At 47.4% G+C, this 66,670-nt stretch overlaps 3 protein-coding genes across 3 annotated transcripts; 2 read left to right on the top strand and 1 right to left on the bottom strand.

Annotated features, from left to right (window-relative positions):
- Positions 1–10,143: 10,143 nt before the first annotated feature.
- LOC113193280 (cell adhesion molecule CEACAM21-like) lies at positions 10,144–15,264 on the bottom strand. The gene is made up of 3 exons (XM_026403693.2): positions 15,201–15,264; positions 14,016–14,375; positions 10,144–10,433 (listed from the first exon to the last, which is right to left on the bottom strand). The coding sequence occupies exons 1-3, from the start codon at positions 15,262–15,264 to the stop codon at positions 10,144–10,146; spliced, it is 714 nt and encodes a 237-aa protein (XP_026259478.2).
- A 16,264-nt stretch (positions 15,265–31,528) lies between these two features.
- Cd177 (CD177 molecule) lies at positions 31,529–42,113 on the top strand. Its single transcript, XM_077792795.1, is given in 14 exon segments — positions 31,529–31,580; positions 31,666–31,806; positions 31,959–32,144; positions 32,986–33,108; positions 33,288–33,407; positions 34,465–34,584; positions 34,587–34,604; positions 34,801–34,986; positions 35,828–35,950; positions 36,130–36,249; positions 40,321–40,461; positions 41,169–41,354; positions 41,453–41,587; positions 41,731–42,113. Coding segments are annotated over 14 exon segments (1,887 nt in total). The 3' UTR covers positions 41,967–42,113.
- An 11,936-nt stretch (positions 42,114–54,049) lies between these two features.
- On the top strand, positions 54,050–56,202 carry Tex101 (testis expressed 101). Its single transcript, XM_026403691.1, has 5 exons — positions 54,050–54,113; positions 54,236–54,379; positions 54,508–54,705; positions 55,699–55,812; positions 55,973–56,202. The coding sequence occupies exons 1-5, from the start codon at positions 54,050–54,052 to the stop codon at positions 56,200–56,202; spliced, it is 750 nt and encodes a 249-aa protein (XP_026259476.1).
- The last annotated feature ends 10,468 nt before the right edge of the window (positions 56,203–66,670 follow it).

The raw sequence follows: 66,670 nt of genomic DNA, 5'->3' as shown, positions 1-66,670 counted from the left end.
TGTCCTCCCTAGGAGGCACCAGCAGGACTGTGCTCCACCTCCCACCCTCCTCAGGGAACTGTCCCCTCTTACCTGCCAGCAGGACCCCCTGCCAGGGGATGCCCCCTCTGCAGGGACAGGCTGAGGGGGGCTGCATGGTCCCTGCTGCTCTGTCCCCTCTGTGGAAGGAGCTTCACTGTAGACCCGCTGGGAAGCCGAGGTCCAGGCCAGTCAGCCCTGCTGCCTGCTCCTCTCTGAGCTCAGCCTCCTCCCAGGGCAGGAGCACTTTCCTGGGGCACGGGGCTGGGGGCGGGGTCTCTGTGGAGGAAGCTCTCTGTCCCCTCCCTCTCAGTCCTGCCTCCTGTCCCTTCTGCTTTCCCTGTTGGGTTTCACTACTGCATGCCACACCCTGAGGAGCAAGGCAGGTGGGGACGCTGTCCCCTGAGAGAAGTGGCTCACCCAGCACTGGCCTCAGCTGTGTCCTGGCCTCAGGGCTCTCAGCACCACACAGGGAGCCCCTGGTGTCTCCAGCGTGGCCTCTGAGTGGCTATCTCGGGACTTCATAAGCTTTCTGTTCTGGGAGGGGAGGACTGTGGTAGTGGAGGTAGGTGACCGTAGGCTCTGTGGTCCTCAGGGAGTGATTTTAAGGAGACCCTCCCTTTCCATTTTTTTGGTGGAGCTGTGACTCAGGCCTGCCCATGCCTTCCTTGGGTGGCCTGTGTCCTCTATCTAGTGATTCTCCTGTGGTCACTCTGCCTTTTTCTATGGGTGAGGCCAGGAGGTAAGGGCTTCCTCAGAGACCTCTGGCAGCTCAGGGTCCTCACAGGCCCAGGAAGGAGTGGGGGGTGGGAGCCGAGCAGGTTCATGGGAGGCACCCTGATCTATTGGGGATGGAAATCAGGCCACATTTCCACCTCCTGAGCCAAAGCCTGGTCCAAGTGTCAGAATCAATTTGCCAAGTGTTGACTGTGAGTCCCATGTCGCCCCCTGGAGGTCATGAGGAGACCTGTGGCCAGTGTCAGGGACTGTAGCAGGGATGGCTGCCCAGGGTCCAAATGGTGAGAGCGGGCCCTGACCCTAGCCACGGGTAGCTCCGACCTATAGGCTGCAGGGTGGGTCCTGTTCACTGAGGGTCCCCAGCTTTCCTGTCCAACACAGGGTGAGTCTAGTGAGAGGACGGGAGCTGTCCTGGGGTCTCCTGCTCCAGAGTAGGGAGAATTGTGCCCCCAGGGGATGGGCAGCCTCAGGAGGGGCCATCTGTGCCTGAGCCTTCAAAGGAAGGGCCTCAGGAAGTGTCGCTTGAGGCTTTAGGGTGTAAGCACTGGCTTTGTGAGCAGGATCTGAAATTGGCTGGTTTGTTTTTTGTCTTTAAATCTTAGGATCTTAGCCCAAAGGGCCTGCGGGGTTTTCATGTGAGTATTTTGAAGATTATCTGGCCAAATGCATGACACAGCCTCTCATCCCAGATGTTCAGGAGGCAGAGGCAGGAGGATCGCTAGTTTGAGGCCACCCTGGGCAACTTAGTGAGACCTTGTCTCAAAAGAAAAAATGAAAGTCCAGTGGTAGAGTGCCCCTGGGGCCAATCCCTAGTCCCGATACCTCTCTCTCTCTCTCTCTCTCTCTCTCTCTCTCTCTCTCTCTCTCTCTCTCACACACACACACACACACACACACACACACACACACCAAAAAAAAAAAAAATGAGCAGAATGGGTGTATTTTATACATCTTTCCTGAAGACTTTTGTTTTAAATTTTTTTTTTATATTTATTTTTTAGTTTTCAGTGGACACAACATCTTTGTTTGTATGTGGTGCTGAGGATCCAACCCGGGCAGCACGCATGCCAGGCGAGCTCGCTACCGCTTGAGCCACATCCCCAGCCCCTCCTGAAGACTTTTTGTTGGGAAATATTTATAACAAAAATGTACTATATTAACCCTTTTAAATGTGCAAATACATGCCACAATTCCATTCAAATATATAACAACTACTACTATTTCCAGGATTTTTTCATTACCTGCACTAAAACTCTAACCAATAAGCAATCAATTCTCAGGAACCCTAGCCTCATGTAACCCTGAATCTATTTCCCGTCTCTATGAATTTGCCTATCCCAGATATTTCATATAAATGAAATTATACAACCACATACCATTTTGCTTCTTGTTTAGTCATGTTTTCAGATTTACCTAGATTGTAAAGTGCATCAGAACTTTATTTTTCTTGGATAGTTAATAATCCAACATATTTGTGAGCCATGTTTATTTATGTATTCCTCTGTTGATGGACACGGGTTGTTTCCACACCTGCCTGTTGTGAAGAATGGTGTGGCGAGCCTTAGCTTTTGGGAAGCTATTGGAGTCCCTGTTTCCCATCCTGTGGGCACGTGCCCAGCCGTGGGAGTGCTGGGTGGATGGGCTTCTGCCTGGCTCTGGCAGGAAGTGCCCAAGTGTTCTCCACTGTGACTGCAGCTCTTCAGAGTCCCTGGGGAATGTAGGAAGGTGCGGAGTCATTGTGATTTTGTCAGATGTCATTGTGATTTTGATTTGTTTCTATAGTGACTAATGACACTGAGCATCTTGCCATGTGCTTATTGGCCACTGGAACATCTATCCAAGCCCTTTGCCGTCCCCCTTCTTTTTTACTACTGGGGATTGTTTTGAGGGGCGCTGTACCTCTGAGCTACACCCCCAACCCTTTACATGTATTTATTTATTTTTCTTTTGAGACAATTGCCCAGGCTGGCTTCAAACTTGTGAATCTTGTGTCTGACTCCTGAGATTACAGATGCCCAATACGTGGCTCCTTGGCCTCTTTTAAACTTAGGCTATGCTTTGGTTACAGATTTGTATTTGTTCTTTATATATTCTAGCATGAAACCCATATCACATATATGATTTGTAAATAATTTGTTCCATTCTGTCATTTCAAATTTTTAACTTATTCCCTTGTTATTTTATTAGTAATTTTGTTTCAAGCCTATGGGTCAATACTTATTTACAAAAACAAGTTCAGTCTTTTATGGTAAATACTTTTAGACTTTTATTTTATTTTTTAAAAAATTGTTTGTGGTGCTGGGGATGGATCCTAGCGTCTTGTGCATGTGAGGTAAGCACTCTGCCAACTGAGCTATATCCCCAGCCCACTTTTAGGGTTTTAAAGAATAAATTCATTTTCACATTTGAACGTCTTTACAAGTGAGGATCCATTGCCCTCTGCCTCCTGCTTCCTGGGAGGTGCTGTTGAGGTGGATCTGTTCAGGATTCTCCTCCCCCTTCTCCGCCTCTCCCTCTCTCTCTTTCCAGAAGCAGAGGATTTTGTGTCCTGGGCATTTTTCTTTCTCTCCCAACAGCTCAGACGACTGGGGCAGCTTATCTTCCTGCAGTTGTTCTTCTCTGTGCAGAGTTTCCGCTAAACCTGCTCTTCTTGGAGTTGCTGCTACTCTGTCCCTCGAGCACATGGACAAGCTGGTCACGGTCATAAAGCAGTTGTGATGGTAGAGTTTGTGCAAAACCTTTAGAGTTCTGCACTAAGCCTGAGAGGAGCGCCAGCCGCTTTCCTTACTTTCACAGATTCTGATCCCACGTTACCACCAAATCATGATGAGGATTTCCCTGTCCAAACACGAGAGTGGACATTCTGATGTACTCGCGACATTCTCAGAATGGGGACAATTTCAGACTTGGTCTTCCTGTAACATTAGTTTTGTTCCATGGAAGTCCTTCCCAGTGTCTCTCCTATGGCATACATTTGGGGGTACCCAGTTGCATCTCCCTCATAATGTAGTGGGGCAGCTGCTCCCACAGCTGGATGTGGCCCCAAGGAGCTCACTGGGACTAGGCAGTGCCCAATTGACGTGAGCATAGGTAGCTGCTTTCCAATGGGGGTTCAACTTCCAGAAGTTCCCAGGACCTGTGAGCAGAGGCAGAGGCAAAGAAAGCAGGACTCCGGGGAGAACTGGAATTGTACAAAAAAGACAAAAAAGAGTGTGAGTCTCTCCACATCCAGCCCCTCAGCCACCAGTCAGGGACCCTGTGGACACAGAGATAGTCCAGGCTCAAGGAAAGCCCTGGGGAGTGCCTAGCTGCAGTGGGTGGCACTGTTGGCCCTGGAGTGGGGTAGGAGCTGCATTTAGTAATGTAACAATTTCAGAGAGGAAGAGCATAGTCATTCCCACCAGAACACAACCTTATGGATGGTAAGTGAGCAGAAAAGCCTCCCTCCGATCACCTTAAAAATGAGAAGAACGTGGGCTGGGGATGTGACTCAAGCGGTAGCCTGCTCGCCTTGCATGCGTGCGGCCCGGGTTCAATCCTCAGCACCACATACAAAGATGTTGTGTCCGCCAAAAACTAAAAAATTATAAATAAATAAATAAAATGAGAAGAACGCACTTGTAAGGAAAATAGTACCATTATTGGTACTGTGATGTGTGTTCTGTTCTTCTAGAAGCCTGTGAAGCCACATTTTGCAATTGTCTCTTAAGGAGATGGAGAGCTGTCCACACGATGTGGACTTAAGAGGACTGTGCTGTCCACGTAGCTGCCATACATTCGTGTGGCTCACCCTCTCTGCACAGCAATGAGGTGCTCCGTGTCCGTGTCCACTGGTGACCCCTGCACACAGCGGGAGGAGGCTCACACTCCCCCAAGAGCTGGAAAGTGTCTTGGTTCCCCTTCATCCCACCACCCAGAATGGTCCAAATTCTGCTGGTCACAGTGTTGGGACCCCAGGTGGAGGTCTGTTCAGGGTCATATGAAGGGAACAGTCCCTGAGAATGTGTCCCTCCAGATCACATGCAGGGGTCACTTGGGCCTGTGATGATGTCAAGATGAGTGAGAGGAGCAGAGGTCAGGAACAAGGACATGAATCTAAGAGTGGACAACAGAATCGCCCAGAGCCTGAGAGGTGACAGGAGGACCCTAAAGGCTCCCCTCTCACCTGCCCCCTGAAGAAGATCAGTGAAGGCCCCTGTGGCTCCAAGTGGGCCCAGGGTTGGGGCAGCAGAGTGCTGCAGGCCCAGGGGCTGGTGAGACCCCAGCTCTGTCCAGCCACTTGGTCTGTTTGGGGTCAAGTCAACTTAATGAATGATCCGAAGTCTACAACTTTGCATATGAAGAGAAATTCCTGGGCAGTCTTTTTCTTCTTAGTAAGGCCTTTCTTCCTAACTTAGAACCGTCTTTGCCGTCTTTGCTCAGAGGCCTCCTGAGGTGGTGAGAGTGGCCCAGGGACTGTCCAGGTGCTGGGTGTGAGCTCAGATCACGGGATTCCTCTTCTCAGTGTGCACTGAGCTCCCCACGTCCATGATGTCATGGACCCAGCAGGTGTCACTGATGTGTGGCTACTGACCCTTGGGAAGCCCACAGTGCTGTGGGGGTTCAGGCAGGTGTGCGGCCATCACCTAGAAACATGTCTTCTCCAGGGACAAGTGATTGACAGTGACCAGCACCAGTCAGTCTCTGCCCTCTTACACTCAGGTCTCCTGCCAATTGGGGAGGATTTCATCTGCTGGAGGATTTCATCCTGAGTAGTCACTGGAGGTTGGTGTAGACCAGTGAGTCTCAGCCAAGGGCCATTTTGCCATCCAGGGGACATCTGGCAGCGTTTGGAGACACTTTTGATAGTCGCAGGTGGAGAAGGGAGTTCTACTGAACTTAGGAGGTAGAATCCCAGATGAAGCTCAACACCCCACAGCACACAGCCCCCCAAGGATGACCAGCCCCAGTGTCAGTGGAGAGCCCTGCTCTGCGCCCTTCTCTGACCTCCCCAGAGCTTCCCCTCACCCAGCTCCTTCCCACCCCTCTCCGAACCTCAGCCCCCTCCCCACTCCCCACGTTGGCCCCATCTCAGGCCCCTCCCCTTTCATCTTCAGTTGCTTTCTCTGAAGGTGCCCTCTACCCAAGGTTAGCCCTCACCTGCCCTCTCAGGGGGCCCCTGTGCGCTTCTGGCAGGAAGCGACCACTAGAGGGCGTGCGCGCTCTTCCTGGAGCTAAGGTGAGCCTCTTTGTCCCCTGAGACCAGTGCAGCCCCAGGCCTGCAGATTATCCCAGGAGGAAATCCCTGGGACAGGCACCAGAGACTCCACGGAAGAAGCTCCTACAGGAGGCGGGCAACATGAACTGGTGAACCTGGAACCGACGCCGGAACCATCGCCAGTGCCCAGGTCAATGGGGAGGGGGAGGGTCCCAGACTTAGTGGCTGGACACTCAGGGCCCTGATGCCCCGTCCTGTGTGGCCACTGGGGGAAATGACTGTAAGCCTGTGTCCCTAAAGGCTGTGTCACCTAAGATTTGTATAAATAGGTGTCAGCAGGGCTGCTGTGGAACATTCTAGACTGGAACTTCTACAATGGGAGATGGGTCCTCCCAGGTATGTTCACTTGGAAGAATCAGGAGGGATGTGACAGTCACCATACATAGATGAAGGTGCCTGAGGGAGCAGGAGATATCTGGTCCTCCCCTGAGTGGGGACCAGGAAGTTGAGGGTGTGTGGTCCTGCCCACTCACCTCAGCAGGGGCCATTGCTGGTTGTCTGTGGGGGACTGGGCTTCCCACCACCCCCTTGCAGGGCAGAGGAGGATCTGGAACCTTCCCCTAGAGTCAGACAGTGGAGGAAGCAGGTGAGTTAGGAGATGGAGGTGGGAGCTCTTGGTTGATGGGCAGCCAGGAGGCGCCCAGGCTCTGAGTGCTGCAGCTGACAGTGGTCACAGTGGTCCTCTGGGAATCCAGCCTTGTCCCTGCAAATGTTCAGGAACTTCCCACCTCTGTGCTCCTCAGTTCCCTTCCTGAGCTCCTAGCCACAGCCACCCTCACAGCTGAGGCCCTGGGCCCTACACCAGCACTTTGTCCCCATCTCACTGCAGCTCTGTTTGGCTGCCCACCTCTCTCCTACCCCCAGGTCTTCTGAGTGGCTGTCCTTACACCCCTGTCCCCACCAGGGTAAATGGCCAGCTGAAGGCAGAGTCCTTCTTCCTGGTAGGTTGTGAAACTGGCACTGGGGCCCCTGTGTCCTGATTATCAGTGAGTCCCCAGGAGGTGGCAGTAGCTGAGCAGAGCTGGAGAGCCAGGGAGTGGGTGGGTGGGACCCAGGAATGACTGAACTTGCTGGTGTAGATGGCAGGTGGCTTGCGCTGTGGGAACAGGGAATTTAAAGGGAAATGTGAGGTGTTTTCTTATTTCTTAGTTTTGGGGGTTTGGAGCTGCAGGTTCCCCTGAATGTCCCTGTCAACCTCAGTGCTATGCATGAATGGCACAGACTTCAGGTTCCGCACTCTGATGCAGGTTGGTACTGGGAGCACCATCAGCCTGGCCCAGGGACCCTCTGCATGTGCAGCTGCTGCAGACAGCTGTGCTCTCTGTTGGGAATAGTTCTCCTTCCTCCTTGGGGGTCAGAACTTGGGTCTGTGTTGCCCGACCCTCCCAGCAGACCCACACGTCTCCCCCTCTCAGTCCTCACAGAAGTCCATGAGCTGACTGCCCAGGGGCATCGTGCCTGCCATTTGCTGTGCGCTTCTGATACCTGCCTGGCAGGTACCAGATCTTGCAAGTACCCTGAGGGGAGGGTGTGTGTGTGTGTGTGTGTGTGTGTGTGTGTGTGTGTTTGGCACCTGCACAGGAGTGTGCTATCAGGGTGTGGGAATTTTAAAATCATTCAAAATATATTTGGTTTTTTTTCAAAATGTCAACAGTTTTTAGTAAGCAAATAAATATAGTTATTTATGTATATTTATTAATCAAATAATATAATTGATACAGAAATATTTTGGAATTAATTTTGATAAGCTTAATAGAAATAATTTGGTTTTTCAAAGTCAAAAAATGTTTGGAGCAGGACTCGTACTACAATGAATAGTGGTTCCTGAGGTAGGTGGACTTGTATGCTTCACAGCCCCTTCCTTCTCTGCCTTTTGCCACTGAGCTCACTGTTCCATCTATTAGGAGTGTGTTCCCCTTCCTCCTATTTATTCTGGGCTTGGCCATGAGACTTGCTGAGGCTGATGGGCTACCGGGAGAGATGATCATGCCCCTCCTGTGGGCTGAGCCTGTGTTTTCCCCTAGTGCCCCCCGAGTCTGGCAGATCAGAGAAGGGCAAAGACACGTTTCATCTCTGAAACAGAAAGACCAGGCCTCAGGGACCTGCATCCTGAGGAACAGGCAGGTGCTGCGCTGCCCCCCCCCCTTGTCTCCCGGGAAAAGAGCAATAGCCTCCCCTGGACACAGGCTGCAGGATGTGCTGACGCTGTAGGGCCTGGTCCCCAGGTCTGGCTCCAGGGTGACTAGGCTGGGTCTTCTGCACAGGGATGGATTTGGCAGTCATCATGGGAAACTGAGGTCGGCACCTCCTGTCATACATGGAAGAGCAGGCCTCATCCCCTGTCTCCAGTCCTGGGGACCAGGGACATTCCTGATGCATCTCTCAGACATGTGAGTTAGGAGGTGGAGGTGGGAGCAATTGGTGATGGACAGCCAGGAGCATTCAGAGGCTCAGCTTCTCCTGTCACACCTCATAGAGGACATGGCTGCTCTAGGGCTGTTCAGGGGCACTTGGAGGAGGACCCAGGGAGTGGTCTGGGCGGGGAGGGGGGAATGGGCACACAGGCCCAGCTGAATAAAGATGTCTCCTCTTGGTCAGCAACCCCAGAATATGCCCTGGGAGGGCCCTGGAGCCCCACTTTTCTCAGAGTCCACTGTCCCATGGTCCTCTCTGGGGAGAGGGTGGCTTCTTTGACTGGCTTCTCCCATCTGGCTTCTGTGCTTTCCTCAGGCCCAGGACCTGCCCTGCACCAGAACGGTCTCACCAAGCCTCCCCTCCCACCAAGCACATCCCACGGTCCCCTCCCAGCACCACAATCAGGTGACCACACACAGACTCCCCAGAGTCCCCCTTGCATGTGATCAGAGTCCTGAGTGCTCAGGGGGCCTGAGGGACACAGTAAGAGCTCAGCTCAAGGGGCCTACCTGCCTAGGTGAGAGTGCTGGGGTGTTCATTTCTGGGGGTCCTGAGTCCTGTCACCAGCCCGCCATGGGCTGTGTGCGTGAGCTATGCGCATTTGAGCGTCTGAGGGGACTGGCCTGACGTTACTGCCTGATTGAGCTGTGCCACGTATGTGTGCCTTCGACGTACCTGTGCCTTTTCTCTCGCTCTGCCTGGGATCCCACACAGCACCTGAGGTGGGTGTGGCTTTCCAAGATGTCAATCTGCTGACCACAAGACATCACCAAGCCAGACTGCACCCTTCGAAACCCAATCCCTTGCCTTATTTAGATGGAACTTTCTCCAGTGTCTTTTCCCCAATAAATACACGGTTTTGGGTGTGCTCTCTCTCTTGCTCCTTCCAGCACTGGAGCTGACCCTTGGGGTCGCTGAGCCATCCTGCCTTAGAAACTTATGTTTGTGTGCTGCGTGGTTTCTTCGCCATTTTCATAGTTATTGATCCAGCTCATATCGCCAGTCTGGCCAGTTGGTGATATTCTCCCTTCCCTTGAGCTCCCTTTAGCCATCTCCACGGGGTAGGACCCATTCCTATGCTCCCGACAGAGAAACCGAAGTGCTCATGTGCTCCCTGTTGACAGGTGTGGAGGGAGGGCATGGAGGTCACCACACTGGCCATGTGGTGGAGGGTCTGAAGCCTGGGGAGTAAAGAGTGTCAACCTGCCATGCAGGGCAGGGAACATAGAGGCAGCTTCATATCAACTGGAGCTCAAAGGTACAAGTTTCCAGAACCCTTGTGGGGAGAGAGATCCCAGAGGGAGAGCCCTGGGCCCTGGGGAGGCCTGAGGCTGGGCCCCCTGTGGATTACCTGTGGTCCCTCGATCCTAGTGAGTGAAGACACTCCCCCCTTTTTTTTTTGGTACCAGGAATTGAACCCAGAGGTGCTCAACCACTGAGTCACATCCTCGACCCTTTTTAATATCTTTTTATTTAGAGACAGGGTCTCACTGAGTTGCTTAGGGCCTCACTAAATTGCTGAGGCCCATTTTGAACTCATTCCTCCTGCCTCAGCCTCCTGAGCTGCTGGGATGACAGGTGTCAACCACCACACCCAGCTCAGTGCAGGTCTTGATAGGATTTTCCATTTTATTGTACTGACTATTCACAATAGTTTTATAAAGCAAGAGAGTTATAACCATTGTTTTTATAAGGAGAACATTTTTATTTCTGATTTAATTCATAGCAGGGGATAAAGCTAGTTTAAGAGGGCCGCTCCTGGTGGAAGTGGCGGGGTTGAAGGCCTCACACTGATACTCCCCGGCATCCTCCTGTCTGACGGGGTCTGTGCGGAGGGTCCTGTGGTCCGGGGACAGCTGCATCCTGTCTGTGAGCTGCAGAGTCTGGCTGTTGAGGATCCACGTGATGGAGATTCCAGGGCCACCTGAGAGGCGGGTCATGGCCACAGGGCCCTCTTCTGTGATGCTGACATTGCTGGCCAGGATGGAAGGCTGTGTCACAGACTCTGTGAGTCAACTGAGGAGAGGACCCACTGATAATGGGCCTGCGGCCTGGGGCCTGGGCCAGGCTCTTTGCTCAGAGACCTCAGCCAGCTCTGGTGCCCACAGTGAGCTGTGTAAGGTTGGCCAGACAGTGGCCCTGACCCTCTGCAGAGGTTGAGCGTCTTTGTTCAGATGATTATCTGTAAGGAGAGGGCAGCCCCTCCTTCTGATCCCAGATTAACCAGGGTGACTCTTGTCTGGACCCCTGAACATCTTTGTAGAATCTGCACCAGGACCCTCTTCTCAGTCCATGTGCCCAGCAACCTCATCATCAGGTAGGAATTTTTTTTCCTATACACTCCTGTTTGACCTTTTTGTGATTTTCTCAGGTCCTGTTCCTTATTTGAATTGGGGTGTATTTTGAGGAGATCCGGTTTGGCAGCCCTATCCATCTCTGGGGCCAGGAAAGTTTTACATGAAATACAATGGCATTTACTTTTTCTAAAATCATCTGTTGGAGAACAAAGATGGCCCAGAATAGTCTTACGACGGCAGAGTTGGACAAGTTCCAATCTAAAGGATTTCTCCACCTAAGAGGACTTTGACTTCCTGGCCTGTGGATTGAATGTCACGATGAAGGAACTCTTTAGTGGGAAATAGTCACGGTTTGAACAAAAGATTGGCACTTTTAGGAAGAGAGGGAAATCACCTTCATGTAATAAAGGCCACGTGTGAAAATCTCACGTAATACTCAGTGGGGAAATACTGAGAGTCTTGACTCTAAGACCAGGAACAAGACAAGGCCGTCCCTTGTATTTTACCACTTCTCTTCAATGTAACTGTGGAACAATTCGACAAAGAAAACAAAGCCATTTTAATTGATGGGAAGAAAATAATCTTTGTACACAGGTCACATGGTGTAGGTGGGGTCTGGGCATCTCTGCTCTGCAGACCACAGAGAGAAGATTGCCCTGTGGTACCTTTGGTTCCTGCCAAGGCGTCTTTCCACCTGAGCTGGCCTCTCACCTCCCACCAACCTGAGTCCTGAAGAACCAGGCAGGAGTGGGTATCCTGGGCAGATGCAGGAGGATCTGAGGGCTCAGAGGATGTGGGGCTACCTGGGCTGTGTCTGGGAAAAGCACAGAGTTTCTGACATGTGACTTTAGTTGCAGTATTTGTTCATGGACAGACCTGGCACAGGAAGTCAGAGCCTCTGCACCTCCTGATCCTCACTGACTGGCTGCCTACCTGGCCTTGAATCGTGGTACTAAGTCCCTCCAACTGCACAGATTCCCCTGCGTAGCCTTTTCAAAGCTGTCCTAGAGGTGGGTCATGATGGAGACTGGGAGTTAAAGGAGAAATAGCACATGGAACACCAGGCACAGGTCTGAAAGTCTGATAAATTCCAAGGCCACAGGACCTTGAGCAGGGGCAGTTCTACCCAGGCTTTGAATAGTGGCTGACCCATGAAAAATTGAGCAGACTCCAAGGAATGTTCTAAAAAGAGAGAGGGGGCAGGCAGGCAACACTGGCAGGCTTTGGAGCAGAACCATGTTCTCTATCCTTGGTTTTTCATGTCCCTTCTCTCATTGCAAAGTATTGTGGGGCTGACAATGCCTTGCCAGGGTAATTTTTCCTGCTTGGGGGGAATAAGCCACTTGAGAAAATAAACTCTGAAGTAAAATGAAGAAATAGAGGCAAAGTTAAAAAATAGGCTTTAAAAGCAGAGTGCCTGATAGGATCTTCTAGTCCTTGTAGGAGCTGGAACAAAACTATTAAAAAAATGGCTCTGATGGTTTATTTAAGGGGGTACATCAAAGGCAGGGATAAGGTTTCGGGGTTGGAGTCTTGCTTCATGGTGTCTTGTAGTCAACAGGTTGATTGGCATCTTGGCATGCTACATCCATCTCTGAGAGGCTGTGTGGCTGCAGCGGGTGACTCCATCTCTGGTACTGTGTGGGACCTGGCAGAAGTGAACAGGACTCACATATATCTGGGTGATCTCACCAGCTGGATCGCCCCTGGAAGTTCCCAAATACCAGAGTTTCCTGCTCAGTGGCCTTCCATGCCTATTTAGTCCACAGATGGCTCTCGACAGTGGAGGGCAGGTGAGGACCTTGTGGATCTTACCTGAAATACAGGTGAATGAACAGACACAGAAGAATGAACCAATGGAAATCCGGCCCTGATGGGCCACATGTGTTTATCAGATATGGGACAGAAATTTGAGGAGCAGCTAAGTTTTTTTCCCATATGGGAAAATCATTATCAATACCCAAGGGTCTGACTTATTGGAAGGATATTTCGAGGCCTGGGTCTTGGCCCCTGGGAGGAACATGGAATTTATACAATGGTCAGGAATCTGCATCCCGATCCTAGTCTTTGAAGGGATTGTGGATCATTGGCTCATTCCTATCTCCAGCAGCTATTGAAGTTGGTAACATTTGGACCTGGTGCTGAGTGCAGGGTGTAGAGTAGGCAGCGAGAAAACAAAGTTCTCCCCTTTATACCATGAAGCTGTGGTGGCCTATCAAGAAAGGATCAAGAAAGGATCAAGGACTGGTCTTGGGGTCCATGGCCACCTAATAAGGGCTCACGTGTGGAGGGGAGGACGGTGCTGTGGCTGCACCCAGACCTGGTATGACTCTGACCTGCCAGTCTTGGTCTATGGGACTCTAATTCAGTGACTTGAGTCCTGTGCCCAAGTTTTCCCTCAATAAGGTAGGATAAATGATATTTGACTTCAGATTGTCTTTGAGTTGGCCTTAAAATATTCATAGCACCTGACTTAAAGCTTCGGATAGAGGAGCTGATAAATAAATGGAATCTATTATTATGAGATTCCAAGAGAGAGGCTTCCTGTGCACGATCCTGCAAAAGAGCCTGTCAGGGCAACCTCTTGCCTCTGCTCATCCCCCTAGAGATGCTGACCTCTCCAGAGCATCCCCTGAGTCCCCTAGGTCAGTCTTCTAGTGGCTGAGAAGACTCGCCATTGCTTTTGCTCAGGTGTGGCTTTGGGGGCTGAGCCCTGGCTGGTCATCAGCTCCAGTAATCCTGGGACTCTGTAAGATGTAAATGGCTGCTCCTCGTCAGCTCTGTCCAGGGGGTCCTGGCCCTCAGGACCTGGAGTCAGGAGCCTGGAATAGAGAGGCCTGGGTCAGGAGCTTCCCAGAACTCTGCTTCTCTGTGAGGGTCACAGGCAGCCCCTCAGGGGATTAAGTCAGCACTGACTCAGTCTTTCTCAGAGCCATGTCCATGGGGAGAGGCCAGGGAGGCTGGACTGAGACTGAGCTTCACCTGCGGAGTCACCTGGCAGCCTGTCCACTCTGCATCGAGTGTCTGCAGGGTGGATTCAGAGAGAGGAATCCAATCTATTGAGGTTTGTCTCCACTGTGTGTGTCCTGCACTAAAAGCTCAAACCACAGCAAAGGCACACAACATAGAGGAAGAAGTAGGCCCAAACTGACAGTCGTGTGTGTGTGTGTGTGTGTGTGTGTGTGTGTGTGTGTGTAGTGGAATCAACCCCAGCCCACCCCCAGGGGTCACAGAGAACCACTCACAGTATGCATAGAACTGTCCAGGTGCTTCTATAGAGAGTCATTCACGATATACACAGATGTGTCCAGATGCTTCTTCAGCCTGAAGATCGCTACTTAGGGTTTGCAGCGTGTAGAATCCCGTGTCCTCCAAGGTGACCTTCTGGAACAGCAGGGATCCATTGGGGTATACCGTCTCTCGACCACTGTAGGCAGGCCCTGGGATGATTCCTCGAGTGGCTGTTAGGTATATCGCGATTTGATGGCTGTCAATGCCCCTTTCCCCTTTGTACCAGGTGTAGCCTTTGACGTTCTCTGACACATTGTGGGCAAGTAGAAGAACATCGGTCCCTTCGGCAGCAGTGAAGGGCACAGATTCAATAGCAAGTTGGGCAGTGGTGGGCAGGTTCCAGAAGGTTAAAGGTGAGACTAGAACTGAGGGGAGAGAAATCCATCAGTTTTTGGTGGGGAAATGGAGCTCTGGGTCCTTAGCAGGTGTCTTCATCCCTCAGCCTCGGAACCTGGAGTGAGCAAGTGTGTGTGTGTGTGTGTGTGTGTGTGTGTGAAGGTCAGCAGTGTGACTCATTTCTTAAGCACCCCTGAACTTGTCATTTCCTTTGGAATGGTATTCCCTGGGTGTCTGCAAGGCTGGCCCCTCAAGCCTGCAGATCCCTGCTCACCCTCAGGCTGTCCTGGGCACCGGCCTCCCCTGACCATCTCCTTGCAGACCCTGGGTCTTCCCTTTTGACATTTCCCAGCTCTCTGCCCTGCGTGCCTCTTTTCAGCCCCTCCTCCATCTCTTTGCTGGCCTGTCTTCCTGCCCACTGGAAGGAGACTCCATGACACGGGGACTAGTCTGATCTTTTTTGTGGCCCTGGTGCCTGGAACAGGCTCAGACACCTGTGGATGAGTGAAGCAGAGTCCCAGCCCTGAGTGTCCAGGTGTCTGCCAGACTCTGAGGTTGGTGCCTACAGACAGTGTGCGTGCCCTGACACAGTTGTTAGTATCAATTTTCAAAATATATTGGCCAGTGATGATTGAATTGGGGAAGAATAATAGAACTTATTTTCCCCCTTCGTCAGTTCCGGGTGACAGAGTTTCCCTTTGCTGGGGCTTCTGTTCTGCCGTTTTGTTCTCTCTCCTCAGGCTCCAAACAGAAGCCCGTGTCCCTGTGAGGTCCTCGTCCTCCCCAGGAGACCTGGGCCAGTCTCTGCTCCTGTCTTTCCTCCTACTCCCAGGGAACCATCTCTTTACCTGCCAGCAGAAGCCCCTGCCAGGAGACATGTCCTCTGTGGGGAGAGGCTGAGGGGGGCTCCATGGTCTCTGCGGCCTGCTCTGTCCTCCCTGTGTGGCAAAGAACCGGGTTTCCAGACCTGTTCCCCAGCAGGCTGCTCAGGCCGCTCAGCTCTGCTGTCCTCTCTGGCTGAGCCTCCTCCCAGGGCAGGAGCACTTCCCAGGGTCACATGGGCTGGGGGTGGGACTGCCTAGGAAGCCTCTCTGTCCCCTCCCCTTTCAGTCTTGCCTCTTCAAGTGTCAGTACCCCAGACCCCAGACCCCACTTGAAGAAGCAAGGCTGATGGAGATCTTGTCCCCTGAGAGAAACCCTGGCTCAACCTGACCTGGCCTCTGCTGTACCATGGCCTTGGGGCTGTGATCGCCACACAGGGGACCCCTGGGGTCCCTAATGTTGGTTGATTTTCTCTGTGACACAGAAAAAAAACCTCTTTGCCTAGGTCCATCTTTGCAGTATTCCCAGTCGCTCTGGGACGGTAAATGAGCTTCCAGCAAAGGGGGGTCACACAGATGACTTTGGGGTAGAATGGGGCCTCCTAGTGATGACCAGAGAGGGGGGCTTAGCCACAGGTGGATCTAGTTGTGGACTCTATTCTGTTCCATTGGTCCTTTTGATGATTTTTATACCAGTGTCACACGCTCTTGATTATTATGGCTTTCTAATAAGTCTTGAAGTGACATCATTTAGTCTTCCAAATTATTTTTTATTTCGGAGTCGTCTTGGTATCTAGGTCCTTTGTATTGCCAGGAGAATGTTTTAATTAGCTTGTCAATTTCTTTATTTTTAAAGGCTCCTGGGACATGGATAGGGATTGCATCAAATCTCTAGACTAATTTGGGGACTATTGGCATCTCAGTGTTAGGGGACAGACAGATGAGGAGGATGGTGGATGGTGGTTCTTGGCCACACAGGGAGGACAGAGCAGGCTGCAGAGACCATGGAGCCCCCCTCAGCCTCTCCCCACAGAGGACATGTCTCCTGGCAGGGGATTCTGCTGGCAGGTAAAGAGATGGTTCCCTGGGAGTAGGAGGAAAGACAGGAGCAGAGACTGGCCCAGGTCTCCTGGGGAGGACGAGGACCTCACAGGGACACAGGGCTTCTGTTTGGAGCCTGAGGTTAGAGAACAAAACAGCAGAACAGAAGCCCCAGCAAAGGGAAACTCTGTCACCCGGAACTGACGAAGGGGGAAAATAAGTTCCCCAATTCAATCATCACTGGCCAATATATTTTGAAAATTGATACTAACAACTGTGTCAGGGCACGCACACTGTCTGTAGGCACCAACCTCAGGGAATAGTTCTAGAAATTGGGCCCCCTCTGCTGACCCCCACACGCTTTCTTTTCCAGAAGCAATTTCCCTGCCGCCCTGCCTAAGTGGACAGGCTACGTCCCATTCCTCAGCAAGCTGCCTGCTATCTGCTGGAGAAACGCAGGCCCGAAAAAATGTCCATAAGGGGAACCCAAGTTACACTGAAGGGGAGATTTTTGTGACTCTTTCCACAGACCAGATCCCCAGATTCAGGGAGATAAGGAGAATTCCTCTGAATTATGAAATCTGTAAGATTCATGATTAAGCATCCAATTAGAACTGGTCAGCATGGGCCCAGGTGACCTAGAGTTGTTATGGCAATGGGGACTTGAAAGTCTGATGTCATCGTGATGTCAGACCCTTGAGGTGAACGTGGGCAGGACTCTGTGGGATCCCCAATAAAACTGGAGGCACCTTGTCCCTCTCCTAAGAGGACACTCTCTCCCTTGAGAGTGTCCCCTTTCCCTTTCCCCACCCCTTCCATAACTCGTGCCTGTGACTCTGAGCGACACGTCTGAGATCTTTCACTCTTGATGGCAAGAAGCGAGGTTAAAGGGGGGGGTCTTCACGCTGCCTCAGTTTCTCCGAAGGCCCCAGCTCTGTAACACCATGAGCAAGGCATAATCCTCCCAAGTATAATTCCTCTCAGCTTTTCATCAGTGTTTTGTAGTTTTCAGTACCCAGGTTTGGGACATATTTTTAAAATGAGATTTATCCCTGTACATTTCATTTATTTTTTATTTTTTATAATTTTTTTAAGTGAAAGAGGAGAAAGGAGAGAGAGAGAGAGAGAGAGAGAGAGAGAGAGAGAGAGAGAGAGAGAGAGAGAATCTTTTTAAAAACATATTTATGTTTTTGGGTATAGATGGACACAACACAATGCTTTTATTTTTATGTGATGCTGAGAATCGAACCGGAGTCCCACCCGTATTAGGTGAGCGCTCTACCACTGAGCCACAATCCCAGCCCACATTTCATTTTTTTTAATGATAAAGGTGGAGAATTTATAATCTGAAAATCTGACATCGGAAGTGCTTCAAAGTCTGAAACTTTTTGAACACTAGCTTTTCAAATTTCAGTCATGGGGGCATTTTGAAATTTTGATTTTCTAATTAGGGATGCTCAATTGGCAAAGTTTATGCAAATATTAAAAAAATCTAAAAAATTGCAAAATCTGAAAGCATTTATAAGGGACATTCAACCTGTATTGTATAATATGATGAGTTAAGGTCTTACTTGTAATGACATTGTATTCATGATATAATATTGCTTTTTAACTTTCTATTTCGGATTATTTGATAACTAGTGTAGAAACACATTGATTCTTGTATACTGGTCTTGTATTCTGCTACCTCAACTACACCTATCAATTTGAATTTTTTTTTTAAAACTATTTTGTAGGATTTTCTGTCACGTTTGATAGAAAATCTGGATGCTTTTACATTTTTTCCTTGGCTTTTTGCCCTGGTGAGTGTCTCCCATCCTGCACTGATGAGAACTGTAAATGGTCCAAACACAACTGGACAAGAGCCATGCTCCTGACTGTATTAGAAAGCTTCCCATTTTGCACCATCCAGTATGGTCCCATCTGTGGGGTCTCTGTAGATGTTTTTCATTAAGTGAATTCCTTTCTGCTGAGAGTTTTTGTTTTATCAGAAATTAATTTGAGTTTAAGCAAATGCTTTTTCTACTTATATTGAGATAATCACATGGTCTTTCACATATATATACACACACACATATATGTGTATATATATATATATATATATATAGTTGGACACAATACCTTTATTTTATTTGTTTACTTTTATATGGTGTTAAGGATTGAACCTAGTGCCTCACTCGTGCTAGGTGAATGCTCTACCACCGAGCCACAACCCCAGTCCCTGGTCTTTCTTTTGTACTTTGTTAATACGGTAAATTAACATTGGTTGATTCTCTAAAGTTAAGCCAATTTTGAGTGCCTGGGATAATCTCCAAATGGCCATGAGGTCGTATCCTTATTGGATTCAATTTTGTTAAGAAATGTTACATCTATGACTATGAGGGACATTGGAGAGTAGTTTGTTTGTTTGTTTGTAGAGTCTTTTTCAAGGTCAACATCCAGAAAAGAGAGGTTGACCTTTAGTTTCCACAAACCTCAATTGCTCATTCAGTTTCTCTCTACTTCCTTTATCTCCATCTCCGATTTTCTTTTGATCCTATTTTTTTTCACTTCTCTCTCTTCCTCTTCCTCTTTTCTCTTCCCTCTTCTCTCCTAATCCATTTCTCCTTACCTTGGCAAATCACATTAGTAGATTTTTTGCAGGGGGTGGGTACCAGGGGTTGAATCCAGCGGGTGCTTTATCACTGAGCAACACCTCCAGCCACCTACCCGCTTTTATTCCTTTTTTTTTTTTTGAGACAAGGTCTTGCTAAGTTGCTGTGTCTGGCTTTGAACTTGTGATCCTCCTGCCTCAGCCTCCTGAGCTCCTGGAATTATAGGTATGTGCCACTGGGCCTGGCACATTAGTAGATTTTAAACAGCTTTAAAAATTGGTTCTTTGCTGTCTGAAATTGGCATTAGCCCCAAAATTTATATAAGAAATCAAGTGAGCACTGGGAATGTAGTTCAGTGACAGAGCATATGCTCAGCATGCACAAGACCCTGGGTTCAAAAAAAATAAATAAATAAGAATTAAGGTGGTTCATATCTCTGCAAACAAACAAATAAATTCTACATTCCAATACTTTCTTCTTCTAGAGTAGCTCACAGTTTATTTATTTACTTATGCAATGGATAAGTCCATTGCAATAGATTTTTTTTTTTTTTAAATCTTGTAACTTGGTTACACAAATACAATGGGGCAAAAGCCTTTCTTCCTGTAAGAGGAAATCAGACTTGACTAATCCCTAGGTTGGTTCAGAAGAAGCCAAATCAGGTGTTCATAAATGCTGATATATTACATATCAATAAATAACAGACCATATAGGAGATATTCACAAACTGCAAAGAGGACAAATTATTTGACTCAGAATAGAATTACACCAGAAATTAACCACAGCATTCTCCACCAAAATCTTCCTGTTGGAAGGGTTGTGGTAGTGGTAAAGCACTTGTCTAGCATGTGTGAGGCACTGGCTCCGATCCGCATCACCACATAAAAACAAATAAATAAATAAAGGTATTGTGTCCATCTACAACTAAATTTTTTAAAAAAATCTTCCTGTTAGAAATCTAAGACATTCTGTTTTTTTTTCTTTTTTGTGGTACTGGGGATTCAACCCAGGGTGCTCTAACACTGAGTTTCACCCCAGTCCTTTTTATTTTTTAAATTTTGAGATAGCATCTCCCTAAATTGCCCAGTCTGGCCTCAAATTTGTGATCATCCTGTATCAGCCTCCCCAGTTACTAGGATTACAGGTGTGCACCACCACACCCAGCTAAAAACATTCTTCTAAATAACTTCTGAGGGAGTGCATTTTAGAATTTAATTAGAGTGTCTATTTTTCACATTTCTTTCTTTTTTTGGGGGGGGGGCTACTGGGGGTTGAACTCGGGAGCCACTGAGCCAGATCCCCAGCCCTATTTGGTATTTTATTCAGAGACAGGGTCTCACTTAGCACCTCACTTTTGCTGAGGCTGGCTTTGAACTCACGATCCTCCCACCTCAGCCTCCCGAGCCCCTGGGATTACAGGCGTGAGCCACTGTGCCAGGATCACATGTCTTTTTAAATGGAGCCTCTTACAAGCTCTAATAGGAGATTTGTAGTGCAGAACTGTAGATCTTGGAGAAAACCCATTTCTTCTCTTACAGAAACTACTCCCCATTAGGAAAGTAGCTCCCGGCTGTTTCTAGGCCCTGTGGAATCTGAACACTTGACTATGGGACACCAAGGGTCTGTGACTTGAGCTGAACATCACAGTCCAGGTGCTGTCTGAGTGGCCAAACTCTGACACTGGTTGTGCACAGCAGCGTCCATCATTCATGGGAAAGGTCAAGAGGTCAGAGGGCACAAGTGAATGCCTGGTGGGTGGCCCAGACTCCCATGGCGCCTGTCCTCCTGTCTCTCCCTCTACCACATCTATGGGCTCATGGGAAACTCCTGTGAGCGCTTTCCAGAGCAAAGCCCAGTTTTACACTGACACCAAGCACACGTGGATGGTCACTGCATTGGCTGTCTGTTGACTGTCCTCCCTGAGCTGTGGACAGATAAAGTGTATCATGGGATGAGGGCTCACTCTAACAATGTCACATTGTTCCTCCTGAGAGGTCTGTCCTGTAACCCACCAGGGATATTTGTCTGGCAGATCTTCCAAAATTAAACAAGAGGAAGAAAGGACCACAAGGTAGATCTCTAGACCACACTCCTGCCACTGCAGAGTTGGCCTGAGGACTGAGATACCCTATCTCCTAGCCTAGCCTGAGGAAAGTGACTCCATTTGAAAGTCTGAGCCTCATTTGGAAATGGTGATAATTCCTTCCTTGCAGGCAGGTGATTAAGTTTAAAAGGAATATGAAGAAAGTATGTATGGCCAAGCCAGGCTGACTTGGGTTTAAGACCTGTCTTCTCATTCAGGGGTTATGTAACTAAGAAGTGGGGGCTGAGGCTGAGTGGGGTGCTTGTTGTCATCCATCTATTCTGACATCTTGACCTCCATAGTCTTTATATTATCTTTCTTGGGCCATCAAAACAAAGTTGTCACAGACAGGGCAGCTTAAGCAACAGAAGTTAATTTTCTCACGGTTCTGGAGGCTGGAAGTCCAAAAACAGAGCATGGGCAGATTTGGTTTTCCTGGGGCTTCTCTTCTTGGCTCACAGACACTGTCTTCTCCCTGTGTCCTCATGTCATCTTTCTTCTGTGCACACTTGACCCAGGTGTTTCCTTGTGTGTTTAAATTTCCTCTTCTTAACGTGGTACATATACACAATGGGATATTACTCAGCCATAAAGAAGAATGAAAGGATAGCATTTGCTGGCCAATGGATAAAACTGGAGGCTATCATGCTAAGTGAAATAAGCCAGTCCTAAAAAACCAAAGGCTGAATGTTCTCTCTGATATGCAGATGCCAACTTACAATAAGCAGGGAGGTGGGGAAGGGAAGAACAGAAATTCACTGGATTAGATAAAGGAGAATGAAGGAAAGGGAGCGGGGATGAGAATGGGAAAGACCGTAGAATCGGACATAACTTTCCTATGTTCATATATGAATACACGACCAGTGTAACTGCACCTCATGTACAACCACAAGAATGGGGAGTTGTCGTCCATGTGTGTATGATATGTCAAAATACATTCTACTGCCATATATAATTAAAAAGAACAAATAAAAAAATTTAAAAAACACACACACAAAAATTTCCTTTTCTTATCAGAATACCAGTCAGTTTAGATTAAGTTTCATACCCATGTCTCCAAACACAGTCACATTCTGAGGTATTGGGGGGTTAGTGCTTCAGTGTGTAAATTTGGGGGAGACACAGTTCGGTCCTCTCTCCTCCAAAGAGCAGATGGCAACACCCCAAGTCATAATCTCATCAGGGACACAAAGCACGTCTCCCAGAATATCTCTGGTAGTTCCCCAGATCCCTCAGAATAAAGCTGGAGTTCTCTGTTCTCTTAGAAAGGGCTGTGACAGAATTGAACAGAGAAAAGGGGCATCCTGTCTTCACCTTTGTGATCCAGATATAGGGAGTTAGGGGAATAGAAAGAATTTACGTAAAAGATGTTTGGGGAAGCCCTTTCACGCTTAACTTCATTTAACTCCAAAAACACCCACGGGGCAAATATTTTATGGAGGTCCCGATGCAACGTACAAAAAGAAATGTCTTTCTAAGTGCTTCTGCAGTCATGGTAACTTTGTGAGTCTCTGCAACAGAAAACACTACCACGTGGGGTGTCCAGGGAATCGTCCAACTGTCCGTTTCTTGATTCCAGTAGTGAGTCGTGGACTCCCACTGTGTACCAGGCACCGAGCCCACAGCGAGAACAAAAGGAATACCATCATTGACCTCCAGCGGTTTACTTGACAACTAGCATCTAAAAGGCATTCTGAGACCGTTTAGGATCTCTGATCCCAAACCCAGTTTCTCGTCTCAGTGTGTTCCTGATGCTTCTCTTTCTCAGTCCTTCAGCAAATCCTCTGAACTCCACTGTCAAAACACACCCCACCACCCGCCCTGTCCATCGCTTCTCACCTGGGTTCCTGTGGTCACCTCCTCCCTGGGTTCCCTCTGCTCAACCCAGCAGCTTGGTGGGATGCTGACACAGGAGACCAGCCGGCATCCCTGCTCTGCCCGGAACTTTCTAGAAGTTCCCCAGATCACTCAATACAGATGGAGTCCTCACGCTGAGGATGTCCTCAGGATGTGGCTTCTCCCTCTCTGACTCCTCCTCCTCTCTCTCTCCCTCACCCTCTGCTCCAGCCCTGCCGGCCCCCTCTGGTTGCTCAGACAGCAGATAGCCCCAGGCGGGCTCCCCCACCACCTCCAGGTCCACGTTGAACCTTTGCCTTCTTAGGGAGAACTTCCCTGATGACCATCTTTTAAGTTTAAACAAAGAAAAACAAAACAAAGCCAAGCATGCTTTTTTTTTTTTTTTTAATTTTAACCCACTAAGCCACTCTGTTGTTATCATAATTGTGGTGCTTTTTGGTTTATTGTATCTTCTCCATTGACTCACAGGTCACCTGCCATGGGGGCTGCCATTTTGTTTTTTCCTTTTTCCTTTTAAAGCTGTATCCCCAGTGTTTAGAAGAGTGACGGACAGTAGGTGGTTGGTTGGAAATTTTGAATGAATATGCAATTACATATAGTGGTCCAAAGAGAGAAAGAGGGAGCCTTCTAATAATGCATAACTGGGGCTTCTGACTTACACCAATTTTCTTTCCTGAGTTGACCTAGAGCTCACCAAGGGGCAGGTGTGAGAGTTCTAGCAGGGGGACACGACATGGGCAAAGACTAGCGGGTGTAACCTCTTAAAGGTCCATAGCCCTTCCCCTGAGACCAAGCACTTAATATATGGGCCTTCTGGGGGCACTCTAAACCATAGCTAATGTATATCCTCCTCCAAAAAATTGAAAACTGGAACTCAAATACATGTGCACACACACATTTTAGCAGTACAATTAACAATAGCCAAAAGATGGAAAAAGCCTGATTATTTTGTTTATTAACAGATGAATGAATAATTGTGAGATGCATACCTCTGTCTACTTATCTGCACACATATACACACACACAATGGAATATTATTCAAACATAAAAAAGAATGAAGTACTGATACATGCTATAGCATGGATGAACCTCAAAGTCATGCTCATGCCATTTTGAGATTAATGCTGTGGCATGTATCAATAGCTCATTCCTATGTATGTCTCGATAGTATCTTCTTGTAAGGTCACACCATGGTTTCCCAGTTTGGAGGTATTACAAATAAATTCTACTATGTACATTCATGTTTAGGTCTTCACGTGGACATATGCTTTTACTTACTAGGGGAAATATCTGCAAAACATCTCTCCAACAAAGGACTTGTAACTGAAATGCTTATAACTCAGCTATAAGAAGATTACAATAAGAAATGGGCAAAAGATTTGAGCCAAACACTTCACCGGAGAAGATATTGGATGGCAAATAAGCAGAAAAAGATGGTCAACATCATGGGAGGTTAGAAAAATACAGAATGCAAACACAAGTAGATGCCACTACTATTAAAATGGCTAAATCAACAAGGTGACTCTATGAACTGTTAGCAAAGATGAGGAGGAACGTGAACCCACACTCTGCTGGTAGGAATGTAAAATGGAATAACCATTTTGGAAAACCATGTGGCGGCTACTTTAAAATTTAAACCATGCCACTCGGCAGCTTCATTCCATGGCTACATCAATCTTATTAAGGGGAAATCAAGTGGAATTATCTTGGAAGGTGTTTGCCTGACAAATAGACCTTATTGATGAAGGATACGTAGGGTGGTGACACTTTCAAGTCAATCTGCTGTGGTTACCGTCCCCTGGTGGCTCTCAGCAAACATGGCTCTATCCATGGTGCTAAGTTCCCTCTCTTTACTGACACCAAGATGGCAGTCCTGGCACTACCAGCATTAAACTTTACCTCTTTCTTCTTTTTTTTCCCTGTATGGTGAAAAGATTATAAATCATGTCTCTTCAGGTCTGATGGTGAATGCCTGTAATCCCAGCAGCTTTGGAGGCTGAGACAGGAGGATTGCAAGTATGAGGCAAGCCTCAGCCATGTAGTGAGACTTTGCCTCAAAATTAACTGGGACTCAAATACATGTGCACACACATTTTAGCAGTCCAATTAACAATAGCCAAATCAGGGTTGGAGATGTAGCTCAGTGGTAGAGTCCCCCTGGGTTCAATCTCCTGTATCAATAAAATAACATAAAATAAAATAAAACATGCTTCATTTTACTTGGGAGAAGATTGAAGGCTAAAAAGAGGAAATAAATTGTACAACTCAGAGGAAAACTAGGACAGGTCTAGAATCTCTTCTGAAAGCCTGCAGTTTCCAAGTATCACAGCTTCCCTTCTTTTTACACACTTACGGGGGTTTTTTTCCCCCCAAACGGAGCTCCAGGTCCAAGGTTTTGGTGTTTTAATGTCAGATTGGCCTTAAAGGGGTTAATCTAATCTCCAGTGCGACTGCATTCAAGAGTATTGGCTTCTAGCAATGCCAGTTTCATCTTCCATTCCTTTTTATGATGGGGCAGGCACTGGGGATTGAACACAGGGTGCTTAACCTCTGAGTCACAATCCCAGCCCTTTTAATTTTTTTTTTTATTTTGAGACAGGGTCTCACTAAATTGCTTAGGGTCTCGTTAAGTTGCTGAGGCTAGCTTTGAACTCACGATCCTCCTGCCTCGGCCTCTGGAGCCACTGGGATTACAGGCATGCACCGCCGCACCCAGCTCATGTTTCCTTCTTATTTGTCTCCACGTCTTTGGTGAGTGTCTTAAGGCCTGGAAAGATAGCATGACTTTTCATTCAATGATCTAGACTCCTGCTCTTTGTAATACAAAAATCCTGTCACCTGAATACAAATCTGTTTGCCAAGTCAATAATTTTGTTTCCTGGAGAACACTGGGAGCCTTGGAAATGAACCGTTTGGACGACTTGCGTATCTTTGGTGATGAGCGGTGGTGGGGCGGGAAAGACAGATTGCAGGCCGGGTTGAAGGGCTGGGTTCCTGCCTGTGGCCACCATTTCCTGGTTTTGTAATCCAAGTTTTTACTTCTCTTTTCCAGGGCTCAACTTCTCAGTCCCTGAAGTGCGTCAACAGAACCAGTTCTGAGAGTGAGCCCCCCAGGTGGAAGGGCCGCAATGACCACGGGGAGGAGTGGACCACAGTGTTGTGTGATTTGCTTTGATAAAGGAAGGTCTTCCGGAAGTCGTGTGGACGTGATGCGTGCAAGGAGGTAGATAAATCCTGTGGTGGGAAGTAGGATGTCCACAGTCTCAATGGTTCACCCCGGGTGCTTGCTTAGCTAGAGAATGCAACCAACAGGCCTTAAGGGCCTCCTGATGGGACACATGGGTGACACAGAATATTACCAAAAACAATTAAAATGACTAATCATACAGAAACCATCAGACAGGTCCATATTGGGTAAGATGCCACAGTACAGTGGCGATGAAGATGACTACAGAGACAAGACGATCTGTGTTTGATCCCAGAATATCTCTGTGAAGGATGTTATTGGGATAACAGAGGATAATTGAAAAATGGCTTATTTGTTAGACACAATATAGTAGTCATGTACACTGCTTGGGTATGATCATGGTCGTGTGGTTAAATAGAACAACTCATTATTACTATTATTATTATTATTTGGTACCTGGTATTAAACCCAGGGGCACTTAACCACTGAGCCATATCCCCAGTCCTCCTTCATATTTTATTTAGAGACAGGGTCTCGCTGAGTTGCTCAGGGAGTTGCTAAGTTGCTGAGGCTGTCTTTGAACTCATGATCCTCTTGCCTCAGCCTCCCGTACAGTTGGTATTATAGGCTTGCGCCACTGCCCCTGGCTAAAGTCATTATTGGTAAAGAGGTTCTTGCTGAAGCACTTAGTGGTGAAAGTCACAAGGTCTAAAATTTATTTAAAACAAATTTTTTTTAGTTGTAGTTGGACACAATACTTTTATTTATTTATTTTTATGTGGTTCTGAGGATGGAACCCAGCGCTTCACCCTTGCTAGGAGAGCACTCCACTGCTGAGCCACAACCCCCAGCCCAAAATTTTAATTTTTTTTTTATTTTAAAAATAAATTTTAGGATCTGGGGTTGTGGCTCAGCGGTAGAGCGCTTACCTCGAACACATGAGGCACTGGGTTTGATCCTTAGCACTATATAAAAATAAAGATTAAAAAATTAAAATTTTGTGTTGTAGGTATATAAACAGCAAAATGTTAATGGTCGGTGAATCTAGGTGAAGAGTATACACCTGGTCATTGTTTGTCTGTTTAGTGGTGTTGGGGCTTGAACCCAGGACCTCATATATGCTAGGCAGGCGCTGTACTGCTGAGCCACACCCCCAGGCCTCTGGTCCTTATTCTATCCTTGCAATTTTTCAATAGGTCTGAAAACTTTCAAAATAAAATTAGGGAACAAAAAAGAAATAGAGAACACTTGGGCACCTTTGGAGCCAGGTGGGATCGGAGGTTTCCGACATTATGGTGCACGGAGCAAGCCCTGTGTGGGGCTGCTCTCAGGAACGACAGATGGGGAGAGCGCTGGGGAAAGACAGCCAGGGGATCAGGCAGGGGCAGAGGGAGGGGCTGGAGCTGGGCAAACCCCAGAGGAAATACTTCTTTCTCACATCACCGAGCAAGTCTCAGAGGAGTAAAAATGTGTTTTCTGGAAGGTTTATCACCATGAAAGAAGTATTTATACTTCACAGTGTGGTATTTGGGTGCCCCACACAAGTGCTAAAAGATCTGGCTTAACCCTCCATTGGTAAATATCCAGAGAAAGTCCTGTCATGATCCGGGCTTCTTGTAACCCATGAACCCATCATCCAGGCGAAAAGGAGAAGGAAAGCAGAATGAGTTCGCTGAACTGTGGTCTGAGGGGCCCAGGATTGATTATTCTAGATTGGCCACAGCTTGATTTAGAAGCCTTGGAGAAGGCCCTTTCCTTCGCTCTTCCATAAGACAAGAAAGATTTGTAATTGTTGCATCTAACAGCAACCCACCCCAAAAAGTAACAAAACAAACAAAAAACAAACCCAGTAGTGGCAGTGCTGCAGATGAACTCCTTAGATCTCTTTATGCCCCTGTATGGCACTGACAGTAAATGACAGCGTTTGTCATTGTTAGTATATATGCTCTTATTATGAAGTAGGGATTCATAGAAATCCACCGACACCCCTGCATCCCACTGGCTCCTGGGATCGCACCTGTGTCCAGCACTGGAGTGGATACGGTATCTCTCATCTAGATTCCCTTGGCCAGCTGACGTCAGCTAATGATGTCTCATCGTTTCCCTTTCCCTGGAGAACGATTTTCTTAAAAAGAATTCTCTTTAGCTGTAGTTGGACATAGTAACTTTATTTATTTGTGTGTAGTGCTGAAGACTGAACCCAGTGCCTCACACGTGCTAGGCAAGCTCTGCCACAGAGCCACAACCCCAACCCTGGAGAATGATTCTTGCCCAGTGAAAGCCCCGGACCAAGAAGGCTACACACCCCTTATGTTCTCAGCTCAGGGGAAGGCCTCAGTCAAGGACTGGTTGGAATGGGAATGCAAATGGTAGCCTGCTTCATGGGGGTCCATTTGTGGTGCCATGTGTGGAGTCTGACCTCGGTGAGTCTCTAGGCAAGATGCATCCTTTCTCTGTCTTTCTCCCCTCCTCTCCCCTCCTGCTTCCCTCGCTCTTCTCCTCAGACCTGTCCCTCAATAAAACACTTGAGACAGAATCCCTGACTTGGGCTCTGCTTCTAGGATACCCAACCCAAGAAAAACATTTCCTAACAGTGGAGATTAGACACCATAGCTGCCGTAACATAGTAGATGTTTGGCTTTAACTTGCATGGCGTCCACCTGGCAGAGTACTGGGGGAAGGTGTTCTCTGCTTTCCTCAGACTTACACCGACTGAGGCAGGGGGAGGCGCTGTTGCCTCCGTGTGTGCATCCAGGATGGGCCCGATGTCAACGTCTAGCTGATAAATGGTGGAAAGAGAAGGTATTCCCGCTTCTCAATCCTTCGGATTCAGCCATAACAGAAGTCATGTCTGCCCAAGGTGGACACTAGTCACATGGTCCACCTCGAGGCAAGGGGAGCTAGGACCCTGTCTGGACAGTCACCCCTTAGCAATGTCTCAATACCCTAGAAGGGGAGCAAGGATCTCTGCTGGGTAGTTATCTCTGCCACACTGCATGGCCTTGGGTCAATTATTTAGCTTCTGTAGGGATCTGTTTCTGTACCTATAAAATTGAGCCATTAATAGGGTCTCCCTTGAAGTTGTGGCCTATGATCAATCACATAACTGCTTAGGCTGGGCCCTGGAACAAAATAAGGACCCATTGTGTTAACTATCTTACCATTTGTGGAGAACCGACTTGGTTTATGTATAGATCTTAATCCTTATCACCACCCATCAGTGCAGATGACTATGGCACCTACTTTATGGAAGAGAACCACGAAGTTTGGACAATGACCCAAGGCCACATGATCGAAGGCAACTGAGAAGAGCCCATAGTAAGCAGTTTTAGAGACCAAGGGTGGACAGACGTGGAGTTAAACAGCTCCACTCCAGCTTTGGCCTTTGCCCCTTGAGATAGGCAAGATTCCCAAGAAGGCTGGTTGATATCCTGGCTCAGGTCTGCAGCTCCAGGCCCCACCAGCCTTTCGCTTCTCATTCCCGTTGCTCTCACCCACGACGGTGAAGGCCAAGCTTGATCCCATCTTGGGCCCTTTGTACCTGCCCTTCCCCCTGCCTGGAATGCTTCTCCCGCAGTCTTTCCATGCCTGGCTCTTGCTTTTCAATTCTTTTCCCAACTCAAACATCAATCACCTCCTCGGGAAGACCCTCCCTGGAGCAGTCAGCTCAGTCACTTCATGTCCCCTGGCTTTCACTCTTTGCCTAGCTCCCAGAACCATCCAGTATTTTCCATGCCCAGGCATTTGTTTAGTGTCTGTCTCTCTCTCTCTCTCTCTTTTTTTTTTTTTTAAAGAGAGAGTGAGAGAGGAGAGAGAGAGAATTTTTAATATTTATTTTTTAGTTCTCGGCGGACACAACATCTTTGTTGGTATGTGGTGCTGAGGATCGAACCCGGGCCTCACGCATGCCAGGCGAGCGCGCTACCGCTTGAGCCACATCCCCAGCCCATGTGTCTGTCTCTCTTCCTAGGCTACAAGCTCAAAGAGAGCCATGGTCTCATTTCCACGACTTCCTGGTATCTCCAGCAACGAAGTTGTTGCCTGGCACAAAGTCAAACATCAGCCCATATTTAGTGACTCATGCAAGACGTTTACTTGAGTACCTCTGACCCTATTTGACACTTTGCCCACCCTTCCCTTCTCTCATCCTCCTGGGACACTGCTTTAGGCCATGCACAATTCCAGAAGGCCCGATTCACACGGGAACAACGTGAATCCCTGGGAAGGGATCCATGTGACAGCATGCAACTCGACCAAGGTGGTGATAGTGCCGTAGCCATCTTTCCTTTCTCATTCATTGATTCAGTCAGTAAATATTTGTGCAGGGTCCATGGTATGTAGGGGATGCAAACACAGCAGGAGAGGAGAAAACATGTCTCTGCCTGTGCAGCAAATGTGAAATTTGCAAACAGAAAAATAGAACGCATAGAGATGGCAAAAACAAATGTGGGGTTGCAAGTTACATATTCATTCCACTTTCTCCTCTGTTCCTGTTCTCGCCCTCTTCTGCCTCTCGGTTCCATTTCACAATATCTGCATAGAGCTTCTGCAGTCACTGATTGAAGCCCCTACTCTCTCCTGTTTTGCTCCTACCTGGGGTGAAGGTTTGCATGGGCTTGCAAGAATAGATGGTTTAAATAGGCAGAAGTTTGGGGATCAGGCTGTCAAACTTTTGGTAACAATATCAGATGTGGCAGGAGCAGCTGCACTGCAAAAATGGTCAACGTTTGTGGATGTTGTCTTTCTGGAAAGTTGAATTTCTAGCATTCCACCTCTCCCTTCTGTTTGTGGGGAAGAAGCTTTACAATGACGAGGAGTGTCTTAACTCTTCACAGACATTCAGCCCTCCCATACCATCCCTTCCATACCATACCATCTTCCATCTTCCGTCTTCCACTCCTTCCCAGGTGGCAGGGAAATGAGGACTCCAGGGCCTCTGCTCTTCTGTGAAGGGAGATCAGAAGAGAAAGCCTAAAGGTGATGAAAACAGGAATAAAAAGGAAAGCAAGCCAAGTGCGGTGGCGCACGCCTACAATCCCAGCATCTTGAGAGGCTGAGGCAGGAGGATCACAAGTTCAAAGCCAGCCTCAGCAACTTAGTGAGGCCCTAAGCAACTCAGGGAGACCCTCTCTCTAAATAAACTATTAAAATGGGATGGGGATGTGGCTCAGAGGTTAAGGGCCCCTGTGTTCAATCTCCAGGACCAAAATAAATAAATAAATAAATAAATAAAGCAAAATAGGAAGGAAAGAAAGAAGTAAGAGGGTAAACTGTGGGGGGCAGGGGACATGACCTGCACACTGCACACTGCACCATGTCCTCACAGGCAGTTCAGCCATCCTGCCACCTGGGCTCAGAAGGTGGCCAGGCTGGGCTTAGAAGTGGGCCAGGGAGGAGTTGGAGCTGATTTCTTGGGTCTGAGGGAAGAGTAGCCACACGGATATCTGGGCCTTTAGAGGGTGGGGCCCAGGATCCATTTAGCAATGCCCTGCCCTCTCTGGCGTTTCCTGTGATGCCTTAGGTAACATGAGATATATAAGGTCTGTACTTCTGGCTAAAGAGCATAAAGGGGATTTGCAGCCACAGATTAATAATGAGCTCCGCATCACTGCTGGCCCTGCTGGGGGTCACCTTCTTGCTGCCCTGTGAGTGAAGAACCAAACCTGGAAGTAGATTTCCATGGAGGTCAACTAGGAAACTATTAAGATGGATTTGCTCCCCCTCTCCCAGGTGTGCACGCTTTGGACTGCCAGTGGGCGGCCATAGAGACTGTGTTGAACACAACACAGATGCCCGTGGAGTGGACAAATGGCAAGACAACCTGTGACTTTGGCGATGGTTGCCAAGACACGTTAATGCTCATAGAGAACGGTGAGAAGAGACCCTGAGTCCTCAGACCCATCCCTCCCGGTCAGCCCAGTCCCTTCCTTTCCGGTACCTCACCCACTTCGCCATGAGTGACCTCTCTCTAGGATGCTGGAGTTACGAAGGCCACCTTCACCCACCTGCCCCTTTCTTTTCAGGACCCCAAGTGAACTTGGTGCTCACAAAGGGCTGCACTTCAGAAGAGGATCACGAGGTCCAAGTCACTGAGCACAGGACAGGCCCTGGGCTCTCTGTCAACTCCTACACTCACGTGTGCCGTCACAGAGACCTCTGCAATGACCTGTCCTCCTCCGTCCCTCTCTGGTCCCTGCATACTGAAAAAGGTGTCGGGGGAGTTGGGAGCTCAGGAGGAGGAGAGGGAAGGGGCTGTCTGGAGCAAGGAGCACAGGGCTGAGGGCTGACCTCAGCACCCAGGGTGAGGCTGGTATTTGCAGACTCCCCTTTGCTGGATCCCTCCCTCGGATGTCCCCTGCTCCCTCCCTGGTCCCTGGCTCTCCATCTCTTTCCCCTGCTTCCCCTCCCTCCCACTGCTGCACCCACAAGCAGCTCAGGACTCCCTGGCCCACGTCCTCCAACAGTCCTGCAGCACCCACTGGGCCCATTCTCTGAGGCTAAACCACCAACATCAGGCTGACCTTGATCCTCAGCTGGTCAGCCTGCTCAGTCCTCCCTTCCATGCTCAGTCCTCCCTTCCATAAGTTGATTTCACTACTTTCTCTTCTGGGCTTTTGACATTTCCTCTTCTTGAGTAAGAGTGGCTGTAACTTTGCACTGTCTTCACCTGGTGCTGTAAACAGTTTGGAGTGATGTCTTGCTTTTCCAAACTCTGGAATATTTTGTGACCAGGGCATCATACCTTCCTTGGCTGGATGGTAGAACTTGTGGGTGAAGCTTCTGGTGCCTTCCAGGCACCCCCCCTTCCTTGACCAAGTTTGTATATGAGTCCAGTCCCAGGAGGCCCCTCACCTGCCTCAGCTGGGGCCCAGAGTCCCTCCTGTGCTCAGCCCAGGAGAGCCCCCATGCCCTCTGGTGCTGAGAGGAGCCTGAGGAGGGCATGTTGGGGTGACTGGGCAGCCTGATTCTTGGGCCAGCACAGTGGGGTGGAGGAAAGGCATCTGTCTTCTCAGTGCCCCTCACCTGTCTGTCCTGCCCCAACCCCACCAGTCCTAGGGACCCTGCAGTGCCCAGTCTGCTTTTCCAGATACGACTGTCCAGAGAAGCCTTCACAGCAGTTCTGCCCTGTGGGACAGACTCACTGCTACAATGGAGTCCTCAAGCTCAGGGGAGGTAAGCCTGGACACTGGGGTTCCTGCAGGGACTGACAGGGGAGGACTGGGGTGTGGGATCTGAGTCTCTGGGGAATAAGGGTAAGCTGAGGCAGGGTGGGGCACCCAGGAGAGAGTGGGGCTGAACTTCCCTCTGAGGGTTGGGTGACTCTGTGTCTCCCTCTCTTCTTCCCTCCTCAGGGGGAATTGCCACCAATCTGAAAGTACAGGGGTGCATGCCCAAACCAGGCTGTGACCTGCTCAATGGGACCCAGAAAATCGGCCCCATTGCTGTGAGTGAGAACTGCAATCCTAAGTCAGGTGAGTCCTCCTTGGATACCAAGGCTGTGCCTTGGGGCAAAGTGATCCCTATATGATATGGGACAGGCAAAGGCGTCACAGAAAAGCCCAGGTAATTTAGGTGTTGATCACTCCCCATGAGCAAGGTGAGGGGACTGTGCAGGCTGGAGGTCCTTTGATAGAAGGTGGAATGATAGCAAGAAGTGTTCAGCTGAAGGAGAGAGAGAGGGCGTCTGCCCTAGGAAACAGGATCCCATGATGGGAGCTTTGAATGACGCTGGGCTAAGGAGGTCAGGTGGCCCTGGCAGGTGGGAGGAGATGGGATGGGGAAGGAGGTGCAGGGTGGCTCTGCCTGTGAATGTGTGCAGCAGCCAGTGCAGAGCCACCTGCTGGCTGTGGTGCTGGGAGGGACTGGTTATCCCCAGTTCTGTTTCCTGCCCCCCACCCTGGGCAGTCCTGGCTCTCCCACTCCCCAGGGCCATCTCCATGCACCTCAGCCAGCCCCAGCCAAGGAACTGCAGCTCTGCAGTCGTCTTGCTGCACAGGGAAGAAAATCAGAGAGAAACTCGAGGCTGCTTTGGGTGTGACAGGGAAGGAAATGCTAAATGGGGACACTGGGAGAGTCCCCACTTAGCCACTTAGATACAGCCAGACTGGTGACACCTGCCAGGTGGAGAGGATGTTGGAGTGGCTCAGGAAGAAGAGTAACAGGGCAAAAGGAAGCCGTGGTGGGGACAGGAGGTGGGACGGGAGTCTGGCTTCCCTGGGTGCATGGTGGTCCCTGTCACCTCCCCAGGTCACCGAACCCTTAGATCTTCAAGGAGAGAGCTGAGTGCGTCCGGAGAACTTTGCTCTGTGTTTCAATCAGTCTCTCTGACAAGTCTGGGAGCCTTGTGGACACGGGCTGGTTGTCACTGACACCAAGATTTCCAGCCTCAGTGCGGCACAGAAACAAGGGCTAGCACAGGGCAGGCGTCAACTGGTTGCTGCCTGTGAATGAGGACCCAACTTGCAAACGGTTTTCTCTGGAGACTGGGCAGAGGAACCTGCTAAGATAGATTTGCGTTTTCGATCCCAGGTGCGCAGGCCCTGGAATGCAAATGGGGGGCAATCGAGGCCGTAAGGAATGTGTCAGAGCTGCCCCTCCAGTGGACAACTGGCTGGGAATCCTGCGCCCAAGGCCAGGGTTGCCAGGAAACGTGATCCTCATGGTGAATGGTAAGGACGCCCCTCCCACTCAGCCCCGCCCTCAGCGCCCTGGGAGGAAGGCCCCGCCCCCAGTCCCTGGAGGCTTGTCCACTCCTCAGCAGCTGCAACGTATTCGGTGCCATGTCCTCTTCCCTGCAGCATGTCATTCCTCTAGGACGCTGAAGTTCTGATCCCCACCCGCACTTGCCCCTCTCTCTCCTTCCAGGACCCCTCGTGAATTTGGTGCTCACAAAGGGCTGTACTGAGGCGGAGGATCATGAAGGCCGCGTCAGTGAGCACAGGAAGGGCCCCGGACTCACCATCATCTCCTACACGCGCGTGTGCCGCCATAAAGACTTCTGCAACGACCTGTCCTCCACCGATGCCTTCTGGACCCCGCCCCCTGCTGCAGGTGTCGGGGGAGTTGGGAGCTCAGGAGGAGGAGAGGGAAGGGGCTGTCTGGAGCAAGGAGCACAGGGCTGAGGGCTGACCTCAGCACCCAGGGTGAGGCTGGTATTTGCAGACTCCCCTTTGCTGGATCCCTCCCTCGGATGTCCCCTGCTCCCTCCCTGGTCCCTGGCTCTCCATCTCTTTCCCCTGCTTCCCCTCCCTCCCACTGCTGCACCCACAAGCAGCTCAGGACTCCCTGGCCCACGTCCTCCAACAGTCCTGCAGCACCCACTGGGCCCATTCTCTGAGGCTAAACCACCAACATCAGGCTGACCTTGATCCTCAGCTGGTCAGCCTGCTCAGTCCTCCCTTCCATGCTCAGTCCTCCCTTCCATAAGTTGATTTCACTACTTTCTCTTCTGGGCTTTTGACATTTCCTCTTCTTGAGTAAGAGTGGCTGTAACTTTGCACTGTCTTCACCTGGTGCTGTAAACAGTTTGGAGTGATGTCTTGCTTTTCCAAACTCTGGAATATTTTGTGACCAGGGCATCATACCTTCCTTGGCTGGATGGTAGAACTTGTGGGTGAAGCTTCTGGTGCCTTCCAGGCACCCCCCCTTCCTTGACCAAGTTTGTATATGAGTCCAGTCCCAGGAGGCCCCTCACCTGCCTCAGCTGGGGCCCAGAGTCCCTCCTGTGCTCAGCCCAGGAGAGCCCCCATGCCCTCTGGTGCTGAGAGGAGCCTGAGGAGGGCATGTTGGGGTGACTGGGCAGCCTGATTCTTGGGCCAGCACAGTGGGGTGGAGGAAAGGCATCTGTCTTCTCAGTGCCCCTCACCTGTCTGTCCTGCCCCAACCCCACCAGTCCTAGGGACCCTGCAGTGCCCAGTCTGCTTTTCCAGATACGACTGTCCAGAGAAGCCTTCACAGCAGTTCTGCCCTGTGGGACAGACTCACTGCTACAATGGAGTCCTCAAGCTCAGGGGAGGTAAGCCTGGACACTGGGGTTCCTGCAGGGACTGACAGGGGAGGACTGGGGTGTGGGATCTGAGTCTCTGGGGAATAAGGGTAAGCTGAGGCAGGGTGGGGCACCCAGGAGAGAGTGGGGCTGAACTTCCCTCTGAGGGTTGGGTGACTCTGTGTCTCCCTCTCTTCTTCCCTCCTCAGGGGGAATTGCCACCAATCTGAAAGTACAGGGGTGCATGCCCAAACCAGGCTGTGACCTGCTCAATGGGACCCAGAAAATCGGCCCCATTGCTGTGAGTGAGAACTGCAATCCTAAGTCAGGTGAGTCCTCCTTGGATACCAAGGCTGTGCCTTGGGGCAAAGTGATCCCTATATGATATGGGACAGGCAAAGGCGTCACAGAAAAGCCCAGGTAATTTAGGTGTTGATCACTCCCCATGAGCAAGGTGAGGGGACTGTGCAGGCTGGAGGTCCTTTGATAGAAGGTGGAATGATAGCAAGAAGTGTTCAGCTGAAGGAGAGAGAGAGGGCGTCTGCCCTAGGAAACAGGATCCCATGATGGGAGCTTTGAATGACGCTGGGCTAAGGAGGTCAGGTGGCCCTGGCAGGTGGGAGGAGATGGGATGGGGAAGGAGGTGCAGGGTGGCTCTGCCTGTGAATGTGTGCAGCAGCCAGTGCAGAGCCACCTGCTGGCTGTGGTGCTGGGAGGGACTGGTTATCCCCAGTTCTGTTTCCTGCCCCCCACCCTGGGCAGTCCTGGCTCTCCCACTCCCCAGGGCCATCTCCATGCACCTCAGCCAGCCCCAGCCAAGGAACTGCAGCTCTGCAGTCGTCTTGCTGCACAGGGAAGAAAATCAGAGAGAAACTCGAGGCTGCTTTGGGTGTGACAGGGAAGGAAATGCTAAATGGGGACACTGGGAGAGTCCCCACTTAGCCACTTAGATACAGCCAGACTGGTGACACCTGCCAGGTGGAGAGGATGTTGGAGTGGCTCAGGAAGAAGAGTAACAGGGCAAAAGGAAGCCGTGGTGGGGACAGGAGGTGGGACGGGAGTCTGGCTTCCCTGGGTGCATGGTGGTCCCTGTCACCTCCCCAGGTCACTGAACCCTTAGATCTTCAAGGAGAGAGCTGAGTGTGTCCAGAGGACTTTGCTCTGTGTTTCAATCAGTCTCTCTGACAAGTCTGGGAGCCTTGTGGACACGGGCTGGTTGTCACTGACACCAAGATTTCCAGCTTGGCTCGGCATAAGAGCTGGCTCAGGGCAGGAGCTCGGGATCTATATGCTGAAATGAGGTCACAAAGGATTCCATGGTTTCCTGTGGTATCCTGAGATGAGCCAGACTCTAGACCTGCCTAGAAGGCTTCTGGACATGGGTGGCAGTACACCTCACTTGGGTTGATCAGAGCTGGGGCAGAGGAGAACATGAGGAGAGGAAGATAAGAATGTCCTCTTGGTGGTGGTATCAAAGAGGGCTTCCCCAAAGAGGTGACTTTCAAGCTGAGCTGTGTCTTAACGATGAGCTGCAGTTTCTCAGGAGAAGAGGAAAAGCTATTGACAGGGACCTGCAGGTGGATCCAGGAGGCAGCTACTTCCTTCAAGAAGGTTTCCTCACCTGTGCCTGAGAGGGACTCAACAGGAGGATGGGGTGCAGACGAGATGGTGTAGAGGATGAGAGAGAGCTATCACAAGCAGAAGGGGCCAGCAAGGGTTAATCCCAGGGGTCAGGTGGGAATGGATACTGGTAGGAAGCTGGGAGGTAGGAGGTAGAGGGTTGATCAAGCACTTGGAGAGCCAGGCTTGAGGTGGGGGACTCTCTGGAGAGTGGGGAGCTATGGAAGGCTGTCCAGGAAGAAGGGACAGAGTCTGAGCCAGCTTTCTTTCCTTTGGATTAAGGTTGGTTTTAATGGTCTGGTCCTCGTCTCTGGGACTAAGTCACATTCATAATCTAGAAGGTATTTAGCAACACATAGACCCTCGACCCCCAAAGCAGAGAGACACGGAACACACAGCATGCCAAGCATGCAAACCGAACAATTACTACAGAGTATGTCACATGCCCAGTGCATCAGTACATCCCCCTGCCACGCAAGCACCCCTCACAGCCCACACGGGGTACTCACGCGAGTGTATACACAAACCACAAGCCATGTGCCGGGTAAGATGGAGCTGTAATGCTACAAATAAATATTCTTCATAGACACCCATATTCTGCCAGCTTTCAACACTGGAGTAAAATCTTGGAGGATGCTTTTCTTCCGTGGTTAATTTCAATTCCATTTAGCAAATATTTATTGAGCATCCGCCACATCAGGTGTCAGAAGCTAGATGTACAAGATGTCAAGGAAAAAGTGAAAGGAGAAGGACATTTCAGGGTGACAGAACAGTCCATGCAGAGGCACAGGGGTGAGACAGGGTGGGGGGGCCAGAGTACAGATTGCCCAATATGGGCCATGGCAGCAGCATGTTTTGAAGGTAAATCCAGGAGCTTGGACCATGTCAGCCCTTGTCTGCCCTCCTAAGGAACTGGGCAGTGGTCCCAGGGAGAGAAGGTTAAGAGCCTAATGTCTGATTCAGAGAGATGTGGGTTCCAGTCCCGCCTCTGCCAGTGAACCCGTTTTTGAGGACCATTTGAGTGTCAAAAGTCCCTAAAATGCTCTCCTCCTTTCCATTTGCTCCCTGACATTTTGTTGTCCCCGGGCCTAGAGGACCGTGTGAGTGGGACGGTGATGGAGAGGAGAGCAGCCATGTGAATGGAGAGGGAGGGCGAGGCCAGGTCAGGTAGGGCCTCAAGGGTCATTTTCAGGACTCAGAATTCTGAGTGGGAAAGGGAGCTACTGGAGTCTTCTGTGCAGAAGAGGGACATGGTTGACTTTCCTTTAATGAGATCCCTCTGGCTGTCAGGTAGAGAACAGGGTGGGGGAGTAGAGGTGGTGCACATGGCGGCCCATGAGGAGGCAGGAGAGTCCTGGGGTCATGGGCCTGGCTGGACACAGCAGAGGTGGTCAGGTTCTGGAGACATCTGCAGGATTTCCTTACGGATGCAACATGGGGTGTGAGACAAAGAATGACCCAGAATGACCGCAAGGTTTCAGCTTAAGCAATTAGAGGAAAGCAAACTGCCATTGACCGAGATGGGGAACTTTGTTGGGGAGGGGAGCAGAGAGAATGAGGATATGACTTGGAGGAAGCGGGGAGCCGGACTTGCAATTTTGTCACCTGTGAAATGGGGAAACGGACAGCTCTCCATCACGGGACAGTTGTGAAGGTTACACGTGTTCGCACCTGCTGAGCCCGAGGACCGTGAGCTTCTGTGTCCTGAGACATTGCTGATCACGAATGAGCTGATGATAGGGCCCAAGCTCATAGTTGTCAAACTAGACTCCTGGGGGCCACTGAAGTCAAGATAGGTACCTGTCGTCCCCATCACCCACTCCAACCCTGACCATAAGGAACCAGAAAGCCTGAGGTCCTAGCCCAGCTCTGCCGCTTACTGGCTATGTGACAACGGGTGAGACATTCACTAAATCTCCGGCCTCTTTTCCTGTCTTGAAAACAGAGGTGATGATGATGATGATGATAATGTCACTGACTTTGGGGGTTGCAGTGAAGAAAGGAGACAATCAAGCCAAAGGTGAAGATGAAATGAGTTAATTCATAGAAAGCAATGATAGCGGCCAGGCACTAAGCAAGGGCTCAGTTCACACTAGGCATTTGGATGTTTTTGATTGGAACATAGGATTTCTCAGTTAAAAGGGGGTGTAGCTCAGAGAGTACTTGCCTAGCATGCATAAGGCCCTGGGTTCTAGGCACAGTACCAATTTTTTTTCTTTTTTTGCATTGGCACACACTTATAATCCCAGTGATTTAGGAGGCTGAGGCAGGAAGATTGCAAATTCAAGGTCAACCTTGGCAATTTAGGGAGACTCTGACTCAAAATTTAAAAAATTTAAAGGACTGGGAATGTAGCTCAGTGGTAAAGCACCCCTGAGTTTAATCCCCAGTATTTAAAAAAAAAAAAAAAGAAAGAAAAAGAAAAAGAAAAATATGGTCTCAAGCTACTTTCCTCATTATCCAAATGAGGACTTTGAAGCCTAGTCAGGGAAGTAGAGAGAGGCTGAGGGTAAGAACCAGCCATCTATAGCATTCACATCCAAAGGAGAAGAGACACCTTCCTCCAAGGGTCACAAGAGGAGGGTTCCTACAGGTGTCCCCCAGGTAATGGGGAGGCTTAGATTTCCAGGTGCATTCTAAGCCTGAAATTGAGGGATTCCATATCCAGGTCAGCCATAGTGTGATTCCAAATAGGATCACCTTTCAGAATATGAGACCTGGAGGAACGGACAGGGCGGGTTCCCTGGCTCATGCAAACCCTGGTGATTTTCTGTCCCCAGATACTCTGACCTGTAACCGGGGGGTCATGCTGCAGATGGGGAGAAAGTTGGCTCAAGACCCTGTTGAATGGACCTCATCCAGGAACCAGATGTGTGATCCTGAGGAGGTGTGTCAGGAGACACTGATGCTCATAGACGTAGGTGCGTGGGCTGAGCAAGACAGGGCCAAGTCCCTGCACGATGGCCAGTGCCTGCCCACCTTGCACTCCGTCCCCTGAATGTCCTGCCCACTTCTGCTCACATCTAGAGATCTCAGTCCAGCACTCTGCTCTTGGTTTCCCCTGATGAAAACTAGGGGCCAAGTAATGATAAGTAGAGTGCCTACCTTGCTGGGTAGCCATGAGGATCCGGTGCCCTCCATGCAGAGGACCTAGCACAGCGCTGGCACAGAGGCACCTCAATGACTCCATTCATTGGAAAAATTTTATATTGAGCACCTGTGTTAGGTACTGCTGAGCCATTGATCGCAACTGCCTTGATTGCAGTTTTATACCCTAGTGGGGAAATGAAAAGAAAAACAGACAAAAAAGAGCAAATTATGGGTCTGAAGACAAGAGCCCTGGAGAGAAACCCAGCAGGAAGAAAGGAGATACGGAAAGTGAGGCGAAGGTTGCAATTACAGGTGCTCAGGGCAGGCTTTATGGAGAAGGTGACATTTGAACAATACCTGGGAGGTGGCAGAACATGAGGGAGAACCCAGTTTCTGGCCCCAGTCTTTGCTGGACACTCGGATGACCTGTACTAGGATAACCCAGGATTGTGTTCACCCTCTTTCTGGGGAGCACCGTGAAGCCAGAGTTGCTGCCCGTCCTCTCCCCAGCCCAGCTCTCACTCTCTTACCTCCTCAGGACACAGATCTCTCCTAATGGGGAGCAAAGGCTGCAGCAAGGCTGGGGCACAGAACGCTCAGGCTGTCTCCTTACACTCCCGGCCGCCTGGAGTGCTGGTTGCCTCCTATGTCCGGGTCTGCTCCTCTGACCTGTGCAACAATGCCGGCAGCAGCAGTGTCCTGCTGACCTCCCTTCCTAAGCCAGGTATGGCATCCTTGAGTGACCCGGATACTCCAGGCTCCAGCAGGTGGCTGCAGGTGGGAGCAGAGCTGTGCCTGCGCAAACTTGTCTCTGCTCCCCAGCTGCTCCTGCCCCAGGAGGCCTGCAGTGTCCTGCCTGTGTCCAGTTTCTTGGATCCTGCTCACAAAGCTCCGACTTAGTTACCTGCCCTAGTGGTGTCACTCATTGTTATGATGGTAACATTGCTGTCAACGGAGGTGAGTACTGAATGCTGAGTTCCAAAGATAAAAGGAATGAAGACTCAGACCCCTGAGTCTGAGGGAGGAGGGCTGGGGCCTGGACTCCTGGGACTTTACATGTGGTGCATTGTGTATCTCCTGACTGGGTCTTTACCCTCCAGGTGGGTTGACCGCCACACTGAGCATTCAAGGTTGCATGGCCCCAGCTTCCAAATACTTGCTGAACCACACACAGAATGTTGGGATCTTCTCTGTACGTGAGAACTTTGAAGATGATAACAAGGAGCAAACCCGTATATCCCCAAGTGGAGTAGCCCGGGCCACATACCTGCTCTGGGTGATGGGGATGGGGCTATTCCTAGCCCTTTGGAATGGGGGACTTTACCCTCTCTGCTAAATCCATCTCCCCATGATTCTTAACCTTTCCTGTCACCTAAACCCAACAATTGACCTCACAATCTAATGGCCTTGGTCACTGAATTATTTTCCCATCCTCACTCTGTCACTCGGTAATATCATGGTGGGTGGGGCAGGGAGCAGCTGAACTTACCCTGTAGGAGAGGGGACATGCAAGTACTTGGCCACATGCATCTTATAATAAAGACACCCTGTCCTTTCTCCTAATACTGGTATTTCTGTATGTAAGGGGAGGGAAGGATTTGGGACAGGGAAGGATTTGGGACAGGGAAGGATATGGGGGAGGAATCACCATCCAAGCACAAACTTCTTTGTTCTGGTTCATATCTTCATTCCAACTTGGGTGTTAGCAGAGCCTTCAGGATGTCGCAGAGCCTAAGTATTAGGGCATCAACATGGCTTAAGGGGGGAAGGAGCACTCGAGCCATTGACACTTCTTCCTTGTCAGCCGTGGTCCCAGTGCTCACCCATTGGAGAAGTTGGTAATGGGATAATTGACATAGAGGATAAGAGGAGTTGACATCAAAAGGGTTTTAGTTCCCCGGGGTTGTTACCATTGGGTCTTTGTTACCATCCTAGGCCTGAAAGGGTGAATAGGAGCCATGGCTGGAAAGAAAGAGGTACGGGGGAGGGTGGGCTCTCTAGCCCAGTGTTACTATAGGGATGGAACTGGGGAATTATTATTTGAACCTCACCTAGTGTCCTCCCTCTGGTCTCTAGTTGGGGTTCCCCATTGGTTGAAGTCAGCTGGAAGCCTTAAGGCAGGAGATCCCATGGATGCATAGATCTGAGAAAGAAGGGGAGGAAACAACGTGTCCATCACAGTCCACAACCTTCTCCCTCAACATCCACCCTTTTCCCTTCTCCAGATGAAAGTTGGAGTCCTCCATACGAGAAGACACACAATTCCCATGAGTCATGGTAACACTGTATGATAATGATAGTGAAGTCATCTTTCTACTGTTAGACCATGGTGAGAGAGCGATGGGGAAGGAGATAACATAAAATAGCTGTTAAGGTCCTGAGTGTGTAGCTGGTGGCAATAAGAGCTTCCTTCTTCCACCTCTCACTCCACATTCCCTTACCTCCTACCAACACCTTGTTTGGACAGTCTTTATTCCTATGGGGAGTGAGTCTTGAATGGTTCTGTCTTTACTGAGTTTCTATCCTTTTCCATGGAATCTGACCCTGGTCAAAGAAATATTCCCCCAATGTCTTGCCTGCCTTCCAGACAATCTCCTTGGCCCATCAACTCAACCTCCTTCTGGTAATCAGCTTTGTCACCCCGACCGGCAGAGCACCCCGATTTGCTAGTTGATTCAGCAGAGGAGGAGCACACATGGCCTGGAACGCTCATGGCTTCCTATTGATTAGAACTAGGTGATTCTTTGACCACATCAGGCCAGGGTCACAGGGACAAGAAGCAAAATTCTTTCAGTAGGTTTTTAGATCCAATAGTGGGAGGGACGCTCCCTTTTTCCTTCCCTTATGTCTTGGACCTGTGTATTTGGCCATGGAGGAAGAGAGACAGTATGCTGGCCATTAGTTTAACATGTGCAACATTTCCTGTTGGATTTCTGGCTATGATCCTTACTTGGTGTCTTAATAAGCCATGCATAGGCCATTCCAAGATTCTAATAAGCCAACTTTTGCTGCATAGTGGGGTGACTGGGAAAGTCAGAGAGTTCCAGGATGTGACTTTACCTCACCTCCTTTGCCTTAAGATACATCCTCTAGTCAGAGTAATACTGCACGGGACACCAGAATTCTCTAAGTCCCTAAATGGCAGTGTCTGTAGAAGCACTGAGTAAGATACAGAGAGAGAAAACTAGAACCCACTGTATGTGTCCATTCCTGTGAGATAAAACACAGTCGTCTTAATGATGGTATGTCCTGTGTGATCAGCCTACCTCCAGAGACCACAAAGTCCTGCTGTAGAATAATGCTATAACAGGGTCTTGACCTTGGCCTCTGTCTATGCTGGACTGGGCACCAGGGACAGTCAGCCGCCAGGTCAGCCTTGAGGAGAGTTGGCCCATTTGTCATAACCACGTATGGATTCATCCCTGCCCACATGGTCATTTGCATGCACATGGACCTATTGAGCAAGCGCTGACACTGACCACTCAACACTAAGTTACTCCTGCTCAGTAAATGGACTTTAGTGGGTGAATGTACGCAGCATGGATAGCACATACTCTGCGCACATCCCAGAGGACCATTCACATGGCTCCCTGTCCCCATTTTATATTTCTATTATTTTCAAGTCCTTGACCATGTGGCTCAACCTGGATCTATGCAGGAATGGAGCTAAGGCTTTCTTTCCCTCTACTAAGTGCACCCCTCCCTCAGGGCCACCTCTGAATGGGGAGTGAAGGCAGCACCGTCGGCGTCTGCCTGGTGTTGGCTCACCGTGACCATCCATGCATTATCCTGGTATTCACTTTCCTTACTCTGTAAGGATGTCACAGAGGACTCCCGTGAGCCCATAGATGCGGTGGAGGTAGAGGCAGAAGGAGCAGGTGCCATGGAAGTTTGAGCCACATGCAAGGCATTCACCTTGCCCTTAGACCTGCTTGAACCTGATCCCATAACACCTTTTCAATGGACGAAGGATGCTTCTGTGCAACCTAATGTCAAGATTTAATAGCACAGACAGCACTTGGGACATGGGACATGACATTCAGTTCAAGTCACCATGCCCTTCGTGTCTTATGGTCTGCAGAAGGAAACATGTCTTTGATCCAGAACTTTGAGGTTCTGCATTGTGATTATCCCATTTTCTCATAATGTCCTAGAAACTTTTAATAACATTGAGTTTGTTGGTCACATGCCCTGAGGTTCAAAGCAGCTGGGTTTCCAGCCGGGACCTTCTGCAAAGTCATCAAAACTGGCAGTCTTAAGTGTCCTCTGACAAACGTGTAAGAGGACTATATCAAAATGTGCTTTATGTCTTCTACCCCCTCCCCAAAATGTAAGGGATGTGTGTCTTTTTTCATGGCAGCAGCACCAGGAGTAGCAAATTATCTCCCAGGTTGGAAGCTACATTGGGACATGTCCCAGACCTATAGGAATTGCACCAGTAGAAGGAAGGAGAGGCTGGATATTTGCAGTTTATCTCCTGCCCTGTGGCTCATTTGTGTCTTGTTCACTGTGTCCAATGAAATTAACATGTTATGAATGAAGTAAATTAGTATAAAACATAAAAAAGCAGGGGATCAAGGTCCCTTTGGACTATGAGAGAGAATACAAGAGCTAATAAAATCACAAGGCCACAAAGTTAGGGTGAGTGCTTGTACCTGAAATATGAATGGAAATCCTTCTGATTATCTCTGCCAACAAATGCAGAAAAGTCCCACTGGTAGATCTTTAAGGAGCCACAGCCAGACCTGCTGCTGCAGCTACCATTGCTACCTTCATGTGCCCCAACCTGTCATCACCCTCCTGATCCTTTTGCAGTGACCAAATAGGCATGCTAAATGCTTTAATGTTGCCATAAGTCTCAGGCATTCCCCCTGGGATGCATTGTTTTTCTAATTTATTGTTTTGGCAGAGATGATGGTGGCAGTGCCTTTGGCTTTTTCTACCATAGTGGCTCTCGCTGCATGAATCAGGAAGACTCATAGGGGATTTTCCAAGTTACCTATAAAATTGTACATTCTGAGACAACCTGAATCACAGAGAATGGGTTGATCTATACCCTGGCATGGTTCATGGTGCATCCATTTTTACAAATAATTCCTTGGACCCTCCATTTGATCAGTGTCCTACTCTCCCAGTCAAATGGCCCCAGGTCCTTCTGTGTGGGGGATGTTTCACTATTGACACCCTTCGCCTCATTTCAGGGTCCTTCTCAAACAGACTCAGCCTCTTTTCACTCATAGGAGTCTGGAGACTAAGTCTGGAGACTAAGAGGTCATTGTGGTGACTCATGTTAGATTTCTCCACATGACAGCAAGAAAATTTCCAACTTATCAAGTATCACCTTTGTTGACAGAAAAAGCCATTTAGCTTCACCTTAGACCCCTGCCTGTGAATCCACTCTGATGGCCTTTTCACTCTGTGCATCAGGGCACCTTGTCTCTGAATGGTTAGTGTCACTGCTTGGCCACTCCAAGATCTCTTCTTTTTCTCCCCCACTGAGATCAGTGAACCCAACCCCATTACATCATTTCCCATAAGCATCTTCTGCCTCAGAGGTGAGTCACCATTTGTGGAGTCTCTGCCTCATGGCTGTATTTCCTGTGCAAAGATGCAGGTCAAGATTGCCCAGTTGCTATAGTGACGCCTGGCCTGAGAAGGCTCTGTGCAAAGGCACGGAGCTATCTCAGTCTGGACCTTGAACTCAGGCACCAGCTGCTGGAGATAGAGAATTCTGGGCATGATAAGATAACCGCAATGTCTCACAAGTGCCATGACCTTCAAGTCCATCTGCTTTGCAGAAACTTTCCCACAAATAACATTTTGATGATAAAACCTACCTAAGAAACGTGTGGTAATAGCTCTGGGTCACTGTTCCTCCATCAGAGGATGGTGTCCCACCAGGTCCCAGATTTCTCCCTGTAAATGTTTTTGTGTCTTTCTTAATCCCCCATCTTCCCTTGCTGGTTTCCAAGGTTGGGGCCATGCCTGTCACCCAGCCACAGAGCTCTCCTTCTCCATGTATTTCTTAATCCCCCGCTAGAGGCTGTGGTGAGTTGCAGATGCAGATGCAGGAATCTGTAGGCAGTCAACTGTTCCATTCATTCCATCTTTTCAAGCTTGGAACTCTCTCTCTCCAGAATGCAAGAGAAGTCCCAGCATTGACTCCAGATATTAATTTACTACCCTAGCAGATTAGGAATGACATTCCCAAGTGCTTGAGCCAACACCTCAAATCCCAAATCCCATGTGAAAGAATTTGGCTCTATCAAGTCTCCTTCTTCATTAGATTTGTTCTTACACTCATAGAATCCATATCTGCCAGGGTCCAGGTGGAAATCAGGCACCACACGCTAATCTTAATATGTAAAACTTATAAAGAATCATTAATTAGTAGAGGGGATTGGCTACTAAAGAGTAAAGAGAATTCTAAAGAAAAGAGGCACATTCTTCAAGAATCAGATAGCTGTGTGGTTTTTGTCCTCTGTACCTTCTCTTCTATTCCATTGGTCTATATGTGTCTGTTTTTATGCCAGTACCACATGCTGTTTTTGTTACTATGGCTCTGTCGTATAATTTGGAAACTTGTATTGTGATGCCTCCATCATTGCTCTTTTTGCTCAGGATTGCTTTGGCTATTTTGGATCTTTTCTTCTTCCATATGAATTTTTTAAGATTACTCTTTTCTAGTTCTGTGAAGAATATCATTGATATTCTTTGCTGGGGATTGCATTGAACCTGTAGATTGCTTTTGACAATATGGCACAATAAGGGAAAGGTGAGAGGGAGGGTAAGGGGAGGAATCAGGAGTGAAGTTGATCAAATTGTTACAGGCATGTACAAATATTTCACAACAAAATCCACTATTCTGTATAATTAATATACACCAATAGAAAAATGGTAGAGGCAGATGGCAGGTAGAGGATTCCACCTCTACCCTAGGGATGGAAGAGAAGCCCTTTTTCTGCAGCGTTCCTCTAGCACCCTCTACTGGCAAAGTCTTATACTTACAATGTGAAATACTTGTGAGAAGGGGCTCCAGCTGTATCACAAATGAGGTGATGAAAAGTGGATCTGGAGCTTTGTGGCAATAAATGGATAACTGGCCCCAAACCTCTTTACACATGTTACAGGATTTAGGCTAGCTCAGATTTGTGTCCTATAATCCTCTCAGTGTGTGGTTCACTCTCCCCAGATCAGGCCTGCTGCTCTTCCTCTCACTCTTGGAGGTATGGAGCAAAGCAAGCCTCCCTTCTGAGGTAGCTGCCCCAGACACCATCCCTGGCAGGATTTTGTGCAGAGTAGGAAGATGTCTTCACTGGCAATCAATGTGCAGGAGACTGGTCTGTCCAAAGTCCCTGTCCCATGTCTGAGGGCCATGCTCCTTCTCCACCAGTGCATTTATCTTTCCACAGTCTGGTGGAAGTTGAATACCCTTAAAAAGTAAACTGAGGCACAGTGCAATTTTAAAGAGTTTATCTGAGCAATCTGTGATTCACAAATTGAAAGGCTCTGAACCCAAAGCATTTTGGAAGCTCCATCAAGCTGGCACAAGGAGGAAGCTTCTATAGGTCAGACATAAAAGTAAATCAAGGAAACGTTCGAATGGTTGCAGTTAAACAGTGTCTTATTTTGTCTGTGCTGTCGGAAAGTCTCTAGTTAAATAAGTTTATTGACAGCTTCTGATTGGTTGAGCTTCAGTTCTATTTTTTTTTCTTTCACATGGGCATTTACAAAAAACAGGTCAAATTTCACTTGGGTTTGTAAATCAAGCAAGGTTAAGGTTGCACATGAAGCATGACTGGCTACCAGTCATGGATTCTCCGAGCTTTGTACCCATGTTAACTAACTTGAATGACACTGACCTTGCTGTCCAAGACTCAGCAAGTCTTTCCCTCCGGCTCTGGGCTTGGTCTTCAGCCAATCTGCCCTGGGACTACAGAAGTCAAGGGACTCAGTTCAATAAGGCTTTTGAATGTCCACTAGCATCTCCATGTGGACATTGTCTTTTTTCTTTTGCTTCTGTTCCTCAGAAAGCTTTGCTTTCTATGCTCATTCAAGGAAACCAGTTGAATCAACCCAGTCACCACTGTTGCCATAGTAACAAAATGCCATGACCACTTCTATTCCTAGTATTTTGTCCTCTGCCTGCACTTTTTTTTTTTTATACTACTACCACTGGTGATAATTTGAGCAATTGTGATGTCATCACAGGCCTTGTCTCACCCATGCTCCATCTTTCTCCATCACAGTGGGAATCTCTGCACTCCTTAGATGTGGCAGCAATCTAATTCCAGAATCCAGCTTTGATGATCTTTTACCTGATTCCCATGATTGAACTGCTCAAGGTTCCTAAAGGAAATAGATGACACAAGAACACTGTGAATCTGGGTCAGGTGGAACCTGCACAAAGGCTCTGCATCAGAGGGGTGGATGATAGAATGTCATCTGATACTTCCTTTTCTTCATTGGCATATGTGCCTAGTCCTAGAATGTCATGTAACTCTGCACTTAAAAGGTTAGGGGGCTGGGATGGTGGCTCAGTGGTAGAGGGCTAGCATGTGCGAGGCCCTGGGTTCAATCCTCAGCACCACATAAAAATAAATAAACAAAATAAAGGTATTGTGTCCAACTACTTCTAAAAAATAAATATTAAAAAAAGGTTGGAAGTCAATGTGGTTCTTTGCTGTAAATGTTCATGTCACTTCACACCGTGCCTGTTCGTGCTGATCTAGGATGGGGCTTCGTAAAAGCATCTGGCAACCATCCTGTGACAGGAGGATGATGCACACAGTAACTCAGTAGTCTTAGTTATACAGTTATAGGGTTGAACACAAAGCACAGAACTGTCTTTTAATGGAACAATATGGTACTTTTGCTCCTTTCCATAGCTATGATCAAAATCTTAAGGGAACTCATTTATTGCCATGTCATACCATAGACCCCACCTAAACCCATCAAGGCAGCTAGAAACAGTCCATTTATTGGATTGTTTATTGGATTGTTTATAACTGCTTTACAACTATTTTTGCTTGAAAAAAGACCTCAAGGTGCTCAGGTTCCCAGTCCCAATGGGTTCCCCTTTGTACTAAATGGCACAATGGTGCAACATCTCTGCTAAATACAGAATGAAGGGGCACCAGTCCCTTAAAGATCCCAAAGTTGTCTGCAACTATTTGGAGGGAACTGGAGTAACAAAATCTTGGGCTATATCTATAACAGCAGCTGGTACCCCTTTAGCTTTACCCAAATCCACCCATCCCTGAGTACTTAACAGAGAGCCCAGATTGTGCCATTTGGAAGAGGCTCATCCCGGCTCATCCTCTCCCTTGGAGATGTGTGATCAACACTTGAGCTGTTTTTGCTAGGTGGGGAAAAGACTCAGATTAACAGTACACTATCTTTAAATTTAATATTCAGACCACTAAATTTCAATTTAACTCCTTGAAGTGCCTCTCCCAGAGATTCATGGTAATGATGATACCTTCCTTTCTCCCCACACAGAATGCAGGTGAATGGTAGAGCCAAATAGTATTTATCTCTCTAAGACAACTTTCTCCTGATACTTGTGTTTATGCTTGTCTCCTTGGGCCTGAGGTGGCAACAGCAGAAACAGAGCTGTGGAAACATTGCCGTGCACACAGGGCTGGGTGGTGGCTTTTCCTTTTCCCTTCCTAGTGACCCAGATCTGGCCCACCCACTCTTCCACCTCTGCCTCCACCACTGTTGCTTCTGCTGTGGGCAATTTATGTCCAAGGGTGTGGACAGACGCATAGCGCTTGGACTCAACTGTCACTACTGCACCATCACCACCACTGCCAGCTCCCAGTGGGAAGCGAGGGGGGAACAGAGGGTGGAAGCTTGCTTTGGCCTTATGTCCTGCCCAGAAGGTGACTCTGGACAGGACATCTGGGAGATTCCTGCCTGTTTCACCAAACTTGGGTGCAAGTCTTACACCCCACTGCAGGAGTCAGTGAAGGGGGCAAGGAGGAGGGAAGGAATTTGACAAAGCCCCACTTGAAGCTCCAATGATGTCTGAACTGCCATTAGGAGCCACTGCATGGCTACTATAATCTTATACCAATCTTTCCTTTACTGTAAATCCTATTGTCTATCAATAAACTTTAGTATTCCCCCTAATCCATAGGGTGGGGAATCCCTATACTCACAGGGTATCCCCCCGACATCCATAATAGTCACCACCACCCCACACATGGGGGTTAAAGGTCATCCCAGGAGATTCCCCATACCTGTCTATCTCCTCTTTTCAAAGACCACATCCCCAGTGCCCATGGAAATTTCCCTGGTCTCCTGGCTGGGGTACCAAATGTAATATTCACAGCCAAGTTATCTTAGGGCAGAGGGACAGTTTGCTGAGAGACCAAAAAAAGACACCTGGAGACGGGATGAGAGAAAGTTTATTGAGAAATGCTTATGGGGAAGATCCAGTGGCAACGGACTGGTCAGGTGCCAGTCTTTGGTGGCCAGTTGGGTGAGCACTTCCCTCTCCAAGGTGCTCTATTCTGCAGTTGTAACCACGGGGAAAGGGGTATATAAGTTAGGCTGGAAAAGCAGTGGCGTCATCACTCTGCTACTTTGTTTAGCTCCTTATATGACCAACATCCCAAGAAGCAGCTGTCCTGGTGTTTGTGCAAGACAAACACTGTAGATAACACTGGCCAGTCCTATTTGCAACATATGTGAGAAACAGATAGTCAGTGCCCTTCAACATGGTATTTATCTGGTATAACCAGTCCTAGTCCTTTTAATCTATGAAAAGTTCTTATCGTATTTTATTTTTTTATATAAGATTAAGTGTTTCTACCAATGCAATTCTTATTGTGGCATTTTTCTCTATTAAAAAGAAATATTTTTAGGGCTGGGGATGTGGCTCAAGCGGTAGCGCGCTCGCCTGGCATGCGTGCGGCCCGGGTTCGATCCTCAGCACCACATACCAACAAAGATGTTGTGTCCGCCGAGAACTAAAAAATAAATATTAAAAAATTCTCTCTCTCTCTCTCTCTCTCTCTCTCTCTCTCTCTCTCTCTCTCTCTCCTCTCTCACTCTCTCTTTAAAAAAAAAATATTTTTAGCTTAATTCCCAGAATCACTATCAATTCTAAAGGATCACAAAGGGATTCTTACATCCTGTTATATTTGGGTGCTGAGAGTTGAGGGGGATGGTGACTTTGACTCCTGGATCTGAGGAAAGAGGGGCCAGGGCTGTTACTCTTGGGACAAGGGAGAAAGGGCTGGGGCCTGGACTCCAGGGTCTGAGGTAGGAAGGGTTGAGGGGTTGGACTTACAAGTATGAGGGGGATCGGGAGACTGGGTTCACACATCTGAGAGAGGTGGCAGCTGGTGCAGGGACCATAGGTTCTTGAGCAATGAGAGGGCTGGGGGGTCAGGCATCAGGGACCCAGCATTTGAGGTGGATATTTCACTACCTTTCCCTTAATTTTTCTTCTGGAGGCAGAATGAAAACTAGAGAGGGTTGGATGCGTTGGCACACGCCTGTAATTCTAGCAACTCCGGAGGCTGGTAGCAACCTGTGACCACTCGGTTACTGGTCATGCATATAATTTAAGGATGTACAAAGTGATGCTGAACAGAATGTTCCTCTATTCAGCTATCTGGAAGACCATGCAGGAGGATGATGCAATGATACAATCAGAGAAAGAAGCCTAGGCTAAGCAGTGGCTCCTGCACGTGGACTGAGGGGACCAAGTTGATTTCCAGTGCCAAGAGCCTCTAGGTGGTGTTGGAGCAAGGGAAAGACTTAAGAATATGAGAGGTCATTTTGGTAGGCCATTTGGTTCAGTGGATCAAGAGTTTAACCTCCTAGTGTGGCTGGAGAACCAGAGATAATGCACCTCAAAGAGAAGAAAACGAGAAGCAAGGTCAGCAAGGTCACTTGGAAACGCACCCCACACCCTACAGTGCAACGCCTGGGGCGGCCTAAGACCAAACCGACTCTTTTCTGCCAGCTTGCCCACTACTCACCTTCTGCGCATGCACACCTACCGTTGCCAGGGATTGGCTTCTCTGTGGCCAATGAGGAGCAGAGATTCTCCAGACTCCCCCAATGGAGTTCAGCCAATGCTTTTGCGTCGACCAATGGGACTTCGAATGTCCTGTCAGGCTGAGGCTGGCCCCGCCTTCCGTGTCTCTGGGAGCTGGATTGTGCGAGAAATACCAGCGCCCGCATGTTTGGCGTGGTGAGATTCTGGTGAGGTCATCCTGCAGCCAGCAAGAACTTGCTGCTTTAAAGTGGGGGAAAAGGAGGAAAGGGACTTAGTTTCCTGGATCTGGAAGAAAGGGAAGGCCCTGGGCCAGACTCTGAGGTCTGAGAGAGGAGGGCCTGAGGCCCAGACTCCCGGGTCGGAAGAGAGAGGACTGAGTTTTGAGCTCCCAGGTCTGGGGGAGGAGGCTGGGCCTGGACCGCTGGTCCTGATATAGGAGGCCTGGGCCTGGGCCTGGGCCCCCGGGTCTGAGGGAGGGGGTTGGGCCTGGCCCCCTGGGTCTGAGGGAGGGAGCTGGGCCTGGATCCCCGGGTGTGAGGGAGGGGGCTGGGCTGGACCCTGGGTCTGAGAGAAGAGGACGGGGCTGGACCCTGGGTCTGAGGGAGGAGGACTGGGCTGGACCCCTGGGTCTGAGGGAGGGGGCTGGGCTGGACCCCTGGGACTGGGTGGGGGCTGGGCTGGACGCTGAGTCTGAGGGAAGAGGACTGGGCTGGACCCTTGGGTCTGGGGGAAGAGGACTGGGCTGGCCCCTGGGTCTGAGAGAGGAGGGCTGGGCCTGAGGGAGGAGGGCTGGGCCTGAGGGAGGAGGGGTGGGCCTGAGGGAGGAGGGGTGGGCCTGAGGGAGGAGGGCTGGGGGTTGGATTTTTAGGTCTGAGGGGGCGGGGTTATTAGCTCAGACTCCTCCATCTGAGGGAGGATGCTGGGGGCTCTGAATCTTGGATCTTGAGGGAATGAACCACTGCAACCCTAATTCCTGGATTCCCCAGGTAAGGTAGGGCTGGTGTCTCAGAATCCTGGGTTCTGATGGAGTTAGGGGTTGAAGGCTGGCATATTAAGTCCTTGAGAAAATACTGATTTAAACTTGACTCCTGAGTCTGAAGGAAAAGGAGTTTTGGAGCCCAGACTCCTAGATCCAGTAGTTTAATGGTATTGAGTTGCCAGATTTCTTAGTCATAGGGAATGGGTGGCTGGGTCTGGGAATTACAGTCACGGAAATTAGGCATAATAAACTTTTCACCTTTCTTAAACTCACAAGTTAGGGACAGACTGACTTCAGAGGTCATAATCTTGTATACCATAAATCTACCCTAAAGCAGTGTTTGCCAAAAACCTAGACATTACCTTTTCTACATCAAATCACAGATCTTGATCAGTTCTTCCTAACCTCCCTAAAAGAAGCCATGCAAGCCTACCATTTCCAGGATTTCCTGTTCCTCTTTCTCCTAGGAGTCTCCTCCTTGACCTGTAAGTATGTGAGATGGGGAAAAGGGCCCCTGGGTCACAGAGGATGGATTTATGGTGAAAAGGGAGTCACTTTGAGAAGGGAGAGAAGGGCAAAGGTTATCTTCATCTCATTTTCTTTCCAGTGGCCCAACATTTATATTGTCACAAGGGTGTGTATGTGAATATAGAAGATGATCCAGCCCAAACATTTAACTGGACCACAGAGAAAGTTGAGACTTGTGACAATGGAGAACTTTGCCAGGAAAGTGTATTAATGATTACAGCAGGTAAAAAGAGAGTGGAGCAGTTGGTTGGGTGGGAGAGAGGGTTATTTTGCCCATATCACTGCTGTTTCCCCTTCGCCAGGTGAGGCATGAGGCCTGCCATCCATTTTTCTTTCCTCCTCTCTCATCAGGGGACAAGACAGCCGTTTTGGCCACTAAGGGCTGCTTCGCGCAATTGATGGAGGCAATGACATTCGTCCAGCACGCTCCATCTCCTGGTTTGACTGCAGTATCCTATAGTAACTACTGTGAGGATCCACTTTGCAACAGCCGACAAAGCATAGTTGATTTTTCGAAAACACAAAAGACATTAGATGCCCCGGAAGTAGGTGAGATTGTATCTTTTTTCCTCTTTGTGTTCTTACTTGACCAAGTGGTACATGCACAAAAGTACCTCCCAGTCAAATTAATTTTCTCTAAACAGTTACCTTTATGGGTCTAAGCAATGCTCAGAGTAGAGCTCTAGGACATCAGTGAAGGCTGGAGTGTAAACTGAATTTATATTTATGAAGCAACAAGATGTCTGTTGCTTTTTTTTGAGTAGGGTGGTGGTGTTTATTGTCAGTCTAACAATTTTAGTTCCTCATTGCTGCATGATGACAGCCCAATTCCCCAATTCAACCTCAAAGCTTATAATAATCTGACCCTGTCTATCTTTTCACTTCATTTCCCTCTTTCATTTATTGTGTTCTATTTGGGGCTAATATTCAGTCCTCAACAATGGAGGTGGTACTGGCCATTAAAAAGAAAAAAAAAAAAACAGTTCAGCTGTACTTGTGCCTACCTACTGAGTATTATCCCTGAAGTTTCTCAGTTTTTCAAATCCACCAAGCTGGTTCACATCTCTTGAACTTTGTCCTTGCTGTCTTTTTTGTTACCTCCACCAAAACTCCATTTTTACATAGCTAACCTCTGTTCATTCTTCCTCTTAAATCAAGTTTCAGCCCTTTGAAAATATTTACCTAATTTTTTTAGGTAGTTAGGTCTTCCTCCATTCCTTTGCCATTATACCTTGAACATAATACCTACTGAGTTGCAGTTAATTACATGTCTCTCTCCCTATAAACAATGATGCTAGAATTGTATCCTTCTCATCTATCTTTAAACCTAAGCACAAAGTTTGGAAGTAATGTGGATGGGGTTCTGACACAAAATCAGCTGGGGAAGGATGGGGAGGCTTTAGTAATGGGCTTGATTAGAGTGGCATAGTCAGCAAAGGCTTTGGGAAAGGAAGGCAGCAAGGAGAGAATCCTTCAGAGTTGGGTGGGATATGTCCCTTAACTGTCCTTCTCTTCCCGCTCTAGAGACCACCAGTATGACAGCAACCCTCCATTGCCCAACCTGTGTAGCTGTGGGGACCTGTTTAAGTGCTCCTTCTCTGCCTTGTCCCAATGGTACAAATCGATGCTATCGAGGAAAAGTTGAGCTCAGTGGAGGTAAAGTGAAATGAACATCTGAAGGTGTCAGAAGCTGGAAAACCAGACATCTGAGTAGATCCTGAGAGGGGCTGGCACTCAGAATTTCAAAGATGAGGGAGGATTGGCTTCTCCTCTGCTTTCCTAAAATATTCCTGTCTCCCCATCCTTTGTTCCATAGGAAGGATGGAATCATCTGTGGAGGTCAAAGGCTGTACAAGCATAATTGGTTGCAAGCTGATGGCCAGAATCTCATCAATCGGACCCATGGCAGTGAAGGAAGTGTGTCCTCATCAGTCTGTCTATCAATCCCGAAAGACTGAAAGTGGAGCCACTTGGCTTCTCGTTTCAGTTTGGTGTTTAGCATTATTACTACCAACACTGCTGCAATCACTTATCCATTTTTCCTGAGAAGGCATTCCTATTCCTGGGTCTCAGGAAACTTTTGACAGTGAGGCTTCTGACTGCTGGTCATCAGTTGAAGGTAGAGATTTGAAGGGGAACAGAGAGAGAGGCTGTGGATATATTTGACATGTCTAATAAAATTTCCATTGTGATTTGTGAATACCTCAAGACTAGAAATGGAATTTTAGTGCTGAAATAAAATTTGTCTTCAACTCATACATTTTCCAAACAGGAAATATGAGACCTAGAAAACTTAGAACTGAGGGTTTTTTTTTTTGTTGTTGTTGTTGTTGTTTGTTTGTATTTACAGAGCTATGGAGAGAGTCAAGACATGAACTTAGATATTTTGACCTAAAGTCTGACTTTCCTTTTACTCTAATATGCTAACTTCTCTTGCTGGCTGGACTGTGACTAGCCTCCTCCAGAATCCTTCTAGCACAATCTTACAGCCAAAGTTAGTGGTTTTGTGGTTCTAATATATTCCTAGGAGGGAAGGCAGAAGAGAAAAGTCAGACTCTAAATTCCCTGATTATAATGATCCCATCTCCTTATGTCCTGTCTGTCTCTGGCCTGCTTTGAAGCATTTTCTCCTTTCTCTGTGGTTTACTTAATGATTCTTCCATAGACCGACAGAACTTGGGAAGAAATTAAGGTTTGGCAGACTATGATGAATGGGGTCCTGGGATTTAGGAGGAAGATATTATTTGGAAAATTCTCATTTGCTTATTTACTTACTACTAAAAAATAAATAAAATATTTTTTGGGAGTACTGGGGGTTGAACTCAGGGGCACTCAACCACTAAGCCACATCCCCAGCCCTATTTTGTATTTTATTTAGAGAGGGTCTCACTGAGCTGCTTAACACCTCACTTTTTGCTGAGACTGCCTTTGAATTCAAGATTCTTCTGCTTCAGCCTCCTGAGCAACTGGGATTATAGGCATGCACCACCATGCTTGGCTAAAAATACATAAAGTCTTAACTATAGAAGACTCAAATCATACAGGAGGCATCCAGAGAAAGTAAAATGTGGGGTGGGGGTGGGGACAAAAACTACTAGATAGTTCATAGAGGAAAATGGTTTTCTTTTTTAAAGGTAAACTCAGAATGACATTTAATATGTCAATAAGTGTTAATAAAAACAAGTAAAAAAAGTGCAAACACGTTTTAGATCAAATTTAATGTGAAAACAAATGAGAATTTTTTGTCATCTATTAGCCAGTGTTACTAGTTAAATGGTATTCACAGACAAAACATATTTTGTGAAAAGCTTGGAAGAGTCTCTAGACATTCTGGCATTTCAGACAGCTATGTCCAGTATTATCAAGTTCAGTTTATATATGCAAATGTTGAAGAGAAATAAGGCAAAACATTTTAAATCAGACTAACCATACAATCAAGCGCAAAACTTGGGAGCAGGAAGAAGATATTATTGAAAAAAGCCAGGGAAGGACATTATCAGAAAGAAGTACAAAACCAGTAATTATTTCACATTAATATAGCATTCTAAAGGAGGAAGGTGCATTTTTTCAAAGAACTAACTTCAGAGTTTAAAGAGGAAAAAAAAGATAGTCATTTTTCATCAAGAGCTGCTATATTAGTGAATGCAGAAAGCACACACATTTTTCAAAATTTCAGTCTATGAATTGTTTATTTTTTAAAATATATCTATCATAGTCCAAAGAAGTTTTTACAGTTTATACAAATATTCAGGTCACAAACTCAAGGGCACAAACATTTTTTTTTTTTTTTTTGTATTGGGAACTGAACTCAGAAGCACTTTACCACTGAGCAACATCTCCAGCCCCCTGCCTTTTTTTTTTTTTTTTTTTTTTTGAGAATCCTTCACTAATTTGCTTAGGGCCTCAACAAGTAGCTGAGGCTGGCCACAAATTTGCAATCCTCTTGAGTTGCGGGGATTTCAGGTGTGCTCCACTGTGCCCAGCCATAACTTTTTAAAACATATAAAATATTTTAATACAGTGTTTATTTTAAAATAATTTTTATCACAATCCCACATTCTACCAAATGGAAGATAGAGACTTCATCATTTGAATAAACTCAGTCACATCAGGGTATTATTCTCAGTTATCTCAGATTTAAGTTCAGTTAATTCAGGGCTTTTCCTTCCAGTGTATTCATTCATAGTTTCTTGTTACAGTCCTGATAGGAAGGAGGTGACTGTGTTAGTCTGTTCTTTGTCACCATAACCAAAACACCTGATATAAACAACCTAAAGGAGGAAATATTTACTTTGGCTTACAGTTTCAGAGGTTTTGGTCCATGGTGGCCAGGCTTCAAGGCTGAGGGATCATGGCAGAAGAAAGCTGTTCAGCTCACAATATCCAGGAACTAGGGATGGGGGTTGGGGACCAGGGACATGATGTAGTCCCCAGTGACCTACTTCCTCCAACCAAGTCCCACATGCCTATAGTTTTTACTACTTCCTAGTAGTCCATCCAGCTATCAGTCCACTAATAGATCAGAATCTTCATGATCCAATTTCTTCCCAAAAGCCCCACCTCTGAACATTTCTGTACTGGGGACCAAGCCTTCAACACGTGAATCTTTAGAGGACTTCATATCCAAACCTAGGTCTAGGTTTGTTTCTTCGTGCTCTTCTTATTACTCATGTCCAAGGTCTTTCTGAAGCGTGGTACTTGGCTTCTATTCCTGATGAAATGGAATCTGCGGACCTTGACTAGGCATTGATGAGAATCTACATGGGCCCTTTAAGTTCTGCCATCCCTCTCAGGCACTTTCAGAAGACACTCTCTTTCAACTGCTCTCAAGTCCCTTCAGGGAACTTCAGGAATCTGAAGCTGCTGTGACATCCCCATGTAGGTGATGAAAATTCTCCTAAAGGTCTGGAGAAAAGAGAACTTCATAGGAACTTGTTTCCTCTCAAGGAACTAAGTAAGAGGTAGGGCCTAGATCCCAGAATTTTGTACACACCACTATTGCATTTCTTAAATCTATTGTTTGTGGCAATAGTCACCTTGTACTTGATTCGTAGAGAGAAACTCAAAAGTCCCATTTCTTGCAAATCAAAAGTTGGGCCTTTAGAACTATCATCTCTGCCTGCTTTGAACTTCAAGGCTGAATTTTAAGATATTTCTCTCTTTGAACTCCTGTGGTAATAGCCCTAGAACTTGAGTCATCTCCTCTTACGAGCTGGCGCCTGCCCCCTGACCAGAGAGCATTCCAGAAAGCGTTTTAAGGTTAATGAAAACACAAAATATCAGATGTTGTGAGATGCTTCAAGGGTAGAACCCAGGGAAATGTAGATCACTGAATAACTATGTTAGCAAAGAAGTAACTTATCAAATTAACGACCAACTTCCACATGTAAAAAAAATAGAAAAAGGTGAGCAGATCAAACATAAGCTGAAGAAATGAAAATTTAAAAATCCAAGAGCTGATTAAGAAATCAGAATGAGGAAAAGATAGTATTTTCTAAAAATAGTGCTGCAAGAGCATAAGGTAAGACCCCAATCTCACACCATACACAAAAATTAACTATAAATGGAAAATAGACCTAAACACAAAAAAACTATATACCTGATAGAAGACAACATAAAAGAAAATCTTCACGAACTTCAGGTAGGCAAAGGGTTCTAATATATCACAATCCCAAAAGTACAATCTACAAATTGACAAACTAGACTTCAAAATTAAAGACTCTTGTTCTGTGAAAGATCCCTTAAAAGGACGAGAAAACAAGGTACAGGTTGGGAGAAAATATTTGCTAATCTCCTATCTGACAAGTACTCATATCTAGAATACAAGAAATCTCAAAAGTCTACATATTCAAAAAATTCCAGTTAGAAAATTAGCAAAAGTTATGAAAAGGCATTTCTCTGAAAAAGCTATACATATACCAAATAAAAACATGGAGAGGCTTCACCATCCCTAGCCATTAAGATCATGATGAAATAGCACTGCATACCTAAATAGCATTGCGTAACTAAATAGCACTGCATTCCTAAATAGCACTGCATAACTAAAATTAAAAAGTTACTCTACCAAATTCTGGGGAGAAATTAAGAAAATGGACCTCTCCCTCTGATGTGGGAATGTAAAAATAGCACAGCCACGGTGGAAAATAGTTTGGCCATTAATTTTAAAACTAAACATACACCTGCCTTACTTCCCAGGACTCACACTGCTGGGCATTTATCCCAGACAAATGAAGCCATATGCAAATTCTGTACATGATTGTTCAAAGCAGCATTATCTGTAATAGCCCCAAACTGGAATCATCCAAAATGTCTTACCACAGGGGAATGTTAAACAAACTCCACAAAAGAAACGAATTACTGATACAAACAAAAACTTGGATGAATCTCAAAAGCATTATGCTGAATGAAAGAAGTCAGTCTCAAAGATCACACACATATGAGTCCATTCATATTCCATTCTTTTTTTCCCCAAAACATTTATTTTTTAGTTGTAAGTGGACACAATATCTTTATTTATTTTTATGTGGTGCTGAGAATCAAACCCAGTGCTTTTCACATGCTAGGCAAGCGTTCTTCCTCTGAACCACAATCCCAGCCCTCATATACCATTCTTTTTTTTTTTTTTTTTTTAAAGAGAGAGTGAGAGAGGAGGGAGAGAGGAGAGAGAGAGAGAGAGAGAGAGAGAGAGAGAGAGAGAGAGAGAGAGAGAGAGAGAATTTTTATTATTTATTTTTTAGTTCTCGGCGGACACAACATCTTTGTTGGTATGTGGTGCTGAGGATCGAACCCGGGCCGCACGCATGCCAGGCGAGCGCGCTACCGCTTGAGCCACATCCCCAGCCCTCATATACCATTCTTGAAATGCAAAATGATAGATTATATTATTTAACTGCACATATCCAAAACATTACCAATTCTACATGTAATCAAAGCAAACATTTTAATGAGCTATTTTACTTTCTTTTTATGTTAAGCATTCAAAATGTGGTGTGTATTTTACACTCATGGTATATCTTAATTTGGATTTCACATTTTAGGAGCTCAATATCCTTATGTAAATAATATACTTAATGGCTACTATACTGAACAGCAAAGGCCTAAATAATATGAAACATGTAGCTGGGCATGGTAGTGCACCCGTGTAATCCCTGAGGCTCAGAAGGCTGAAGCAGGAGGATACTGAGTTCAAAGCCAGCCTCAGCAAAAACGAGGCACTCAGCAGTTCAGTGAGACCCTGTCTCTAAATAAAATACAAAGTAGGGCTAGGGATGTGGCTCAGTGGTTGAGTGCCCCTGAGTTTAATCCCTAGTACCCCCCAAATATGAAACATGTATTCAAATATATTGCTCATTTTTAATTGTGGCATTGAATTTTGATTATTTTTCATATATTCCAGATGCAAATTATTTTCCAGGTATGTTATTGAAAATTATTTCTTTTACTTTTTATCTTGTCCTTTTATTCTCTTAGTAGTGTCTTTCATAGAGCAGGTGTTTTAAATTTAATAAAGTTCAATTTATCAACTTTATGGATCATATTTTCAGTATTGTAAAAAATCTTTGCCCAAGCCAAGGTCACATTGACATATTTGTTTATTTTTAAACCAATAATATCTCATGACTGTAGCTTCATACTAAGACATGCTCTTAAGACAGAGCAGGTATTGGGGGTAGGCACAGTGGCACTCACAGCTTGGGAGACTGAGGCAGGAGGATCATAAATTTAAGGCTAACTTGGGCAACATAGTAAGACTTTGTCTCAAAAAATTATTTTTTAACTTTTAGAAAGCAGATACTGTTGGTTTTCCAACTTTATTCTTGTTTTATAAAGTATTCTTACTATTCCAGTTCCTGTGTGTTTCAAATGAATTTTTAGGATCATTTAGTCTCCCTGCTGGGATTTTGATTGGCATTGCATTGAATCTGTGGGTAATTTGAGGAGAACTGACACTTTAACAGCCCCGGATCTTCTTACCCTTGAACACAGTATATTCCCATATTTATTTAAATTGTCTTTCAATTTGTTTCAGCATTGCTCTGTAGTTTTCAGTACGCAGTGTTGGCAGGAATATGGAAAAGTTGGACTCATAAATTGAAAGGGTAAAATTTCTAAACTGGAAAGCTTGAATGTAAAAGATTAGGTATTACTAAATTCCTCTGTTACACCCAGATTCCTGAGATAGTTAAGACAACGCCCTACTGGCCATTTAGCCTAGGGCCCTGTGCAGTTCCTCACAGGGCCCGAACCAATCAGTTTGAATGTGTACCCCACTTAGGAATGACCAATCACCCCCGCCCGACCTGTTGCCGCCAATGAATGTGCCAATCACGTCTCAGAGTTGTTGTTCAATTTTCCCGCGCCTCATGATGATTTGTTCTGATGTATGCAAAGCCCACCGCCCTCTCCAGAAAGTGTACTTAAGCTCTGCTTGACCTCAGCTCGGGCTCTGAGCCGCTCTCCCTTCTTGAGTGGGCACAGAGTCCCAGCGCGCTGGAATGGATCCCCAATAAATCCCCTTTTGTCAATTGCATGGAGTAAGTCTCTTGTGTGGTCTCTCCCTCCGACGCTCCGCCGGACCCCCCTTACAAAATAATGGGTGGGATATAAGATGATGTAACCACTTTAGAAAATAGTTTAGCAGTTTTGTAAAAAATTTTTTTAAAAACATGTTTTTTATCATATGGCCCAGCTATCCATTCAACTCCTAGGTATCCCCCAAGAGAAATGAAAACCGATTGCATTATGAACATTTTTGTACAAATGTTGTTAACGACTTTATTCGTAATAGCCCCAAACTGTATATGACCCAAATGTTCATCAAGACCTGCGTTTAAAAGGAATAAACATTATTTTCCAGGGTGTCTCCTCATGTTTGCATGTTAGGCAAGAACACTCCTACTGATCCACACCCGACCCTCATTTTTATTTTTAAAATTTTAGTGGAGACCAACATGGCTCCACCTCCTCTGTAAAGGATCACTTTTTCCTATTCCTTTCTTTTTCTTTTGCAGAGTTGGGTATCAAACCCAGGGCCTTATACATGCTTGGCAAATGCTCTACCAGTGAACTCTATCACCTACCCTCAAATTGGACATTTTAGGTAATATATTGTAATTACCATGGATTTTTTAAAGAACTTAACCTTTCTTTTATTTATTTGTTTTTATGTGGTGCTGAGAATTGAACCCAGGGCTTCACTAATGCTAGGGAAGCATTTTACCACTGAGCTATAACCCCAGCCCAATCACCCTTGATTTTTTTTTTTTTTTTTAAGCAGCAAAGAGGTGTTTATTGCAAGCTAGCTCGGTCCTCCTCGTGCACACACAGCAACTGGTGACGCTGAGAGGCCCCGAGCCCATGGTTTGCAGCATTTTTATACATTTTTTGGAGAGGGCAGGGACTTCACATACATCATAGCAAATCATCACACACTGCGGGAAAATCAAATAACTCTAAAACATGATTAGCACATTCACTGGCGGGAACAAGTTGGGTAGGGGGGATTGGTCAGAACAAAAGGGGTATTGGTTGGAACTGATTGGTTTGAGCCAAGAGGGGTGTACGTGCTGAACTACATGGTTTCCCAATATGTTACCAACCACCATAAACTACTGGGAACCCTCTGGCATCCCAGGTATTTCCCTGTCTCATGCTGATTGGTGGCTGCTAGGGGGTGGCTATGGATCTCCTCCTAGCCTGACTGAGTCAGGGACACCTGGGGCAGCAGATCTCTCCTGTTATTTGTAGATAAACAACTTAGCAGGGTGGGAATGTGCCTAGGAGTGCTCTGTGGGTTTTTCCAAGGACAAAGGTCATGTCCCTTTCTTGGACAGGCTTTGCTCTGGGATAGAGGCTGGTTTTTCATTCCCCCCCTTTGTCTGGAAACTTGGGAACCAATCATGGTTCCCTCAGTTGGGGGCCTATTTGGGCAGGCTCTACATCTTGATAAACAGTAATCCTCAGGGGACAGTCTTTAATTTCCCAAACTTACTTAAAATTGGCCTCCTAGATCCAACCTGACTTGATTTACCTATCTACACTGCCTAACCATTTCTGGCTTTATTTTCCCCTAATTTTAGAAACTTTATTGCTGTAAGGAGAAGGGGTAAGAAGGGGCGGTGGCTCGTTCTGGCTGCTTCAGGCTGAAAAGGGGTGTCGAACATGAGGGGGCTCAATGACAGGGGGGAATCACCCTTGATTTTTACCTCCAACCCAAACCCAGAATTGCTTATGTTGATATTTGTTTGGCCACTCGACTGGATCCATTTTCTAGAGCCTACTATTCTGCAGTATGTGGCTGCTGATATCTGAACTCAGTGGTTCCTTTAAGAATTCTTGTTTTTCTTTTAAACCTGGCTTCAGGAATCCCCTCTGGTTTAGTACAGCTTAGTGGAGAGACAACCGTTGGTGGGTCAGAAGTTGTATTTAAATATCATGAGTCAGTAAAGTTCCCACCATTTGCTTATGGATCTTTGATATGGGAATGGTGTAAGATTATATGTCACTCATTCATCTGTGAATTAATCCACTGGTAGCTGAATAGACTATTTGGAGAAGGTGGAAATTGTAGGCAGATTGGGCATGGTTGGAGGAGGTAGACCTCTGGGAACATGCCCTTGGGGACTGTATCTTGTCATTGGCCGCCTCCTCCTCCTCCTCCTTTCTCTCTCTCCACTCCCTGGCTGTGGTGAGCTGAGCAGCTTTCCTACACCACACCCTTCTGCCATGAGGTTCTGCCTCACTTCAGGCCCAAAGCAATGGAGCCAGCTGATTATGGACCGAAAGATCTGGAAACATGAGCCAAAAGAAACTTTTCCTTCTGTAAGTTGTTTATGTTTATGTCAGGTATTTAGGCTACAGCAACAAAAAGTAAGAGGAATTTTTTTTGAATACCTGCACTCGCTCCCATAGCCTGGAGCAACGCTCAAGTCAGCAAGAGACATGGACACTGAATTTTTTCTCTTCTAGGGAATGGAACATTCCTGATACTAATCAAAAAGTCCGAGACATCTCCCTAGGGATTAACCTGTACCCATATCACCCCCTATACTGACCTCATGAATTTTCATGATTGGGTTTCTGTCTACCAAAGAGGGATTACCCAGAGCAGAAAGGTATCTTTTGATGCTTTCAAATGCAAGCTTCCTAAAGAGCCCATATGTGGTACAGATGTTTCAGGCTAATGTGATTTGTGTGGAGAAGATTATTAGCCTTACTGTGTGCAGTGACAGACCACATGCATGATGTTCGTACCATAAGATTATAATGGAGCTGAAAACTTTGGTTGCCTATGACATTGTAGCTGTCATAATGTCACAGCACAATGCATTACTCATGCGTTTATAATGATGCTGGTATAAACAAACCTATCATGCCATCAGTTATATAAAAGGGTTACACAAGAATTATTTATAATACATCATACTTGACAATGAGAATAGATGACTGTGTACTTCATACTGTCAGGGTGTACTCCTGTAGGCATTTTTTTTTTAACCATATCACAGCATGGTGGACAGGCACGGTGGTGCATCCCTGTAATCCCAGCAATTTAGGAAGCTGAGGCAGGAGGATCCTAAGTTCCAGTCCAGCCTCAGTAGATTAGCCAGACCTTGTCTTAAAATAAAAAATAAAAAGGGCTGAGGATGTAGTTCAGTGGTAGAGCACCCCTGGGCTCAATCCCCAGTACTGAAAAATAGAAAAAGAAAGCAGCCTGCTGCATTCTGCTGGCAGCGGCCTGGTCATCTGGCGCTCACTGCCTCCCTTGATTGCATTATGTTCTGTTCAGCTGGATCCAGTCTGTGTTTTGCTTGTCGTGGCCTCAGGAACATCAGGCTACACCATACATATGGGTGTGGTTTGGATCCTGAATGTCCAATAGAAGTTCACCTGTTGAAGGCCTGGTCCCCAAGGTGGAGCTCCTGGGAGGTGGTGGAACTTTTCAGAGGTGGAGCCTCATAGGAGGTCCTTAGGTCACTGGGGGAGTGCCCTCAAAGAGAACTGTGGAACCCTGTCCCCTTCCTGCTATCTACCCTCTTTGCTTTCTGGCTATGAGGTGAGCTGTCTACCCTGCCATATATTCCCTGCCGTTGCCATCTGGCACCCTCACCAGAGGCTTAAAGCAATGGATCTTCCGGATCATGGAAGTTCTCAAACTCTGGACAAAAATAAGCCCTTTCTCTTTATAAGTTAATATCTCAGGATTTTTTTTTTTTTTTTTTTTTTTTTGCTACAGGGACAGAAAGCTGATCATACCACCACCACCACCACACACACACACACACACACACACACACACACACACACGCCATGTAACTTTAGGTGTGTAGCAGGCTTCACCATCCAGGCTAGTGTAAGTATACACTGTGATGTTCCCAAGTAAGAAAAACCCCTAATGGCATATTTCTAAGAAGTTATCCCTGTCATTAAGTGACATATGACTGGATATAAATTCATTGAGGTCTATACTTCAGTTTTGTGTTGCTATACCTCAATACTAAAAAGACCAGTTGCG

This window comes from Urocitellus parryii, chromosome 15 (assembly GCF_045843805.1).
Source record: "Urocitellus parryii isolate mUroPar1 chromosome 15, mUroPar1.hap1, whole genome shotgun sequence".
In the NCBI taxonomy this organism is placed as follows: domain Eukaryota; kingdom Metazoa; phylum Chordata; class Mammalia; order Rodentia; family Sciuridae; genus Urocitellus; species Urocitellus parryii.
The sequence above is the reverse complement of the archived record's forward strand: the minus strand, read 5'-3'. Positions and strand labels throughout refer to the sequence as shown.

Coding starts and splice junctions, on each gene's coding strand:
- LOC113193280 (XM_026403693.2), bottom strand. CDS start 15,264: ATGGAGCCCCCCTCAGCCTCTCCCCACAGAGGACATGTCTCCTGGCAG. Junction 14,376..15,200: donor GCAGGGGCTTCTGCTGGCAG/GTAAAGAGATGG, acceptor CCTCAGTTCTAG/TCTCACCTTTAACCTTCTGG. Junction 10,434..14,015: donor TGGACACATCTGTGTATATC/GTGAATGACTCT, acceptor GTTGACTCACAG/AGTCTGTGACACAGCCTTCC.
- Tex101 (XM_026403691.1), top strand. CDS start 54,050: ATGCAAGCCTACCATTTCCAGGATTTCCTGTTCCTCTTTCTCCTAGGA. Junction 54,114..54,235: donor AGGAGTCTCCTCCTTGACCT/GTAAGTATGTGA, acceptor TTTTCTTTCCAG/TGGCCCAACATTTATATTGT. Junction 55,813..55,972: donor AAAAGTTGAGCTCAGTGGAG/GTAAAGTGAAAT, acceptor TTTGTTCCATAG/GAAGGATGGAATCATCTGTG.